This window comes from Copadichromis virginalis, linkage group LG2 (genome assembly GCF_057382275.1).
Source record: "Copadichromis virginalis isolate Kocher_CV1m ecotype Utaka linkage group LG2, C_Virginalis_male_GT1.1, whole genome shotgun sequence".
NCBI lineage: Eukaryota > Metazoa > Chordata > Actinopteri > Cichliformes > Cichlidae > Copadichromis > Copadichromis virginalis.
This window is the reverse complement of record NC_140619.1, coordinates 35,378,589-35,450,677: the sequence shown is the minus strand read 5'-3', so window position 1 is coordinate 35,450,677 and position 72,089 is coordinate 35,378,589. Positions and strand designations below refer to the sequence as shown.

General features: G+C 39.4%; 2 protein-coding genes across 5 annotated transcripts; one reads left to right on the top strand and one right to left on the bottom strand.

Annotated features, from left to right (window-relative positions):
• Nucleotides 1-24,106: 24,106 nt before the first annotated feature.
• zic3 (zic family member 3 heterotaxy 1 (odd-paired homolog, Drosophila)) lies at nucleotides 24,107-29,293 on the bottom strand. Its single transcript, XM_085432691.1, has 3 exons — nucleotides 28,032-29,293; nucleotides 27,108-27,271; nucleotides 24,107-26,527 (listed from the first exon to the last, which is right to left on the bottom strand). The coding sequence occupies exons 1-3, from the start codon at nucleotides 29,020-29,022 to the stop codon at nucleotides 26,345-26,347; spliced, it is 1,338 nt and encodes a 445-aa protein (XP_085288817.1). The 5' UTR covers nucleotides 29,023-29,293; the 3' UTR covers nucleotides 24,107-26,344.
• Nucleotides 29,294-30,053: 760 nt separating this feature from the next.
• On the top strand, nucleotides 30,054-66,830 carry zic6 (zic family member 6). Of its 4 annotated transcripts, none has more exons than XR_014915239.1 (4): nucleotides 30,054-30,405; nucleotides 43,944-44,054; nucleotides 45,929-46,069; nucleotides 64,951-66,830. XR_014915239.1 is itself a non-coding variant. In XM_085432699.1 (4 exons), exons 1-2 carry the CDS (start codon nucleotides 36,753-36,755, stop codon nucleotides 39,954-39,956), a joined length of 1,584 nt encoding a protein of 527 aa, XP_085288825.1. In that variant the 5' UTR covers nucleotides 36,430-36,752; the 3' UTR covers nucleotides 39,957-44,054; nucleotides 45,929-46,069; nucleotides 51,642-51,755. The 4 variants fall into 4 exon arrangements, 1 of the variants encoding a protein (XP_085288825.1); XR_014915238.1 differs by having other exon boundaries at nucleotides 30,056-30,405; nucleotides 43,985-44,054; XR_014915240.1 differs by lacking the exon at nucleotides 30,054-30,405 and adding an exon at nucleotides 32,101-32,288 and having other exon boundaries at nucleotides 43,985-44,054.
• The last annotated feature ends 5,259 nt before the right edge of the window (nucleotides 66,831-72,089 follow it).

Here is a 72,089-nt window from a genome sequence, read left to right as displayed (position 1 = left end):
AGATCTGTCAAAGCTAAAGTATCATAAAGCAGCTCCTGTTACTCATGTCACACTTGAAAAGCTGAGAGATGCTTATTAAGATTAGAGGTTCGCCCTCCTATACGATATAGGCTGCATCTTCAGTGTTTAACATTCTTGTAATCTGTTTATTTAGACTCTTTGCACCTCTCGTGACAGGAAGCCACACCCCTTAATTGGATTACAGCTGATTAAATGTTACACACATGTAGGGTCAACAGACAATATAGCCTAGATGTCTTCCACAAGTAGCAAAGTTACAATTTGAGTTTATTTAATTTAAAACGTTTTAAACAAGCTATGATTATTCAAACCTTCACTCAAATTTTTGCTGTAATAGCCTCTGCCAACGAGGATAAATATGCATATCTCATGTTCTCTCTACCTTATGAGCATATTCATTCAAGTCTGGTGATCAGTTTAGTTTTCTTCTGGTGAACAACAGTCAGTGTGCAGGTTTATGTCATGTTAGACATCACTGTGTTACAGACTCAAGTAATTTTGCTCAAAGAATCCAGCAATCACTGCAGCTGGTTTACTGCCATCAAGAAATACTTACAGTAAGAACTTGTTTATAATGCCATAATTTAGTGTTTTTATATTTCTCTTTACATATGGATTGAAAAAAACTCCCCATAAGCAACTCAGTAATTTGTGAGCTTTAGAGATTGTTAGGCAAGTATGTAGCTCTATCTCCATAGTTGAAGTGCAGACATGAGTGTGACTTGGAATTTAATGGATTTAAAAAAACAACAACAACCTTTTTCACATAATTTCAGTCTTCTTGATCTCACCCCTGCCTCGCAGTTGCCAGTGTTGGGGTGACACAAGGTGACGTGTTACTGTTTGCAGAGTGTGAAGACTGGGCAATTAATTGACACCAAAAGGGAACCATTAGTGAAGTGCAAGCTTGAAATTCCAGCTTGGTGTTTGATGGCAGCTCAGAGGAGGAGAACTCAGAAGATAAACAAACTAGGAATTTAAATTGCATCATGTAAATGCAATGCATTAAGACATGATGTTCATTCGTCTCTGAGGAATGTTTATTTTGATGACTGTATTTATCTCCTGGATGAGAGCAGCTGTCGAAGGTTTCTTGTATATGCTGTGCCGCCAGCTGTTGGACTTCTTTGACCTACTGTTTGTGTTGCATTTGGGCCTTCAACATTTGTAAGGTTGAATGTGTGTTTAATTAATCCTGTAATGCAGGTCATAATGAAACGCAATTTATGCTTACATTCGACGTTTTCTTTCTACGGATGCATCTGCTCTCACTTGCTCTCTGTTGCTTTCAAATAATGCACAAGTGTCAGTTTTCAGTCTGTCAGTTAGTCAGCTAACTCATGTTTACTTCTTCTAATCTTACATCTTGTAGAAATAAAACTGAAAATTCACAGGAAAGATGTGTAACCTTGTAACAGACAGTTGCCACCTGTTAATTGCCAGCGGCATCAACTGATTGCTCTTTGTTCTCCAAAAGACCCATATAGGGTGTACTCTCAAGGGAATGACGGCAAACCCACCCAGAGCTCAGAGCTGAGACTGAACAACACTAAAAGAGCATTGAAGAGACAGAGGTGTCACACAAAACTAATGCCGAGTGGGTAGTGGACCATAGAGCAGACCACAACAATCTCCCAGGACAAGAACCAGTCAACATCACAAAGAAAGACATTTAATTTCAGTCTCATGAATGAAGAGCTGGACATGATCAGGAGCTGACTGATTCATGCCCACTGGCTGAAGAACCTAACAAAACGTCATGAGTACCTGGCACCACAAATACAGTGCCATGAAAGAATGTTTGCCCTTTTTTGATTTCTTAGGGGTTTTTTTGCAAATTTATCAGACTTATAAATTTCATATCACCAAACAAATTTTAGTATTCAATTTTAATATTAAATAAACATAAGATGATGATTTAATTTATTAAGGGGGAAAACAACTATCCAAACCTACCTGGCCCTGTCTCATTAAATTATGAATCAGCTGTGATTAACCACATTTTTTGGAAAGCTTCATTCAGTTTCACAAGCTACACCCAAGCATGATTATTTCCAGACATGTTGAACCAAGTAATCTCTTAAGAAGCTGTCTAACATCCTCTATTGTTGTTTTGATTGTGTCTCATACGAATGACTTTGGGAATTTCTGCCATGTTGCTATAAATACCCCAAGCACATTGAAGTGGTACTGAATTGTAATAGAAAACAATAGAGTTGAGTTGAATCAACTTGAGTTGGTACTAGTGGAAAAGACACTTTAGACATTCTAGCAACCAAGGTGAGTTGACACGTGAGTCAATGCATTAGCACTGCTCAAAACCGCATAGGAAATAACACCAGACGGTCAAAATACCAGCTACTCTTTGATAGAGCTTTACACCCCAGTGTAACACTAACACTAGACAGACCAACCTGACCACCACCTTGGTTGTTTACAAGAAAGCCAGTACCCCATACATGGATACTGGAGTGCTGAGCACTGTGGAAGAGTAATAGTGTGCTAATGACATTCATCAGGAAATCAGTGGGACTGTGGACACTGCACAATTGCACAAGTGACCATCATGTGCAGAATATACCAAGAGGATGCATTGTCCCTAGTGCTGCTCTGCATAGGCCTTAACCTCTTAAGCTAGACCACTGCAAAGTGTGGATAGGAATATAGATTCTAGAGTGGAGTAACAATTAGTCATCTCCTGTATGGTAACATAAAGCAAGACGTAGATGCTGGTGGTATATTGACCACCACAATCCAACTCACCAGCTTCTATATTGGGATGTAATTTGGACTGGATAAGTGTGGCCAAATGGTTGCAAGGAAAGATAATGCAGAATAGTTGATAAAGCCTATAATGCGGTCAAACAAATCTATTCTATCCTGGCAAAGAGAAACTGCCAGTTGTAGTCAATCATGATCACTAACAAGAAGCTATTAGGCCTTGGCCTAATCAAATTAAAAGATACTGTGGAACCTTCAGCACTATTATTAAAAGACTTATTTGAGCGTATGTATACTTTTAATCTTATGTGGATTAGAAAAAAAATCCAAAATGATTTCAAACTTGTGCATCCAGTTTTTTAAAGTCATTAAAGATGACTGTACAATCATCCTGCCCTGAAAAAAATGATTTCAAAGAAATCATTAAACTTCCCAAAATTTCCATGGCCTTCATGCCCATGATGAGTGTCTGTAAACTTTTGAACACAGCTGTACATATCTGCTCATGTGGTTTTCCAAACGTTTTAACACACATGTGTGTATATGTGTAAAAAGGTTTTCACACAAAGCCTTTGAAAGACTCAGAAGAGTTATTTTCTTTTATAAGTCTCTCGAGCTTTTTATTCCACAGCTTTTTCTGTATATTGTTCCTGTGTGTAATGACGCGTGTGTGCACTGCCTTACCTATCAGAGCTGAGGCTGAGATCCATCAAGGGAAATGTTATAATTAACAATGCTGAGACACTTATCTTTGGCAATATCTCCTCACCTTCCAGCATTTTTAACTCCAAAGAATTTACTCAACAGGGACAGCACATTACACACTTAGGGTTATGTCTGTTCACTGCTACAAGAAATATACTGAACAGTAATCTAGACAGGAGGCGTTTTGGTGCAAATAAGACAGCAAAGGGAGAGGAGTGCAATAAGACAGGTTGCAACAAAGGGGAAATACTCAAAGCTGCTGATGATATCTTTTGCTCCCAGAGCTTAGTTTCACTGACTAAATTTTGAAGTTGTATGTATATGAAAAAAAATCTGACATTTAATGATTACAGTGTTTAAAAGATGATGTTATTATAATATGTTCCTGTTAATTTAAATATCTATGGGTTTGGTATCATTGGTCAGTCAGTTTGAAATGGCCCATCTTTAAAATACATTTACCAGTGCTCTGTGAAACTGTAGTGGGACTTTTAAAAATTGGAAACTATAAATAAATAGCTCTCAGTTTTTCAAGTGTAAAAATGTATGTAGAATGTTTTTCTTTTCAGTCCATCTCCCAAAAATGCATAGAGTACACACTTACAATAGCAAACAGATTTAGAAGAAATGCTGCCTCATATTTTTTGTCTGTCGGTTTACAACGTTTTGTGTGAATGTGTCTAAAACATTTTAACAACATGAATATAACTGCCTGTGTCAAGCAAAGTGCCATTAATAGCTTATATGGTTACCTTTAAGGGTTTAGCAAAGATCATAGCCCTGGATGATTCCTGAAGAAGTGAACAGTAAATTGAAATGTGAGACAGGGCTCATTAATGTCATTTTACTTTGTAAATGTGACAAATATTTTCTGCCAATATTTTACTCCATAATCAAAGCAGCAAGTACATTTACTTAGTAATCTGAAAATATGATGCAACGATACAGTAAATATAACTTCAAGACATAATTGTCCCACGGCACAATCTCTATAATAGCTGAGCAAATTTCAGTGGAATGAATTTATTTTTAAAAAAGCTGCAGAGAAACTTTCCAGTTAAGGCATTTTCAAACACGCACTACAGCTCTTAATTTTTTTTGGACATTACAGAATTCACTCTCCCAATTTGGTGACCTATTTATGTCACTGCTGCTGCCCTGCTTCACACTCTGCAGTTTTATACCATTCACCACCCTAACATCCACCTAGCTTGAGAGGCTGTTTAGTCAGCAGATGCCAAACACTTACTTCATTATGCTGCTGTAATAAATCACATAACTTTCACAAGTGTCCTGTTGTGCGCTGCATGTGTGGTAAGAGCAATATCCCTACCTGATTCTCCTGACATTGTTCAGAGTTCATGTGTGAAAATAGCTATTGTGAATATGCATTCTTTTAAAGATTCGTGCCAGTCGATCAACTGGCCATCTTGGTTTAAAGTTGCTGAATTTAGACAAAAACAGCATTTTCTGTTCAGCCACAGTGATCGTGTTGAGCATGTCACATGTGGACATCTTTAGATTGTCTGACATGAACATAAACATATTGAATACTGACCTAAACAGAAGTGCTCAACAGCTTCAATTAGACCAAGGTTGGTGGCAGCAGTTGGGCCCCTGCTTGTAGTGGCTGATGTTCTGTCAGTGTTGGGGGATGCCGGGCTGAATCCTGCTGGGTCTTTTGTCACACCTGCTAACTGAGTGATCCTAGTGACCTTGTCCTTGCTGCCTGGTAACAAGTCAGCAGGAGCTGGTGTTGGTGGCCTCCGCTTTAAGTCGTAACTTGGAGTCTGTCTCCATGATGGGTGGGGTATTGTGATGAAAATTATGATGAGATGAGTGGTGGATATATTGGGTATATCATAATTAGGATGCAAGTTCAATAGCAGTTTAGTGTCTTAGCACTGATGCTCTTAATGTTTTTGCCTTGTAAAGCTCAATGATTGAAATTGCTGCCTTTTATGAGTTACTCAATAAAAGCAACTATGTACTGGTGTGTGACTGTATGAAGATGTGGGTGGATATATGGGGAGAGATGGCAGGGAGAACTAAAAGGTTTAATGGACCTTCAGGATTTAATTTCTTTACTTTTTGCTTTTTTTTTTGGCTTCATATATAAGATGGAAGGACTGAGGGACAGTTAGACAGTTCTGAAATTAGTATGCTGCAAACATATGAGAATAACATTTGACAGATGCTCACAGGGTGACATCATGCCCCATCTTTTGATTTTTCATTAAGTATGCTATAACAGCTGCACTTGTACATTGCACTCATTGGCAACAGTCGAAGCATGCCAAGTCTTCAAAAAAAAAGAAAAATCATCACTCATATTTCAATGCTTGCCTTTGGAATCTTTCAGTGAACATGTGACACTTTTCAGATAAGTGTTTTTGTGTTAACAAAATGGAAATCTTAATTTTGCTAAGTTAATTATAGCCTGTAGCCCGTTGCTAAGCAACCTAATGATAGGAGACAGCAGGGATTCAAGAATCTAACCTTTGGCTGGATCGAGCCAAGAGGTGACATTTGGATTTCCTTCATATCACCTTCCATTGATGCTCTGTGTTCTGACTGTGACTGAAATGCACTTTACCGTTTAAATGTTTTAAAGTGAGTGAAATTTGTTAATATAGTAAAATGGGAAAGTGTTTAAACTTCTCTGAGCAAATTTGAAGCATTCAATCAACGTCAGTCAGTCATCTTTAACAGCGCTTATGAAAATGACAGTCCCTGTATATGGAGGGTTATGAGTCATTTTGCACTATAATAATGTGTTTTGGCTTTATTATATCTCCTCACACTTTGTTCTTGTGAAATATGTCATGGTTATTCCCATGATGTCGAAATGAAAAGGACTAGTGTGTTTAGTTTTAGAGCCTGAGAGATGTCTGTTATTCTATTATGGCATGCTATTAAATGAAATTCACATGCTGTTCCATATGTTGTAGTAGGCACTGTGGGACATGATTTGCATGGATTGTGTGTTAGATTAAAAAAAACAACAACACCCTTTTAAAAATCCTTTCTTAAGAAGAACTGTATCTACAATGCACAGAATGAGCAAATATGGATGTTTGTTGTAGCTTCATACATATCACATTTAATCAGATTATGTCAGATTAAACAGTATATTGATGATGCGTGATGTAAGCCCATGCACAAGACCTGGATGCTGTAGAAATGTCTTTGTGGGTGTCTGATTTTTGTCGAGGGGGAGAATTGTTGGGGTGTTGGAGAAGGTGGGTGTGTGTGGGGGGGATCCATGGCTCAGCGCCAAAATAGTTTTGAAGTATCTGTGAAAAGACTCCTCTTAATCCGTTTTATTTGCTCTGCTACCTCCAAACCATTTGTCCACGCAGAGCTCCAAACCTTCCACTCCACCCAGCCATCTCAGGGATTTAGTGTGGTAGAGCAGAGGTGCAAGAGCCCACAGACAGTTAAAAAAAAAAAAAAAAAAAAAAAAAGCCATCTGGCTGGGGGGATGTTGCAATGTGGGGGTGCTGGGAGGTTTGGGGTAGAGGAGTCATGCTGGGCAATCAAAATGACGGACAGCAGTGAGAAGTGTTTTGCGGGCTCCCACATACATGCAAAGTAGCCGACTTGTGAGCATTCACAGCTCCCTCTGGTCTTCAGGTAAACATTGACCAGCCGAGGTATGCGTGGTCTTTCCACACCTCGGTGTGTGTGATTTTGTTTGTGTATGGTAATAATGTGTTTGTTGGCTTCCTTGTGAGAAGAAAGAGTGGACTCTCTTGTGTTTACATCCATGTCATCGGTTTGTGTATTTGTATGTTCTACAAAAACGACTGCTAGATTTATTTCTGTAGTTTTCCTTCTTTTTGGCCAGTAATAGTCTTTGCCAGTAGAAGGTGTCTGACCGCAGAAGGCAGGGTTGGCAGGTGAAATAAACAGCATCCATATTTCATGAAGCATCAAAAACCTCAGATTCGACACAGGCTCCGTTCTAAGGACACTGTGAAAGAGGCGCACAATTGTTCCTCTTCGCTCTGAGCAAATATTATAATCCTATTCTCTTATGCTTTCCATCTTGCCCTCTCTCTCTAATGTTCACCCCAATCGCGGCCCCTTTCCGTGAGTGAAAACCCCTTCGAATGTGTGGAGGCTTCATTTTTCACTCTCCCTTTGGGGCTCTGTTGTCAGAGAGCAGCCCTTAGGAAGTCTTTATTTCTGCCAGGCAGGGCCTCTTGCGTTCCTCCACCCTCTCCCTCCGTTCTCATGGCTGTCCCCCCCACCTGCTGGGATCCTGATCCCAGCCGGGGCACGGCTTCAGCGGGGGACAATTACTGCTGCTCCCCAGCTTTGATCATCTGACCACATGGAAGCATAACAGCTGACCACATGTTTCAACAGACAAGAAGAAGAAGTAAAGGAAGAAAAGAGGAAGAGTTAGAATAGAGTGAGAAGAAGAAAAGAAACCCCCTTTTCATTTAGGTTGAGACCCAAACTTCTATTCCACTTTGGGAGCTTTACGGAGACTTAGCCAGAATGGTCAAATCTGTGTTTTAGACGGCTTCCTTTGATGGTGATTATTTATTTGGATCAGGGCAGACATACTTATCACGGACTATGTCTGGCTACAGCCTCAAATAAAGTTCAGTTTCAATTTGCCACTCACTCTTTTGTGAGTGCTGCTGAGAGAGAAAGAGAGAAGCAATTTGAGGCAGCCCTTGTAAAAAGTGAGTGCTAAGTCTGCTGGTATTGTCAGCCAGATTGTCAGGAGGCCAACTGGGCTGTGCTGTCGTGTTCTGGGCACTGTCTGGCTTTTTCTCAACCTAGGCCTCTGTTTCATTCAAACAGCTTCTCCAGTCAGAAGTTTTTCATGTGGGCCAACAGGGGTTACCGTGGTAAACTGGCCCAATCACAAAGTCACCTCCATATCCAGAACATAATAATACAGGGGAAATATCTGCTCAGATGGTAATGGGAGGTATAAAGGTTAGAGAAATATGTTGTCAGCAAGCCAAAAATGAATTCATCTGCATTCAAAATAACAGTTAATGCAGGCTGTTCTACCAGAAGGTATATACGTGATGCATGGTAATAGATGCATACATAAATGGGGTAATGTTAGATAGTAGTATGTGCACATAAATAAAAGCAGCTTTGTAACATTTATGGTAATACGATGATTATTAGTTTTTGCTCTATGTGCATCTACATCCCTCATGTTGTGGGATGTTTTCTTATAACATCCATGCCAAATGGGTTAGCTGCAAAGTGACAAGGCTGAGTGAAAGGGGAGGGAGTTTGCTTTGCTCTGGTTGTCAGGGATGGCCTCTTGGAGTGTCCCAATTGTGGAGGAGATCACTTTACCACATTAAGGGTGCCTCAAAAGAACCTCTTCAGCAGCACTTTGGCCCTGCCTGAAAGAACAAGACTTGTTTTGACTGGTCTGCCACCTATCATTGTCACTGCTCTGCAGACCAGCAGCTTGCTCCTGCTCTAGCTATGCTGGCGCTGCGGCTCTCTGAGATACACCCGCACTACTGTTCGTGCACACACGAGTTTACAAATATAAACGTGGAATATAAATGTGCACACATAAACATATATACATATTTCAACCACCACTTGTGGGAAGCAGCCACGAAAATCCAAGGGAACACTGGAGGGACTGGAAATAGTGTAATTGGCTTTGATCGTAGCATTAGTCAAATAAAGCATACAAGTATTAAAAATGCACTGGAGGGTGTGAGAGAGACGGAGAAGAAGCTGCGCTTCTGGGACTCATCTGGAAGTTCATATATTATCATATATGTATATAACCCTCAGGGCTGAGCTGATGTGTCAGCAAAATTACATTTTCAATATAATGTGGCCCAACACTTTCATATAAATGAGTACGTGCAATTTTAATGACTTGAAAATGGTCAGAGTTGTGAAAGCTGCTATTTCAAACCGTCTATGAATTCTGCACTTATGCAAGAAAAAAAATCAATAACAAGGAAGCCGGGCAACACACACACACACACACACACAATCAGTGGTGCCTTTTTGACTGCAAAACACATTTGCTTTACTTCATCTAATTAAAGAGCAAATCATGGCAAATTATTCATTGTTTGTGTTCAGTGTTATTTAATTGTTTTTAGATAGCTTAAGATGAATTTTATAAGTGGACACAATGGTCTGTTTTTCTGCTTGGTGCATGCTCACATTTCCCCTCTAAAACTAAGGTTAGTGTTTCTCCAGAGACAGGGAGCCGCTTTATGATGTGGCCTTAGCCATTTGTGTATCCTGCCTTACTTCATAATCATTTTTATCCGGCAGTTAAAAATAATTAACAAGTCATGCTCTTTTGTCGTCCACCATTTTAGGTCCTGGCTTTAGCAATGAAAGGCCTTTCTATCAACATGGTCACGTAATAGTGTCAGGATACATTTTAAAGTGCAGTAATTCAGTGGTTTACACGGCCTCATAAAATACAGACATGCCCTGATAATGAGAAGCATGAATGGAAACTTGGAGTTCCCTGTGGCCCCTGTGTGTACTTGAGTGAGTGGGGAGACGTAGCTCAAAGGAAGACAGGAAGCGAGCAAGAAAGAAAGAACAAGCGGGAAAAAAGAGAAAAGACACCAAGAAAAGGTATTTTCAGGCTGCATAGCTGCTTAAATGGATTCCTTCTTTGTAGCGCTAAAAAAAAAACCCAGGGCGACTAATCAAATATACTCTTTGGGTAGATGCATGTGTTCCTAAAATGCAGATAATCTGAGAGCAGTATGCACTTTCAGAGTAGCAGGATTGAAACTGAAGCTTTCCATGGTTCCCTCCCTGCTGAGTGATATCATATGGACAGAGCAGCAAAGGTCACAGACTGCTCAGGCACATAACTCATCTTAACTTCATCTTTCAGCCTGCTCTGACACTCTTTATGGTGTCTTGACCTACTGACAGAAAGACTGTGTGCGCGCCGGTATGTGCGTATATGCACTGTACAAAGCTGAAATGTAACCAAATCTGAGGATGTAAAAACGGAGCAGGAAAACTTACACATGTCTACATGTTTTCCTCCTGCATCTTGCTGAATGCATCTTAATCTTACAGTCTCAACATCTTGTTGTTGTGGAATAAATCATGATGTAGCGTGGAGGTGGTGGCAGGGAGCGTTGAGTCAGAGAAGCAGTCTGCTTGACTTCACACTCGCTGGGGATCTGGTAACTCAGCAGGTAGTCCGAGTACAGATTGAAACTAACTCTGCCTTTCCGTGCTCGAGACACCCTGAGAGCTCTATTCAGGAGCATGACTGTTCCTTTCTTGTAGAATAAAGTGCAGGAGTTCTCTCTTCTTTTTTTTAGTCCTTTGTACAGATGGGATGGGCTCAGTTTGCTCATCTTTCAAGGTACACATTCTGGTAGAGATTTGATGTAAGTAAGATTGTACTGTTTTAATAACCTATTATTTTTAATAACCTGCGAGACTGCAGCGTTATGCTTAATTAATGTGTGCGTTCAAGTGATACTTGTTTGAAGAAATCAAGATGGAGAGCTGAGGTCATAGCTGGTCCAGTGATTTGTTAGTTTCAGATGGCCACCGAGCATTAGTGAGTTAAATCCTGGAATCAGTCTGTGACCTTTCAGTAAGGTTACCACCACAAGGACTGTTTTTCATCTCCCTGGTGTTTTTGTTAGCACTAACAAGATTGACTTATAGCAGATTTGCACTACTGTGCATGTTGTAACCACTGCCTAACTAGCAGTTATTCATCTGCCCAGCAGCATAGTACTGGCATGAATGGGAATGTCTGATTTGTATTAACAGCTCAGCAGTCACATCTGTGTTTTTCAGGCAACAGCTTTGAACATGACTCAGCCAATCAAAACTGTCTGTTTTCTAACATCTTCTATTACCGAGGTAGTGAGTAAATCAGTATTTCTGTATAGCAGGCAGTTGCTGGGTGCGGTGCCAATGCGTGTGTGAATTACACCCATGCATAAAGCTGTCCTTGTGTCCTGCTGGCCAAGAGCTGCAGGGAAACTGGAAATGATCGTAAATTAAGCAGCACTTGGCTGAAGAAATCATACAAAATCTGGGATTGAAAGGAACATTTGGAATTATTACTAGAGACCATAAAAGGAGTTCCCATGAAGCGAGGAAGGCCAACAAAAGCGGGGTACAGGATATACAGTAGAGCAGTGCTAGACTACATAACAGACTGGTGGAAGAGGCAGAGGAAAGGTCAGATTTGCGATATGTCTCTTCTAGTAACAGTAGTGGTCATAAACTGTTGTTCCAGCTGATGCCTGCCACTAGAGATGAATTATTCACTCACTTGTCAAATCAATAACGACCGGGTCTTTAGTGGCATACTCTCCCCATGCCCTACTTATCGGTTTTGGGGGGAGAGGACACATCATTTGGAAAAAAAAAAGCTTGTGTAGAAAAGATTTTTTTAGTGGTTGGAATTCATTGAAGTGGACATATGGCCCCTCGCCGAGGGAAATTGGCTGTCAATTGTTGCCATTTTAAGGATTGTTTCTGGAAAATTGGGATTTTGAATGAAGAAGCACGAGTTACTAAAAAGTAAAGAAAAAGAAATCACCAAAGCTGGATTGAAATGAGCACACACGATTAATGTGGCAGTTTTGTTGAAATGCAATGTAGCAAATGGAGGTGGAGAGAAGGAGAGGAGGGGGGTTGCAGGATATGAAGTGAGTGGGTGGGTGGGGGGTTCTGGCAGGATCAGGGGATGTTGCCATGGCTTTAAGGGCATGGGCATGTTTAGATGGCACAGCCCACCCCCTGCACCTCTGCCTCTGTTCATGTGTCACTCACTGTCTTCCAGGCTGTAATTTTCCATCTACTGTAACAGTCTGGGCACATCGCCACCCAGGGAACTTTTAAAATAAATAAAGAATTCATTAAATAATTAGTATCCCCACAACAATCTCTTTTGTTCTGTCAATCTGAGTGCTCAAAAGTCACCCTGAGAGATGTAGAGAGAAAGAGGGTGAGCCAGCGAGAAAGAGAGGGGGAGCAAGAAATTAGTGGAAAAATCAATTTAAAAAAATTAAAAGCATTGAATTTTTTGAAATGCTTTTTACTTATCCGCCATTGATTACATCTAATTGGACCTCATTTCCTGAAAAACTAGTGTGTGTGCTTGCACGCAGATGCGCGTACTTGCATGTATGTGTGTGCATGTGTGTGTTTGTGACACTTGCTAATGGTTGGGTGCATAGATGATAACAACTTGGCTTAGAGACAGACAGATATGAAAGGCTGTCACTCTGAGCAGAGACAGCTATAATGGCCCCATGAATGTCTGTGTGTGCGTCTGCATATAAGTGAATGTGCATGTGTGTGTAATCATGAAAGGGTGATGATAGGGGCCACCACTTGGGGCCCAGCCATGCTTCCCAATCAAAAACTATCTGCTTGCTGGGTGCGCGTGCATTTGTGTGCTTGCTGTGTAGTGATTGCATAGGGTGAGACGGAGCAGAACTACCTCTTTGTCCCCTCCAAGATTTGACATTGTTGTCCCCCTTCCTTAGCCCAGCCCCTCCTGCCTCCTTGTTGTATGTGAGGTTAGCCGCCTGGAACATCATTGTATTTATGAACAGCTTGCAAAAGGACAAGACAAAATGTGAACCAGTTATTGACAAAAGATATAAACTCTTGAAGTAACTTAATCACAAAGACCCCTTCAAGGTGAGTCATAACGGGTAGATTTTTATTTATTTCATGAACATAATGTCGACTGCAAATAAAGTCTGGCTATTAGCGAGATTTCAAGCCAATAAAAGATAACTTAAAAACTTATGAAGGATGGTTTGGAGACAAACGGAGAAGTTAGTATTTGAAGCCTATAAAACGAACTACAAACGGCATTGAAAACTAAGTTTAGAGCTGATTTCAAACACTAACAAGAATTTCAGTAGCCTTTACTTTCAGTAAATGATAAATGAGGTATCTTTAAAATAATTGTACTTTTATTTCACAGCACAAAATATAATATACACACCTCTGCCTTACTGTGTGTTTTTACGTGCCTTTTTCTGAAAAATTGATTTAAATTTGAAGGTTGTTTCATTAAAATGAACTAAAAAGTCTACTAAAACACTAAAAGAACTTTTATAAAGTACGGCAGGCAAATTGTGCTCTGTGCGCATTGATATGACTTTTACAGACTGTAGTTTTAAGTGCTGGTTACACTGAAGGGATTGTTAAACATCACATTAAACTGTTTTTTCCCCTGTTTATGTAAAGTTTTGGAATGTCACCTTTCAGCACTTCTTGGGCAACCAGAGGCACTTGTCGCTTCTGTCACTCCCATCTTTTTCTTTTCTCTAAGGGACTACATTGAGTCGACATTTCGTTTTTTCTGAAATTAATGGGGAATTAATGATTCCGTTATTCCCCCGCTGTGCGAGGAAGGGGGGGCTGGGATTCTTTTTTTAATCGCCCAACCTCTAGAAACTGATTGGAGCAGAAAAAATACGCCCAGTCCCCTTCTGCCAGGCCTCACAATGGAGGCGCTGATTTTTTTTGATAGGGTTCTGTGCTGTCAGGGGGCCAGCTGGAATTAGAAGTGGATTAATAATTTTAAACAAGGCTAAACCGCTTGGACTGTCTGCTCTTTCCAATGCTTAGCCAATGGTCCGTCTGCTCCCTGACCACATCAAAACAATCTAAAAACACTATATCTTCCTAATGAAGAGGGGTGGGTTTAGTTTATGGGCTTGAGAGAACATGAAAACATGCTTATTTAGACAGATTTCATGAGGTTCTAAGTCTTAGAACAAGCTGGGATTATTGTGAACACTCTGACATCACCAGAACAACATCCTTAAAAAAGAAGCATTGCTCTAACATTATGAGTAAAGTCAGAATTCAGTAGCCTGAACAATCTCCAGTTTATCTTCTGCTTTTCTTCTTTTTGATTAAGCAAATAAGTTTTTTTTATATTGAGAGTTTATATTAAATGTGTGATGAAACTACATAAACTCTGCAAGTTACCTCCTAATACCATATGAAATAACAGTTGCTGCTAGGAGTTGAGATCCAGTGGCCAGAAAGCTTAGACCACCAGAATGGTGACCTCGGTCCGAGGAAAGATTAGGTTTAGCACCTGTGGGAGTTTTAAATGGTGAGACGCAAGGATTTGGGGGGTATTTGGAATGATCTCAAAGCAGACGTATTACCAGCTGATTTTGGGTATAGCAAAGCCTGGCAAATCAGACCCTGTTGGTGACATCTCTGAACCATGTCTCAGTAATCCCCATGTAATTTATGTGTGTGCTCAAGTATAAGTTTGTGTGTCTGTGCATCTGTTTGAGGGACCAACAGGAAAGGTTTGGCTTTGGCCATGTATGTGGGACTGGGAGTATCTTCTGGTGGCATGATTGGGCAGAAAGGGCACTCAGTAATGATATTTTTCCTCCAACTGGTACTCCCCTCTCAAAGGAAGCTGAGAAAAAGGTATTCTAAGAGGCCCAGACAGGAGAAGACAGACTGCGGTGCACTGCACAAGTCGATTCCTTTTTACGGTTTTGAATCTAAATTAATTTACACTGCTTAATTTTAATAGGACAAATGCGCCTACGGAAAGATAAAGCACAGAGCAAAACAGGAATAAACTGGGCAAACTGAATATAGCATAAATCCATACTTTTTTCTTTTTAACTCGGTCATTATAAAAATGTTCTGTGAATGTAGCAGGAACATTAGCCCCCTTCTGAGCTATTATCTTGGCTGTCTGGTGTTGCAATTTTACACTCCACTGATTCTGACAAGCAGTACAGAGTCTGCCTGCCCCAGATTTCACCTTATTTAGGTAATACAGGAAAAAAATCATTCCCAAGACAAGGTAAATTAAACTGGGTATTCGACTGGCACACTGTTGCCAGTTTCAATTTAAAAAAAAAATCTAAACAAAACACCATATAAAGTTTACTGTATATGCTTGAAACAAAATTAACCTTAACGCAGATTTTACTCTATTTCATAAAACTGCACATTTTGCATCAAACTCTTACCTAAAAATGCCACTTATATATTCATAGGTCAGCTTTCCTAAAAAAAATGTTTGAAGTTGAAAAAAAATGAAGTTTGCTCACTAATTTGTTCAGATTCTTTTCTGTTAAGATTTTATTTTTTAAACCTCTTTTCAAGGTGTGAACTTGGTCGTTGAAGTCTGAGTTAGTGTCACGTCTTATAATATCATCTTTTACAACAGCTTCCATCAGCCTTATTTCCAGTGTATGCACGGCTGCGCTGTAAGTGTAACTGACAGACAGGAGAGGTTCTTACATTATTTATGCTTCGGAAGAATGAAAACAAAACGCCTGCGTAGTAAGGTTTGGCAGTATTAAACTTCTTGCTGACCTGCGGCGCAGCTTGAGTTACAGCACCACACCCTTTTGTTTTATTCAGAGGAGAAATCTATCTAAATTACGTTAGCTTTATTTTACGCTTTAAAAAGAAAGAAAGAAAAGAAATAATCGCGTTTAAACAACGAATTACTGACGAAAAACACCACAAAGTACACCAATGGATTTAAAAAGTCTCGATTCGATTCTTGAAATGTTGTTGTTGTTTCTTTTTTTTTTTTTAAATCGCGCCGTTTTAACCCTTTAACGACGAAATTTGTCTGTTATTTAAGTTTCAGTAGCGATTAATTAAAATGGAAAGAATTTTCTTGAAGTGTTCCCCTCTTCTGACTTTGACCCCGTTTTAAATGAACTCGGTTTCTCTGCCTTCATCGCTCCCAAATCTCTCAAGAACAAGACAAGTGGGTCGTTAATAATTTGACTGCGTACATTTTCTTTTTCTGTTATTTGGAGTTGCGCAATGGGGGAAGAGGAAGGTCACTGCAGCTGGAAAACACGGGCCTTGTAGTTTCTTTTGTTTTAAATGCGCTCAGTCCGACCGTTTAAGTTAGCAGAGAAACATATGATTTAAAATTATAATCAGCTCATAATAATATTGATATATTATTATTATTATTATTATTATTATTGTTATTATTATTAATAGTGATATTGATAATAATAACAGTAGTAGTAATCGGATAATGGACAAATTGCTGTTGTTTATGCTGTTGTTTGTATCATTAATAGAAGATGAATCTAATAATATTATATTAACACTGGCACAGTTGGCTTATTACTCTAATTAAAATATGTTGCATTGTAAGGCCTGTTAAATATATTTAGCTTCATGCATATTTATATACCTATGTTTTTGCAAGTTGGGCAGATGATAAAAATAACAAAATTGGGAAGAAATTGTTTATTTAGTATAACAAAGAAAGGAACAACTTAAAAAAGTACTGTTGTTGTTGGAGCAACAAGTCATTTTCCACTTGTTTAGGGCCTGTGCAGAAGAACTGTGGAGAAAAGTTCACTAAGCCTGCTAAGCCTCACTCTCTCCATTAGGAGACAAATGTCACAGAGATGGAGAGTTTATTTCAAAGATACTAATAAAATAGGTATTTACCGTTGTTATATTTGAGTATCTTGCAAGCTCTCATCGTTTATAGCAGATAATGCACAATATAGTTGACCTGTCACTCACATGACCACAAATCTCTCTGGGTCTTGAATTTTTTAATGATTTTTTAAAGCTGAAACTCAAAACCACTACCATACTGGTTTACATACAAGGATAAATTGGCCTGTTTAGAACTATAAGGTAACTACAAATGGCTCCAAGTGCAGTGCAGCACGCACTTTTGCAATGCTTGTGGAAAACAAAGTCCCCTCTCTTTTGTTACTGGTCTTCAGACAACAATTGAAACAGGAAAAGCAATTATTGAAGAGATTGTCCCACAGGCTCTGAAAAGCTATCAGCATGAGGGTTGGGATTGGCTTGGGGGACACCTATGGCCCCATGCATTATCCTGGCATGAGGTCGCTTTGGCAATCGCCTGCCAATTTCCACCAGCACCTGGCTTTCCCATCCCTCCCCCCTTCATCATGCCCTCCTACCTGGTTCCCTTTTCTCCTCCTACACCTCCTCCTCTCTCAAAAAAAACCAAAAAAAAAAAACCCCTGTGTGCCTGTTATTGTCCCAGGATGGAGACCATTAATAGAACAACAAAAAGAAGAATAAAATCTGTACTGTTCGCTGAGTATGCCACAAAGTTGAAGGCATGTAATCACACTGCATTGTTTCCCATCATGATGGAATTGATTGTTGATACTTCTTGGGGAGAAAATCTCTTTGACTCAGCTTTGATAGAGTAGTTAAACACAGAAATGTGAAAATACCTGCAAACCAAAAAACTGCAGAGTGTATATCTTATGTTGCGAAAATATGAGCCAGTGGTGTACTGTTTGGCCAAAAGGCACAGTTGGAAAGCAGAGCCTAGATTAGTGGAAAAGTGGGAAATAACTGGTGCTATGTCTAACACTTTTTATTATGGCTGTTGAAAACCTGTATAACACAGCTGTTGAATATAACTCTCTTTTAGCACCAGAATCCCCGCCACCCACACAAAAACCTGGTCTTTCTCTGTTAGCCAAACACATCTTATTACAATAAGATCACCTCTGATCATGGGCTTACAAGAGCTAACAAGGGCCAGGGCATTACATATGAAAATCCAGATTGCATTGTTGTTGCCTTATGCTTGCCATTGTGTGTCATGCTTCCTCTCTTTACTTATATTAATCATTACAGCAGTCTCTGCTGCTGGCATAGCACAGATGTTAGCGCATACTAAAACACCGGTTCCTATCCTTAACCCTCTTGAATGACTGCTGCAAATGCAAGAAATGACACCTATTGTTTCCTTCAAAATATAATATTTTTCATATTTTTTATGTTTTTCTTTCCTTGACTCTCACAGAACCTCAAACATATTTCGTGTATATATTTATGCTATATATACCTTGGTCCCTTTTCATTGTTATTCTCTTTGCAGGAATGTGACTGCAATTGTGTGTGCACATTTGGAAACCTGCTTTAAAAGATGCATGCGTGGAGGGTGAAGATTATTTTTGTTTCACAGAAGGCACATTATAGCACCATGGTAGTCATAACCACAACAGGTCTGTTCATCTCACGCAGTTAGGCCCAGTCTTTAAGGAAATAGACTCAATCAGTGTTTTTGGTTACTAGTAACTGGCAATGTTGACTGTCAGTCCTGATCATATTTGAAGCATATAACAAATATAAAAGAAAAAGTAAAGCAAAGTCAAGTTGGGTTAAAAAAAACACGTAAAATAATCCTAATATAAACCCTTTCACAAAAAGCAGAATTCCCCCCTGAACAACATATTGCCTACATCCTTCTTCAAATGCAATCAATTTGTCATCATGGTGACACTAGTTATCATGTTATGTTTCCTGAATTTAAATCACAAAGATTGTTTTCAGTCTTTGATCGTGGACTTCAGGAAGACCAGGAAACACTTGACCCCTGTTTCAATCCAGGGGGTCAGTGTTGACATTGTGGAGGACTATAAATACCTTGGAGTACACATTGACAATAAACTGGACTGGGCTAAAAACACCACAGCACTTTACAGGAAGGGCCAGAGTCGTCTCTATTTTTTGAGGCGACTGAGGTCCTTCAACATCTGCCAGAAAATGCTGAGGATTTTCTATGAGTCTGTTGTGGCCAGTGCGATCCTCTATGCTGTTGCATGCTGGGGGAGCAGGCTGAGGGTCGCAGATGCCAACAGACTTAATAAACTGATCCGTAAGGCCAGCAATGTTGTGGGGATGGAGCTGGACTCCCTCAAGGTGGTGTCGGAGAGGCGGATGCTGTCCAAGATAAAGACAATGTTGGATAACACCTCCCACCCACTCCATGACATGTTGGTCAGTCACAGGAGCTCGTTCAGTGAGAGACTGAGATTACCGAAAAGCACCACTGAACGACACAGGAAATCATTCCTGCCTGTGGCCATCTCCCTGTACAACGCATCCACTTAACACACTGTTTGCTGCTACAACTACACATGTTTCTTTTCCAAATATTTATTTATAAGTGACTTATGTATGTATGTATGCATATATATGTATATATTGTACTATTCTTAGTTAGCGTATTGTCTGTCTTGTCTTAATGTTGGTTTAAAATGGAGCACTGTAACAAAAAATAATTTCCCCCAGGGATCAATAAAGTATTCTGATTCTGATTCTGATTAAAGGTGAATATACTCTATTTCTAAAAATAAAAAAGCAGGTCAACTCCCACCGCCTGCCTGAATGGGAAGTTGCGGGAAAAAAGTAGTTATCGTTCATTGTTTCTTCCTTTGTTTTTCTGATGCCAGAAATCACGTAAACACGTGCTGAGGCTGTGGCGGGATGTTGTTCATGGTGCTATCCCTGCCTCATGCATATCCATAACGGATTAAAGATTGCGCAGACATTATGCAACTAGATCTCCCCCCTTTATGCCTTGATTGGCATTTCTGGGACACAATTGGTATTGTTGTTTGTTTTTATTTACTTCTTCATCTATCTATCTATCTATCTATCTATCTATCTATCTATCTATCTATCTATCTATCTATCTATCTATCTATCTATCTATCTATCTATCTATCTATCTATCTATCTATCTATCTATCTATCTATCTATCTATCTATCTATCTATCTATCTATCTATCTATCTATCTATCTATCTATCTATCTATCTATCTATCTATCTACCAACCTTCAACATGTGGATGTTCACACTAAACCCATGTGCGCCCTCTGATTGCTCTGATGTTCCAGCAAACTTAAGAGCGTGCAGCCGCTCAGGGCATTGCGCACGCGCGAACAAAATCGCCGTGACAGGCAATGAACGAGCTCTTTAAATAATGGAAAGACGCTCTCCAATTCTAATTCATTGTCTTAAGAAGGGGGCTAAATTAACGACATTGTCATTTTTATTTGAAGAGAGCAATGAATATGTGAGCGCAGCTGTCCGTCCCCTCGGGGGAGAACCCGTCCTGTGAGCTTGAGTCTGTCTTGTGCTCTCAAGTTGAAAAACAAAAAAAAGTTTGTTGGAGATGCTGAATCACGCGTTTAATGCGATCTGAACTAATTGTAGCTTTTTGTTGACTCTGCAGGTGATGTAAAGGCCAAATATAATGGCCGCTTTGGCTGTAATTAACGATTTAATTGCAGGTGGTGAGAGTTAAGGGCACACACTGTTTAACGGTTTAAGTGCACGTCAGCATTACACCTTTTTTCAATAATATGCATCTCAGCGATTCATAAAACTGCTTTCGCTTCCTCAAGGGAGAGCAGTTAGGGAGAGGCTTGTTATTGCTCCTGTTTGGGAGGAAGCATCACAACCGCAGCGTTCAGGGCAGAGCAACGGGTCATTAAATGGATGTCAATTGCTCATTTACCCATTTGCCACCTCTCAAAAGTGTTGAAAATATATCTGTCAAAAGACAAACGCAAGACACAATTGCTGAACATCTGCTTTTCTGAATGAACGTTTGCCAGAGACCTTACTCCAGGGACCTATTAGCTTTGATTCCTGCGCCCGCTCTGATAAGGAATTCATCAAGTTTCTGACACCCTGCCAGATGTTGGGGAATTGCCGCTGTCTCCTGTTGGACATCCTGCTAATGGATTGTCTTTCAGCTCACAGCATAATAGAAATGTTTTTGGAAAGAATGCTTTGTTTATCTTGGAGGGAGGTGGCTAAGAAGCCTCGAAGTAAATTTTATTTCGAATTATAATCCCCAGGTGCATTTTTTAGGCAATTTGTTGCTGCTGTCAGAGTGTGAGACGCTTTAGAAACTGAACTTGGTGAGTAACTTATTTTATTTTGCGATGTTTTGTTGTTCTTTTGTGGAAATGACAGGCCAACAACTTCCACTCATCACCTCGTGCGACACAGTGTTAGGGGCAAATAAATCGTCACGAAATGTGCATTAGGTGAGCGTCCAACCTAGCCTAGTGTGAGTGAGTTGAAGGATAATTGAAGGCAAACACAATGCCATTGTGTTCAACAGTTTCCATCACAAAAGCCACAAAACACCTTAACATATAAAGAAACACGTGGACTAAGGCACCTTGCGGATGCATATTCAGCACCCTGCCGAAGGTGAAACAACCTTCGATTAACTTCAGCACAAAAGGAGGCTTTTAATTATCAGATGTATGCAACTGATTGTTTATGAAGCTATATGCAGCCGCGTGCTGTTACAAATCCGTTTCATTTCAATCTCTAATTGTCACGCTGAGTTTAGAGGCACTATTCTGGTTAACCGTGTAGTTTTAATGCCTTCATTAAAAAATATATAAATATCAACAGTGTCAGATTTTTCGTTTCTGTATGCGGAGATGGAAACCCTTTTATTTCACTCACATTCATATCCTCACACAGAGAAACAGTACACACTCCCATGCTCGGTGCAGTTATTCCATGATGCTTCAGTTTTGGCAGCATCCCATTAATTAAGGAGTGATGGGATAAAACCTGAACGTGTATCAGCAAAGCGGTCATGTGCAGATGTGCAGGCGCTGTCTCCGATACAGAGTATCCCAACTGCCGTGCTGCTGTGCCTTTGAGCAAAATAGAATACACCCTAAGTTATTAAACAGCCTTGTGTCAGATAACCCCTTGCTTAAAGTGTCGAATAAAAGCTAATAATAGCCTTGCATCTCCAGCTCTATCTTTTAACCTACTAACCGAGTTACTTGTGAATTGATCGAAATTTATCTTTGCACTTTGTGTCCAATAATGACTTAATTTTCAGTTAGCGATGAATTAGCTGCTTTTTTTTTCTTTTTTTTAAGATCACAGCCTCCGTTGCGTGACAAAAGGCGTTTGGGACCTGCTTGTGTCAGTTTATCCTCTTAGAGCGAGCTCTCCCGCTTAGCCAGCGAATACTCTGCTACTGAGAAAACCGAGGAAGGTAAAGGGGTTGGGGTTGACCAATCAATCCGATATAAAACTTCAGCGGCGTGCGCAAGCGAGACGTACGTCTCAGTCCATTTTTTCCCCTGCAAAATGCACCCCCCCCCCCCCCCCCTCTCTCCGCACCCAGCCCCCCCGCTCCCCTCCGCCTCCGATCCCTTCCTCCCCCACCACCACAAGAAGACTATATAAGCGGAGAGATTATAGGCTGCTGCACGCTGCCAACAGTCAGCTGCCATCCTCCGAGTGCACACACTGGAGCCCAGTACGGCAATCCATAAGATAACCCAAGATGAATGAGCAGGCTAATTGAGAGCCAGTTGTTGTCTGCTACAGTGGGACATTGTTGTTATACAGCCGCTTGTCTTTACATAACTGCATCCACGTGACCATCACTGCTTTCTAATCCATTGAGAACCCACTAGAAAAGAGCCTTTCATGTTTTTTCCTCCGTCTGGGTTGAATCATCGGTACCGAGTTCTCATATAGTGTGGAAATGATGGCTTGTTTTAGGAAACAGCTTGAATGCACCTTATTGGCAAGCTGCATTTTAATTGCAGAGTTAAACGCACCCCTACATTAATGACCCAAATTCACATGAATGTGCTTTTTAATGACACGTAAACTGAGGTGTGATTAACTCTTAAATGTAGGTATATTAGAGTTGTGTTTATTTCCTCGTAGTATGCTTTCTTTACTCTTATCACGGTCACCTGCTGCGGGTCAGAGCGCAGCCACGTCTGTGCTTAGGACATCTCAAATCCGCGCGTAAAAATGCAACCTTCGTGCGAGCCGCCGTGCTTCGGAGAAAGCCGGGTCTCGGTTATTTGACGTCACGGTGTGTGAGAGGAGCAACTTGAAATGTGCGACTAGACTAGCTGGGAAGGGAGGGAGGAAAAGGGTAGGAGGGGGAGGCAAGGAGGGAAGGGGTGAAAAGAAATGAAATCAAACCAAATGCGAAGGGTGCGCTTGCGCAAAAGTAGAACAAAACAGAATTAGAATCAGTTTTTCTCAATAACTGTTTATAGCTGAAGAATACTGTGTGGTGGGGGTTTAAAGTAACCCTCTGTGTCAGACTTACCGGGAAGTAAAGTCGTCAGATTACACCAGTCTCCCAGACAGAGCAATAGGAAATGTGCATTTGTTGTTGTTTCTTTTATTTTAAAGCACTGAATAAATTCCTATTTATTACACGGGGCTTTCCCGATGTGTGCATGTGCACTTGTTGTAATTCAGACAGATTTTTTTCGCCGTTTAAATGCTTATTATGGCGCCTATTGATGTGTGTTAACTCCTTTGGTTGTTTTTCATGTAGCTGTGCCTTGTTCGGGTAGTGGGAGACGCTGAGGCACTGCCACTTTTGGCAACGATTCCTGCTCCACTTTCACGGTCACACAGTGTCCTCAGTTGCCCGTCTTCCACTCTGCATGACAGGATTATTATATTTTTTTTTCAATCACTGTAAGCAGTCATTGAAGAAGAAGAAAATAAACTTTACATTTGCAGCTTTCATAGTCATAAACAGATGCCTTACCGGCCTTTCTAAAGTCCCTACACACTGCCAAGAAGTGGTCCTTCAACTTCCTCCCCCTAGGATTTCCATTGAACACACACACACACACACACACACACACACACACACACACACACACACACACACACACACACACAAGGCCAAGATACTAAGATGGCGCCTTAATCAGTGTCAAGTTCAAGTGACTCCTACTAAATAGCATGGCAAGCAGTGTCGGTTATATGCGTTAACATGCAGGGTGCAGAACAACATGCTGATAATAATCAACGGCGCAGTCTGACAGTCGCTTTTCATAATGTTTTGTTTAATTTCAGTCAAAATTTCCGTTCACATTTCTTCATAAATAGTTGATAAAATAAATCAACCAACATACAGTAGCCTAAAAAGTACAAGGAACGTTTGACTCTGGTAGCTATAGGCTAACGCATAGGCCTGCTGTTGTAACATGGTTTGCCTCGATGTGGCACAGTGACACAGTTCATCAGTAAAACATTTTTGCTCTTCAGGAATAACTTGGATTGTGACCCATTTCTCCCAGAAAGTGTTACAACATCACATTCTAGCTGTGTTTATACATCAGATATTATTCTCTGACCTCTGGACATGGGGCAGAAAGGTGGTGGGAATAAGAAAAAGTACTTCTTTTAAATTAAGGTATAGAAAATAGCATATAAAACATATATTCCTTAAATTATTTAAATAAACTTATTTCATATATCACTGTCAAGAGGTACCGTTTTTACATTTTATTTTAAAAGTAGTGCTGGTGGTCTGAAATTGTTCTCATATGAGTACAATATACTTTGTGTATGCATAATATTTAATTCTTGAGAATAGGTTACAATGCAATGCTGTAACTCTTTTTGCCACTGAACGTGTTCTCCCCAACCCACATAGATCTAGAATTCCTTCCACTAAATTTTGTTAAACACAAAAATGTCATCTTGACAAGTTATTCACACAAAACAAGCAAATGTGTAATCAAACTGCTCTATATGCAACACCACAACAAATAACACGCTTAGTTTCACAGAATTACATTTAAAACAATGCAAGCTGACAGACAAAAAAAACTTTTTTATTTTTGAAGATACTGTGTTGTGACAGTTCCATTGTTGCCGATGCACACATTTAAACATACTTGCACAAAGACACTGCTGGAACTAGAAAGGTTGCCATACTGGCGCATATAGTTCGGGTCTTGACCTCAATTTGAAATACTCAAAATGCTGTCACCTTGATTTGGAAATCATGACTTCGCACACTCTAAGACCTGTAGTATAGGAGTGCAATAGGCTGATGGGTTCATTCTTTTCTCTCTTTTTTTTCTTCTTCCCCCAATACTGAGTTTATGCTAAGATTGACATCTAGTTCTGATTCTATAAAAGTAAAATACACAAAAAGTTTAAATTTAACCAAAAATAAAGATAACAACAGAACCGTTTTATAGCTTCTCAGCTCAACTGAACTCAGCTCCACAAAGTCAATGATTTTACATGTCAATGGTCTCATAAACAAAATAAAAGTGACGGAAATATCTGCATTATATATAGACAAATCCATAATATTCATATAAATGATTTAATTAATCCAAATAAGACACATGTAGGCCTATTGGTTAAAAAGGAAAAAATAAAACAACAACAAAAAACAGAAGGATACAATCGCGATGTTGGAGCTTTAGTTTATCATTTGTTCCATGTTAAGCTGGTTATGACCAAAACTGTACAGTTCTTGTTAGAAAACATTTCCATAAATATCATTTAAGTTTCAGAACTTATACCCATAATTAAATTACAAATTGATAAATATGGCATCATGGATATGTATTTACAACGGTATTAACAAAAGGCAACGTTATATTCAACGGTAACAATCGTAACCTAATACCACATTTCTCCACCTGAAAACGGACGTTGACAACAGATTCGACCCCATCAAACAAGGAAATACATTCACGAGATAATATTTAGTTATGATTTTTTTTTCTGTGTTCAAGTTCATGACAAAGACTTTGGCACGTTTCTTAAGACTGAAGTTTCAACAATCAATTGAAGAGGCGACAATAGAGCGTCACCGTTATATAAAACAGCGTGAAATAATTTTCCTTTTTTTATTCTTTTTTTTTAAATAAAAATTTGAGAAAATACATAAAATGAAAAATAAAACATTTTTTTCTGAAAACTTTAACTAAAGGATAAAAAAACATTTATTTATATTGAGAAAGTATAGCGTTTATTTATTCGTGATTTATTTGATTTCCTCAAAACTGCGGAATAAAAGTCAAATTTCGTGATCCTGAGAACGGACGTGGCCTGCTTGGTGCTGGCTTTTGCTCTCATCTCCTGCTGTTGTTCTTGTTCCAATCCCATTCGCGTGTGTTTGCGTGTGTATCTGATGATGATGTGTGCGTGTATGTGTGTGTGTATGTGTGTGGAGTGAAAATGAATAGTTTTTTTTAATGTTTTTTTTCCTGCTCATCCTCTTGGTCCACATTGAGAGGGAATTTGTTCTTCTGACTTCAAACGTACCATTCATTAAAGTTGGGTGCCAGTCCTTCGCTGTGACCAGACGTGTTTTGTACGGCTGACGGCGGCGTTTTTGTCGGGTCCTCAGTGCTGGCTGAGACCAGGACTGGCGGTGTGGACGACTCGTATCCGGAGCTTGCTGCTGGAGACGATTCAGATCCTTGAGACTCATGAACCTGCAAAACATGGGGACACGAGCACTGAGTTACTGAGGCAGTCATTGTAAACGGTGACCTTTAAGTGTCTTTATGGAAGGAGGCTGAACTTAAATGCGGATTAGCTCTGAGTTTTATGGGGCAACTGTAATGGTAAACAGGCGAGCTTCTGGACTGCATAGAAATATCCGCATCAACACACTGTTAAAGTTTATATAAAAATAGGTTTTCTCAAAGTACTAGATGGTTAAAATATATTTTAAAAAATTGCTTATTGCTAGCGGATATTTATAGAAGACGGCTATTTTAAAGAAAAATACAAATCAAAATCCATCATCAGAGAACAACAACAAAGGGGGAGTTTTTTTTTAAACTATTAATCGTTTAATCTTTTAGCTATTTAAAATCAAGAGCCGCTAACACACTAATTGTGATTGCACACCATTTTTGTACCTTTTTTTGCAGTGTGACTGGGCTAGCCTATAACATCTTAAAAAAAAAAGCCTAAAGTTGTGATGGTCTCTGTCTGTGGTAAAGGAGGTGGAGTGGCGTGTGTGTGAGTGTGTTAATGTGTTTAAGGAGTAATGAAGACGTTAATTACCTTCATGTGTTTCCTGAGAGAGCTAGGGTGTGTGTATGACTTGTCGCACACTTTGCAGATGTATGGCTTGTCTGATGTGTGCACATGCATGTGCTTTTTCCTGTCGCTGCTGTTGGCGAAGCGTCTGTCACAGCCATCAAATTCACACTTAAACGGCTTCTCACCTGGAGGATTAAATAAACATCGTGAATTACCCCTCAATGGCCCGCACAAACAAACCCCCATTGTAACACCGACTGTAAATCCGAAGACACAAGATGTAAATTGTCTGCAGCCTATTATATAACAGAGTAACCTACATTCTCGGGGCGACATGGATACTGCTCCACTACTACACACTGCTCTGTCAGGCTTTATTTATTCAAGAGGCCTGCTCCTTCATGCTACTACTGGCCTCCTCAGTGCGTGTGCTCTTGTATAGTAAATACTGAATCAACAGGGCATTCTGTACCGTGCACTGACTGAACTAGAGCGACAATTATGAACGCAGCCAGAAACTGCTTACTTGTAATGTGTTCAAAAAGCACACGAGCCCCGTGTCTGCCCTAAGCACCAATACAGCAAATGCACCGAAAGTTTGGCGTAAAGTAAATGAAGTTTCTTTTGGACTGGCACAAAACTTCTCAGGACAAAAGCTGCAAGAATTAACGAGGCTGAACACTACAGCAAAGTTGCAGAGCAATGTGGTTTATACTCTACTGTGGAAACATTATCCAATCTGTATATTTTCATATAATTTCGAAAAAAGGAAACTGGGAGCTTATCGCCATTAGAAAAGTTGGTCCAATTTCTGAAAAGGACCTCGTAAACAATAACACAACAACATGCACGTTTATATCTGGAACACTGAAGCATGGGGTCTATTTAAAAATAGGCTCTCTTTCTATATTTTTTACATGATGCTAAGATGCTGTTGGTGCCTACCTGTATGTGTTCTTTTGTGTATTTTCAGGTTTTCCGATCTGGCGAATATTTTCCCGCATCCGGGGAACGGGCATGGGAACGGTTTCTCGCCCGTGTGCACACGGATGTGATTGACGAGTTTGTACTTGGCCTTAAAAGATTTCCCTTCTCTCGGGCAGTCCTCCCAGTAGCAGACGTGGTTGCTCTGCTCGGGGCCGCCGACGTGCTCCATGGACACATGAGTGACCATCTCGTGCATGGTGCTGAAAGTCCTGTCGCAAGTCTTTTTGGGTCTGTTCATCTGGTTCTCGTCTATCCATTTGCATGATAATTCTTGCTTGATCGGTTGCCTCATGTATCTAAAGAAGGCTCCCGGACCGTGGTGTGTCGGCACATTCATCCCCATATTCATGTTGATGGGGTGGTTGTAGTTGTGGAGCTGAGCCCCGTAGTGGTCTGTCCGAGGGCTCGCTACAGGACGATACGGATCAGGTCTGCCGAAAATGTCCCCGCGCAAGCCAAGATGCATTTGGCTGTTAACAACATGTCCACTGGATGAAGTGTGGCTCACTCCCTGGTCATGAAGTCCTGGAAACAACAAATGTCCTGGGTTATCGGTGATCCCGGGCGGCCCGTGGAGGCTCCCCGCCGAAGCTGCAAAGATCCCATGCTGGGTGCTCGGAGCTGTGGACTCTCCAACGCTCCGGTTCCGGAAGAGAAAGTCTCGTGTTGAATTGAAAGCTCCCCCGCCGTACGAGCCCACCTGCCCGCCGTGAGAGTGTCCCAGTGCAGCTGCATATCCACTGGCTTGCGGTGTGAAAGCTGATGTCTGGCTGGAAGCGATATCGTGAGCCACGGGGCTGATTTTAAAAGCAGCGGAGTGGGAGGAATCACTGAAGGGATTCAGTCCCAGACTAGGGTCTCTGTTCCCGATTTCGTGGTGCCGCGGCGTCCCGAAGCCCCCCACTCCTAACGATGCAAACTGCGGACCGCTATCAAGAAGCATAGTCATGAGCTTGAAGCAAACTCAGGAGCTGGGAAGAAAAAAACTGAAAATAAAATTAAAATCCAGTTTAGCGGAGCGCGCAAGCTGCACACTGCGTCGAGATGTACCACGTTGCGCGGAAAAATCCAAAAACAACAAAAACAAACCAAGCCAAAATGGGGAAAAATCCTATGCAAAGAGTTGGGAGAAAAAACTCCCGTTGACTGCAATCCGTGAGAAAGAGGATCAAACTTCCCCCCCTTACCAAGCGGATGATGTCCTTGGACTGATAAAGTCAATCACTCACTCCCAGAACATAAATGAACTCGGGAGGCAGTGCTACGACGGCCAATCGGCGTTCTGCTACCCCTGTAACACGTGACTGCGACGAAGGGTGGTAATTGGCTTGATTTCTGGTGATTGGCACAGTTTGTTATTGAAGATGGCAGTTCGTCTCAATTGCTTTCATTTGATTGGTTGTTGCAGGCATTATTTTGCAGGTATAACAACGCTCTAGCGCAGATCCTGCATGTGTTATGTGGAGCGCATGTCAAATGCAGCCGTACACGAGTCGTACTCCTGATGAAACTCCCAAACAATTTTAAAGATTCAGAGAAATATATAATCTACAATCTGTAGAGGATATACTAGAAAGTTAACTTTTCGAGCAACCACTTATGGCACTTTTGAACTGAAATTTGTAGTATTGAACTTAGAAAAACTAAAATGTGTTGTAGGTTTTATATAGTATCTATCTATCTATCTATCTATCTATCTATCTATCTATCTATCTATCTATCTATCTATCTATCTATCTATCTATCTATCTATCTATCTATCTATCTATCTATCATTATCCTTTATTTTTTCTCTTTCATGTGACCAGTTTGGCTCTTATTAACTGAAAACTTGAATGTACTTGGCGCAGTTCCAAAATGTGGCTTTCTTGAAGCCGCTTGAAAGGGGAGGGGGTATTTTTTTTTTTTTTTTTTTTTTTGCAAAAGCTCTATAGGGTGTAAGACGGAGGAATAAAAGACAGAAAGAAAGATGGCAGTAATTGTAATATCCTGAGATTTTTTTCGCTCAGCCAAAAAATTCGTGCCATTGAGCAAGTTTCACAGGGCTGCCGCTGACTCGCTGCAGGACACATAAAATCTGATCAAGTTCAGAGACGCGCTGAGTGCTTCAAGCGGCGCTTTTTAACTCCAAGCCTTTCACATCCTTTCCCCCTCAATCTGTCCCAGGAAGGAGCTCACATTCTTTATTTTAGGGGATCTGGGCTAAAAAAAAAAAAAAGCGAGAGAAAAAAGAGAGAAAAAAATCAAATCAGTCCTTCATTCTGTTCTCGCCCTCATCCTACCGCATTCACTCCCAGAACATTTCGTCGAGAAAGAGTTATAGATTGAAAAGGTGAGTTTTCCTACTTATCCGTCGTCTTTCTGTGCTAGAGAGAGAAGAAGAGGCCTGTGTGAACTGCATGCTGTGGAAGTGCTAAACTCTACACTTTATTTAGCCCGTGGAGGTTACACGGGATTTAGTTTTGTTGAAGTGAACCTCGGCTGCTTAGTGTTTAGGCCTGTTACTCATATGTTGATTCAGTTGTTGCAAGAACCCGCAAACCTCTGTTTTTTCTTTTTCTTTTTCTAACCAGCTCGCATACTAATATAACATTTACGCTTTTTTTACATAACGACTCGACAACATAACTCAATAACTTATTTTGAAGGGGGGAAAGGGGAAAATGAGATTCACTTCATCGTTTTCCTCCATAAGCCGCTCTCTCTCCCTTTCCCTCTCCCTCTCTCTCGCTCAGCCTCTCTCCCTCCCTCTCTCTACTTTTCTTCATCTCTCTCCCTTTCTCTCTCTCTCTCACGACGAAGGGATAGCCATAGCCTCTCACAGTTTACTCCCCCCTTCATTCTCACACACTCGTCTTCTCATACTGGAACACAGTAAGCGCGTACACACACACACACACACACACACACACACACACACACACACACACACACACACAGTGTAAGACGAACACATACACACAGAGAAAAAAAAACTCATCGGGATTTATTGCGACCTTTGTGAACTTTCGCAAGCGACAAGCAGCCTGTTAAGTTTTCCTAAACTCCCTCCATATTTTATTGGCTCGTTGAAACGTGAATGCTCCATACACCACTTAAGGTTATGTGCCGTGTATTCGCAAGCCATATTACCGCTATGAAATAATTAAGTGACATGGTTAAGATGAGTCACAAATGTTTGTGAGCCACAGAGCAGCAGCGTAGGCACCGAGCTCTTGCTGAGAAAAAGAGGGGGGGGGGGAGCTGTCATCAGCCAGGCCTAATGTAAAGCAACTGTTGCTTGAGAGTTAAATTTAAAACTACCGCTGATCTCTTCTTGTATCCTGGCATTTGTTGAATATTTTTTATTCAATTCACTGCACGAATGTGGAATTTGACAACTGGGGACATCAAACACTCATTTACTAATTATTCATGCTCTCATCAAAACAAACATAAAGAGAGTCAGGATTACAAGAGTATTAGGTAGCATTTTTATTTATTTTTTTATTTTAAAATTTCTGTTTTGTTCTGTATTTTATCCACGACTTCTTGCCAGGAAGGGGAGCATTTCCCGGGAACGTTAACATTATTATTATTATTATTATTTATTATTGAACAATAGAAAATGTGGGAACTTTCAAATAGTGGGGAAATAAACTTTCCAAAACTAACGTGACTGCGGTTTTGCGTATTGTTTGTCTCATGCACACCAGCTTTTTTTTTTACCCCAAAATATTTAACATCGAGCTCTGCGCTGAGTGGCGTTTTCCTCTCACGTTTGGACGTATCTATTTAATTTAATGTAGGTAAAGCTGCAAATCCATTTTACAATCATACTGATTTGTATATTTAATTTAATATTTTTATATGTTCTTTTTAATGGCCAATTGCATTAAATTCTTGCAGGAATATGCATATATATCATTACTTTGTATTTGGGTGTGTGTGTTTTTATTCATTCTGTAGCTAGCTTTTTAAGTATCCGTAATGAAACGTGCCAATTTATTGAAGGCTCTTCTGCAGGACTGCGGTATTTATAATTTGCTTATTTAGTTATCTTTCCTGGGATTACCTCACTGGGCGTTGGAATAGCCTATTGGTTATAACATAATCTTCTTCCAACTGAGCATGCGCGTTACCTAAAAAATATCAGAATATTTTAGTGTGCATACCTCTGTGACAGTAGGCCCACTGCTGCTGGAAAAGAGCAGAACATAATCATCACCCTAAATGGTAAACATCTCACATTTATATGTTTATTCTAACTAGATGTGTTAGAGTCAGTAATTATAAAGGATTTTTCCATTGTGTAATTTCGTAAATGACCTAGATGCATGGTAATTCTATTCTTATATAAACCAGTAGACATATCACAGCCCAGTCTTTTTTCTCTCTCTGTGTATGTGCGTGTAGCAAAGTTGAGTGATTTTTTTTTAGTCCATGATGTCTGGCCTGTGGCCCACACTATGTTTGGCCGGCTTAGGCCGCTAGTGCTATAGACAAGTTTGTGGACTTGAAATTAACTCAGTAGTGACCAGACAGAAGTATAACCTTAATCTCTCCTAAAATGGAAAAGCTGCAACCGAATGCCACTGTATGTGATCCTGTTTTCAGTATTTACATTTTAAAATGTAAAGTAAAGTGATCAATGTATCCCAGAGGCACAATTACATGGATGATTCTGTGATTCACTGTTTTGGATAAATAGACAATGTGAAGATTGAACTTCCACATTTTGCTGTGGTTTAAATGTGTCATGTCTGTTGCTTGATTTATTAAGAAAATGAATTGTGGTGCTTTGTGTGTTGAATAAGGGTGCATTCTCTATCACTTTTCCCACTTCTCTTATATTCGATGGAGCTTAAAACACTACAGTGGCTCAGGTTCGCATTCACTCGAACATCCAGTAAATTTAATAGAGTCTGAGAATAATAGAGGTTCTTTTATTTGTTCCAGCTCTGCTATTTGTCTTCATAACATGTGCATCCACTTATTTTCAGAATGCATAGTGCTTTCACAAAGCAAAAATTTACATTATGCTTTGTGTTTTCAAAACACATGGAGCTGCAACAAATGCTGTTTTAGTTTTTCCTGCACATGTAGCAGCTGATAATGAGAAGGATTTTCTCATCATATTGCTTTACAATACAAACGGTAATTTAACTGTCTTGTAATATAGAATTTCACAGTGCCTGTATTACGTTGATACTAGGCATGTTTTTGTGCTATGCATGTGTTTAGTTTTTTTCAATTCTCATGTTTTTCAGTGGCGAAATGTTTCCGCAGTTCCATATTTTCGTCATTTATTTCATTACAGGCTCATAACTGTATGTAATACAATAATAACTGTGCAGATCGTTGTATGTGTTTCATAGATTATATGGTCAGTTGGGCCTTGACTGACTACAGCACATGGAGTTTGCCTTTATATGGCTGATGGAGAGGGCTAAATGACTTCTTGCTGTGATTTGCTCGAGCATCTGTCTCCAAATGGACTCATCCCAAACCTGTTAATTCATCTAAATTTCATAAAGTCATGGCAAGACTGTGCACTGCCATCCCTCATCAATTATATTTCAGCGCACTCCACACTAATGCATGCAGTTGTTTAAACAGCCACACAAACCCACATACACACGTTCTTATTACTACAAGAAAACACAAACACAGCTCACACAATCACAAATGAATATGGATACTTGAAATCATTTTGTTTTTGGTTTCCATTTGAAGTTTTTTATTATTATTATTATTATTATTTATATCTTGTGATACATTACAGCATTCACCATGTGTAACGCTAGTGATTTGTATACGGATAGTGACTAGATTATTATAGAAAAGCAGCCATATTATTATAATATAGCCTACAACAGGCTACATTTCATTTTAATATGTGTGTGTTTATGTGTGTGTGTGTGTGTGTGGTGGTGCTTGTTTTTCCCTTTTGTGTGCAAATAGTTTTCCCCAAAAAGGGTCTTATTTAATAAAAAAAAAATAGACTTCTTCTCATCACCATCCAAGGTTAAATTAACTGAACTTGCTGAATTTTCAGTCCAGTCTATAACATTGCTTCGTATTCAGTAAGCCTTGAATTTAAACTGGCATTTGACTTGTCTTCCATTTTTTCTCTGCATTGCGCCTTTATAATATATTTGATTCATATTGACTAAGAGCGTCTTGGAGCGACATGGACCTTGTGGCTGTAAAAACTATGCCCTGACATGAATGTTTTGATTGTTGCAAGTGATATTTCACATGCAGCAGTCACCAGAATTTCATCTGCCTTGTCAAACAGCCAGCATAAACCAGACTTATAAGGCTGCAGGGCTGGAGGAGATTTCAGATGTCAAAATGCTTACATTTCTTACAAAGTAGATATTTGACCTGAAGTTTTGTACATTGACGTGCAATTTTCAAATTAGTTGTTTGTCATAATAACATTGCATGTGCGTAAAGCAACATTGCAAACCCCTAACCAAATAAACACTGTTTACTGTTGTTGCCATTGCTTCCAATTTTATGATTTATTGTTTGAAGGTAACCTCTTACAATATTTATCTCATGAAATTAAAAAATTGTTACATTTATGTAATATTTAAAGCAGGTACACTAACTAACTGAAGAGCTCACATTTCCTTGCTATAGCACAAAAATGGGGCAAATATTAAAAAGGCCTATTAATTGTTAGATATGTGTAAGCCTTTGTCTCAAACTTAACTTGCTGAAAGGGTATACCTGAACAGCCTCAAAATCAGCATATGAATTTAAGTCCTTAAAGTGCAGCTACTCTAAACAGTTTTCCTTTGTTTCCTGTAAATGAGGAACAGGGGTTATTTGAGGTCTCTCAGGCTTTTATGCCATCTGAATATATGATTGGAAACTTTCAGTTTATTGGCCATTAAACCTCGATTTTTTTCGGAAATGCATCAGGTTAAAGGTTGATAAACATGAGCGTCCATTACAATCCTCACGGAATTAGGCCAGTTCTGGGAATGTCTACTATTTTCCAGCATTTAATGTCAAGTGGGCCCCTTGCTTTGTCTCTGCATAGGACCCACTGCAGGTGACGTCAGAAAGTTTTTTTTTTCTTTTTGCACGTTGATTATACCACCAGCTCAAGTCTTTGGAAATAAGAGGGGTTTTCACCTTAAACCTGCAAGCTGCAGTTCGGATCTTACGCCGAGTTGTGTAGATTGAAATAAAAGTAACAGATAAAAGAATCAGGCTAAAGTGGTTAGGGTGGAAAACCCCCCCCCCAAAAAGCTGCGTGTTTATCGAACCAGAGCCACGTCAAAGCTCGAAAACGTGCAGAAATATGTGTTGCAGTTCAGCAGCTTGGGGAGCTTGAAGCTCGCTGTCCTCACAGCACCCCAAAGTAAGAAAGTTTATCTGAGTTTCCTAGGAACAGTGGAGACTATCCACTGCTGTTCGTCACGTTTCATAATCTGCATTTTACGTAACCATTTTCACATTTGTGCCAGCCTGCACGACGGTGCGTGATGAACTTTTGAAAATTATTAATTTATTTAGGCTTAATAAGAACAGCGTTATATACAGGCGTGATTTACAATAAGCACATGGATAAAATAGTACATCTTGTTCTGCTGTACTCCCCAGTGACACTACTAGAAATGTATGTTTGAAACAACTTTTATTTCCAACAAGATGATTATCGTGCCTCGTAGGACTACTTGTTGCTTTATCAAAGTTGTATTTTCCATACTACACGAGCCCAATAGATTACTGCGTCCGTACGGAAATGTACTCTAAAATAAAAATGTACCACAATGATCTTACCACGGAGAGAGAACAGTAGCCTTCTATTACTATTAGAAAAAATGTGGATCTAAACGTGGTGCTCATATAGGTTAATGAGTGCCGAAGCAATTATGTTTTTGTTTGTTTGTTTGTTTGTTTGTTTGAATCAAACAACTGCTGCATTTGTGAGGAATAATATTCTGTAACTCTGACTATTTTCAAACGAGGTGCTCTACTCAAAATGAAAGTCTTGACAATAATTGGCCTGGACACGCAAGGACCAGTCTCTCTATTATACTTGCCAGGCAGGAGCAGGACATTTGCTGAAATAAAAGGCATGAAGGCTGGGAACTGATTGTGTTGTGTTTTTGCTCACATCGGTTTTTAATCACTCGATTTCTACTAGAAGATTAGTATTATGCATTAACCTGTGCGTTTTTCCTACGCAGAGATTTAGAGAAGGGGAATTATAAGACGTCGCCTGAAGTTAAAGAGGCTGCAATATTTGGGAGTATCGCGGCACATTTCAAAGCATTTTCTCTGCGATATTTGAAAACGGAGTCGTGCAGTGAACGCCTGCGTGTCCCTTTTAAAACAAACCCAGCGCCTGTCAATCACAGCGCATTCCAACCAATCCCAAAGCTCCCTTTTTAAAAGCAGGTTGGCCTGCTGTGCTTTTATATTGCACCATGGCCTGTTTCGAAGCATTTTTACTACCACGGTTATTGCCACAAATCAAGAGGGCAAAGTGAACGGCATGGGACTCACACCAACTTTAACGAAATTGAGTCTGGTTCCTACTTCTGCGAAGTTCACGGCCAAGAATTTCACATGCAGATGATATACAACAAGGAAAATGGAAACAGAATTTCTAGGTGTATCCTGAGTGCTGAATTGGTTGATTTTGCAAACTCATAGCCAAACTCACAACAAAACATGACAAGCCTTTCGAGGTTTAGTGGCTGCCCTCTCTCTTGCGTCAACCCCGGGGAGAGCAATACTGAACCCAGCGTGGTGCTGCCACCTTTGGCAGGAGAGCACATGGGACACCCCACTGGCAGTTCCTTAAAACTCTGCCCCTCGCACAATTTGCGAGACTACCCAGAGACGAGGTCCAGTGCATATGTTGACCATTCGGTTCCCAATTTTTCAGACTCTGGATACCCCAGTCACCGGTTAGAGCACAGCCCTAGGGGCATTATCATTGGAGCCAATCTTTCTGGAGCCGGCATGCCACCCGTCACTGATCAACTGGCATCAAGACCTAACCAACATGGAGGGATTGGACGCTATCGTGACTTTCATGGCTACAGAGACAACAGAAACCATACTTTTTTCACAAGTTATCAGGAGCAGGCCCATGCGTCCTCCGACGCATCTCGAGATCTCGGCAGCCAGATGATGCTGGGTCTGCCTGGCGACCTCCTCACCCGGACTCACCCGTACGGCCAAACTATCAGCCCCAAGGGAAACAGCCAGCAACTTGTCACTCAGTTCCTGGGTCTGTACAAACCCCTGAACATGGCAATTCAGCGTGGAGGAGGAGACGCTTTCCTCAGGTGCTCAAAACAAACAGTAAAGCATGAGCTGGTGTGCAAGTGGAGTGACGGCCAAGAGGGGGCTGGAAAGCTGCCTTGCTCCAGAGCCTTCGGGACCATGTATGAACTTGTCACCCATGTGACAGTGGAGCATGTCGGAGGACCTGAGCACTCTGAATATGTGTGTCACTGGGAGAATTGTGTGAGAGACAGGAAGCCTTTCAAAGCCAAATACAAGCTGGTGAACCACGTCAGAGTCCACACAGGGGAAAAGCCATTTCCCTGCCCATTTCACGGCTGTGAGAAAGTTTTTGCAAGATCAGAAAATCTAAAGATCCACAAGAGGACTCACACAGGTCAGTTAATGATAAGACAACAACACAAATAGTGATAATGATAATAATAATAATATTAATAACGTTTTAGTAGTTTTCATTTTTTACCAATGTGAACATATTTTTCATGTTTTCAATATTCAGTTTTTTTTCTTAAAAACATTTATTATTATTATTGTTATTATTATTATTATTATTGTTATTATTATTATTATTATTATTATTATTATTATTATTATTATATCTGCACAGCACAATGTAAAGTGTTATTGAAATGTTACGCAAAGCTTTTTGTGACACTTGTCGCCTTCTCCGTTACTGCCTGACAGAGAAGTAGTAAGACAGTTGCAAACTATGTGTAGTATAGGCAGCAGGCCTAGTGGTTTGGGTGCCTCTCCCACTTCATTCAGTGAAATTATTAAATAAATCCCGGGACACCGGAGAGTCGTGACGTAGCCGTTACGCTGCCTCTGCCTCCCAGGGACTCATCTCCTGTACTCAGGAACACTAACAGAGCACATCACACTGTGATGTAGCAGTAGTTGGTAAGTACAGAGATGACCTCATTCATTGTAAACAAAATGAGTTATATTTGAATGATTTCCTTATGCCCTGTTGACTCTAATAGACATCTTACTTGAGGCAGTGTGAACCTTTTATAAAAAGAAAACTCACATCACTCTACAGACTAACTTTTGCCCTTTTTTCTGCACAACTAACATAAGCACAGAATTATATATATATAATATTTCTGCTTGTGTTGTATATAAAATATTTCAAAATTTGCGGAACAAGATTTAATTACAATGAAATACAGCCAAATTGTACTGAATAGCCTCTTTAGGACCGAAAGGCGTTTATTAAGCAGCCCTTTTTCTTGTGCTGTAAATTATTTTACTAATGAAAGCAAAGAGACAGAGGCAGAACAGAGAGGCTTAATGGCATTTAAGCTATTACACAACTGCACACTCTGTTCAGCTTATCAATTTATGTAAAAATATATATTGAGATATTAGCTTTTTCTTTTTAATTCTGTTTTTAAATTTAGATAAATATGCACACGCAAGGATTACGATTCAGACTCTTTTCTTTTCTTTTTTTCCCTTCAGTCCGGCAGGAGGACGAGGGCTAGCAGCTATAGGCAGCTTTGTGCTAGAAGAACAATTAGTATCCTGATGGCCATAATTCACTCTAAGCATGGTAACTGAATTTAAACAAATCAACTGCGGTCGCAGGTTAATCTAATGCATGTTTAACTAGGCCCTGGAGCCTTTTTGATTTAGTCTGCAGATACACTGCCTCATTTGTTGCAATTAGCACCGCACCAAAGTTTCAGCAACTATTATTTGTAAATTGTTAGCAATTTACCTTTTAAGTGTCACATTCTTAAAGAATTCTAACCGATGCCTATGGGCGACTCTGTGTTTTGCTGAGCGAGTGATTAAAAGTAATTTCACACTGTTGGGCGAAACATGGCTGTGCACTTTAAAAAAAACCCCAAACTTTTAGATTCATTTCATATGACATGGCCCACCCACTGACCCAGCCCACATAAACATTAGTTTACATGGTCAGGCAGAACATGCGGAGACCTGCAAACCTTTTCGTAACTCGCCGTCACTTTTCTCTTTGCACGTTTAGGTGAAAAACCTTTTAAATGTGAGTTCGAGGGCTGCAACCGGAGGTTTGCGAACAGCAGCGACAGAAAGAAGCATTCACATGTGCACTCCAGTGATAAACCCTACATGTGCAAGGTCAGGGGCTGCGACAAGTGTTACACCCACCCAAGCTCCCTGCGAAAACATATGAAACTCCACTGCAACAAGACCCAAGTCGCCAAAGACGGCGACGCGCGTCCTGGTGGTGGGGGTCACATTGCGGAGGGCAGGTCAAGCCGAGTCTCGGATGGAACCCAGATCAGCCCCACTCATCCACCCACCTCATCTCAAGATGTCCCCTTGTCCCCAGAGAGTCGAGACGAGCCGACCCCGAGGTCACGTTTCCATCACACATTTGACAGCAGTTTGGACTACTCAACACACAGGTCACAGCCCCTCTTGGACCCTTTGTTGTTACAGAGAGGCAGCTACAGGCCTCAGTCCTCCCAGTACCCCTGCAGCCAGACAGGTCACGCTTTTGCCCAGAGCTCAAGGACTTTCTCCCCTGCTTCTTCCTTTCAGAAAAGTATTGTTAATGGATGGTACACATGCCACAGCGGCGTGGACTCTTTCCCACCAAAGCAATGCAATAACATCCCGTCTCTCTGAGGTGTTGTTGGGACACACACAGGCGGCTTAATATGTTGGGCCTATTTTTTCATGTGGTAGCTCAAACCTACAGCTGTTGTTCTCTGTACTTTCGTAAATGTTGTATTACATATTTTGCGTGACGTCCTCAGTTATCCTATTGAGTATTCAATGGAAATGTGGCAAGCTTTATTTGTTGTCGTGAGGTCTGTTCGGTTGGGTTTGGTTTAAAGCCCATACATCTCCCAAAAGTGGATTATAGGAACCGTTATGTGTATTTCTAGTTTTCGTTGTGTTGCATAAGTATTGAAGATATCTATCTTTAAGTGGGGAAAAAATGACTAAGGATTTAATGGAAATCTGCGTGTTGATTAGTCTATTCTGAACTTTGAATCTTTTAAGTAAAAGGAAGTGTCTTGCTGAATGTAGCCCTGACTGTAGGGGTCTTTCTTGAATGTAAACTAGTCTAATGTATGTCTGGATGAATAGAAATATTATTCATGACTTATGTACGTCGCAAGATAAAATAAATATCTAATTTTTTTTCGCCCCCCTCAAGTTAAATGTTGAGGTTTAACAACCCTGCGTGACGGGCCTGGAGCATGAGCTGTAATTAAAATACCGCAAGGCTCACTAGTTTTTTTCCTGCCCTTGATTATGTTTCACTTTTTGCCCCATTTTTTTTTATTATTTTTATTACACACTGTGTATTATATGTATATTTCACATTTCTGTGCAGAGTAAGAGTGTGAGTATAAACCAGTGGTCGTGTTACTATTCAAACGTTTAATTAGCATACAGTTCAAAAGTACATAAGCTCACTGTATAATTAATTATCCTATATTTTATTAAAGTGTCTATATTCTCTTTGATCAGGAGTGTGTGGTTAAACCCAATCAATGCATGATGCCAAACCTTGTTCTTCCCCTTAAAACACATCCAGTGCTATTCGCCATATTTGCAAGTTTGCATTCTTGTGCAAGCCAGACCTACCGATGAGTCTGCATAATCTATATGTACATACATGCAGAGTCTATATTCTAGACTAGATGTGGAAGTGATTTGATTGAGGTAAAATCAAAGGTAACTGTAACGTGGTAAGATAAACTCTTCTTAATACAAAAAGGAAATTGCAGTCTACTCAACGAATTTAATTTTCTTAACTGCGCAATGATTTTTTTTTTTGTTGTTGTTTTTTTTTTTTGGAGAGGCTGGAGATGTGTTTTTGTTGCGGGGTTTCGCGCGTGTTTTCATTTAGTGATATCAAATCTGATTTTTCTTCATGTTTAAATCAGTTTATAAATTTTATCTCCTTATATTATTTCTGTGTCTTATTTAGACGCACATATACACCATGGAGCGTTTTATTTTGAAGGTGAACAAGCTGTAAAGATAAAAAAGAAAAGACCCAGATTATAAGTTAAACATACTTTAAAGATATTTACATTCTAAGAATTTTGACACTTTTTACATTCTAAACTGTTTTGCTAGACATATGTGCCGTTCTGTTTGATTTGGGTATTGGTATAAGTTAGAAAGTTTTTTTGTTTGTTTGGTTTTTGTGGGGAAAAAAAGCTCAAAATGATTCACTTGATTGCTCTTTATGGATGCACATATTATTAATAGTTAAGTGTTTTACTTCTCCTATAGCACATTTTGGGAGAAACATATGATCACATTTATTTGTTTTTTGTTCCCTTCAATTAAAACTCTCTTTAAAATAAAAAACGTGGTATTGGGATTTCAGTTTGAAGCCTGTATTTGTCTGTACAGAGCTTTTAGTCCGTTTTGCTACTAATCCTGGTGCAGACAATAGCTCATTTTTAGTGAACTATTGTTCCTATCCAGTCTATTCTGAGATAACACTTCCTGTTTCCTGTCCAAGAAGCAACACCCCCTCTCTAACAATACCAAAAGAAAAAGTAACTGGAAATTAAGTGATCAGGTTCAGGTATGTTCTGTAGCTAAAGACAATGTACACAAGTATGTATGGTATAGCAAATACTGTATGTCCTTGTCCTGCTCAGGAAAGTATAGTGCTTGGTCATTGTGAAGGTGGCAATAATCACAAATAAAGTAAAAGAAAAAGAAATTCCACTCTACTACTATTAGAAAATGTTATTCATTGCACCTGTATGGATGTCAGCATATTCTACCATTAAACATGTCAATGACTAGTGCCATCTAACCTCATATACCAGTTTGTGTAATCAGGTCTCATGTGCACCAATTTTATGTTTCCTTGGAATATTTTATTATGTTGATCTGACAGGCTTTGATATATATATATTGTTCTTTATTGCAGTGAAATAATTTTACTTATAGGTGAGTTTGCTCTGATCATAGAATATATGGGAAAAATAGGCTGAAACTACATCTGATTATGCACCCCTTACACATGTTACTTTATACACATTCTGTGATGTTACATAAGAGTTTGCAATTTTAGTTACATTTGCTTTTATTTTTACGTTATTTGTAAAACAATTTCAAGCGACATAAGTTTACTTCTACGCTTATAAAACTGTGGAAAAAAATCCAAAAAACATCTTCTTTAATCTTCTCATCTTTTTTGACTAAAACACACATTCTTCATGTATTTCCACAATGTAATTGTTATCGAGATGGTGATACTTGCAATCTGTGATGCACTTGTTTATGCATTCTGGTTCTAGTGTTCGTTGCTCATGATGCTCATGGGAATAGATCTTTTGGGAGAGTCAGATATTTTTGATGATGCACTTTACAAATCCCTCTTGAATCTGACCGCAGCTAATTTTTGTTTTTAACTTTTCAGTGTGAGACTTTGTGAGAAGCGTCAACATGTTTTATTTCTATTTCAATAAGAGAAAAAACAGTTTTAACCTGTGTTAATGATTTCATTGTTGACTTTAGCGAATTGGTGCCGCTGCATCAGTACTGTTTAGGTTGATAACAATAACATTCATAGGGTTGAAGTTCTGTGTGGTAAGTACTGTGATATGGCCTAACATGAAGATTTCAAGTGGCTGATATTGTAAAATATTTATATTGTGAAGTGTTTCCTTTTTGAGGAAATTTAAGCCAACCTAGTGTGCTTTGATCAGTATGCTTTAATGATGAGATGACTGAAATTATGAGGCCACTTTGTCCTGAAATGCAACAATATCAATACCTTTCATCAAATGCTTTATGTACTACAGTTATCTTTAAAAAAATCTTGAGATATTCTGTAACTCATTCTTCTTCTACTGAACCCCAAACTGTCGCATTCTGCCCTTTTCTGCTCTGTTTCTAAAAATAATACATCTCTCCACAGAAAGCATAATAGAGGTGATCAAAAATAATTTTGAGCTCAAAGAAGCCTCTGTGTTTGTATAAGCAAAATAGTTCTTCTGTAGTGTTAGGAGTCAAAAGGTAACAAGCTAAACACTGATATTCTCAGCCTCCAGCACGTAACCCTTTCTTCATATATTCTGACCATGCTATGGTCTGAACCTTGCCACACCCTTCCCCCAAGTAATCACAACTGATTAGACCTCCACTTCTCAGTTTGCCACTTGTCTGCCGCCATCTTTACTTTTGTACTCTCTGCCTAGCAACAAGCATAGGCGCCATTTTGGACAAGGTATACATCATTTTAATGTAAATAAATCAATTTCACCCTGGGATCTGGTAAATTACTATCTTACCCCCTGGGCTGCTGTTGTGCCATACTTAGGTTGAGCGCCAACTGTGTAACGTGGTCTTTGGTTTTATGCATTATCATAACCACATATGGCATCTAGCACAACTTACACTGTGTAGCTGGCGTACTTTTCTGGGTGCGGCTTAGGGACTGAGCTTGGTCTGAAGAGGCAGGAGAATCTGTGTCAATGTTCATTCTGACTGACCAAATGTGTTTTTAATTGGATCTCTGGCTCCTCCCCCCCTCCTTCCTAGGTCAAGCCAGTGGTTCTTTTGCTTCCCATCTTGGTTTCTTTTCATCCACCCCTCTGTGACCCTTCCCATTTTAAATTTTTTTCCCAGATCCTCTTGTTCCTCTGCCTCATCTATGTCTATCCCTGCAGCTCCTGCCCATCTTCACCTTCCATGACTTCTTCGCGATGGCACCCTAATCTCTGCCAGAGTGGTCTGATGGTAAGTAGGTATCCTCTGCTAGATCCCCCCCCCCCTGACATGCATGGAACTTGACTCACATATCTGCTTTTTCTTTACACTGCCACTCCATGGAAAATTGCAACACCACATGGAAAAATGAATGCAGCTGCACTGACTGCTGCTTTATTTTCTTTTGCTTGCCCTTTCCAGCTAAAGAATGGTTGCCACAGAGGGGTGATGTCAACACTGTATAATAAGGACAGTTAAAAAAAATGAACAAATTTTAACTCTGAAGTAAATTACTGGACAATATACTGTACAACTATTAAAAAAGACCGAATAGAAGAGTGAAATTTATGGGTCACTTGTTTCTATCTGAGAACATTTGTAAGGCAATCTGTTTCATGTCTAAGCATGTGCAGGTTGACAATTAATAAGCTCATAAAACACTCAGAAACTGTGCTCTTATGGTCGATATTGCAATCATCGCACTTACATGCACATGTTTTGTGTGGTTACGAGCCATGAAATGGTGAATAGCAATGCCGAATCCCAGTGCTATGCTCTTATGATTTAACCAAACTGATCCTTTAGTTTTCTCTCTCATCTTCATCTGCACTGTAGTTTTCTGATTTCAGTGGTGCCAACCCCCTGTGTAGTCCAGCTTGTACCAGGTCTTATTAAACTAGGCTCGTGTCACTCTTCCCTATGGCTGCTGTACTGTCAGCTTAATCCCAAGTCCCTGAAATACTCAGCTTTCTGACTGTTGTTAGAGAATTTACGAATAATTAGTGTCACTAAATAGAGCATCACTTAATAGCCAATATATAGCAGCATAGAGAGAAAGGTCCCGTCTATCCTTATATTTGCTGCATATTTGTCTTTTGATGCATTGCAATTTACCCCTGTGGTTGGTTCTTAAAAGATGCCCCTTTTTCCTTTTTCATTTATTATCTATGCCTTACATAACTGAGATTTTGACAGTTTTTGATGAGCCAGTTTTTGAGATTTCATGGTCTCTGGGTAAGCTGGGAAGCTCAGGAGGTAATCATATGACTGACAATGATCATTTCACATGGAGAATAAACAACAACCTAAAAGCAAAAGTTTTTTTTTTTTCAGATGTGGCCTGCAGCACTTGTTGTGGCCTGTTGCAATGCAAAAGGAAAATAAATAATATTTTAGAAGTCCACATCTCTCAAAATTCATGCTTTCAAGGTTTTTATTTTTTTTTAATATATTTTTTTATTTTGGGGGAGTTAGAGTAGGTTGTGTTGGGTGAGCCGACCTTTGAAGATCTTTCAACTCCTGCAAGCTCCAGGCCTATGAGATGCACTGCCATCCTTTTAAGGGAATGACCATAACTTTGGTCCCCTTGCTTCTAATCCCTCCTCCAGACCCTTGTCATCACAGATCAACCAGTCTGAGCCTTAATGTCCTCCACTTGCTGGCAAGGGCAGCTGGTAGCTTTCATGTATGCGAAGAGTCACATCAATATGCTTCAATCTGCACTTGGACCAGAAATTGATGCCTTTATCTTCATCTGTCTTTCTGAACAGTATATGATCTTTGACATACATCTTAGAGCTTCTGCATAATGATTCACGTTTTACAGAATGCATTTGAAGCATTATTAGAAAATCGCTTTGATTTGGACTCCTAAAGAGCACATTGCCTTAGATTTTACAAAAACAATGCAAAGAGATCCTAAATGGCTGTTGTCTTTGCTGTCTCTCAAAACTGTCACCTTTCATTAGAAACAGTTCAGTTCTGTTGCGAGATACAGACTTTTTGTACGATTTCTCAAATCTCTGCTGTTTGAGGTTGAACTTAAAAAAGAAATTACATTGATCACGGTCCAGGGTGTTTCAAAGTGGTGAGTAATCGTCAGTGTTTAATTTTATCTGTTGCAGTATGCATTGCAAGGCAGCTGCATGATCAAGCCTGTGAACTCTACATCTGAAGGAAGGATTCTGTTTCTGATCATATCCCTATTGAAGTCCATCCATTTGCTGAACATGGAGGTGTTGACGCACTCGCGCTTGCACTCACTGGTATGTGGTGGTTACATTTCTATGTACTGGACGTGACTGTGTGCCGATATTTAGTGTTTGTAGCAGTAGTGGGAGCGCATTTTAGAACGCTGTAAGGGAGGATGCATGGCAATCTCGCTGTTAACCTTCAGCCTTACGAGTTCACCCCAGGGCCTAAATCTACAATGATGGATATAAGGTGACGGGGAATAGGGGGTCTTCACACAACCTAGGAATTTCCCCTGATGTTTTTTACTTACATTTAGACCAAGATTTGCACTGCGATGATATTTTATATTAGGGGTGTATCATTAATGGAGGGGACAAATGTGATTTGTTGACCCTAAAGTGGATGGCACAGACAAAAACAGAGTAATGGCATTGAGGCAACAAGAGGGAATGCAAGGTAACCGGTTGATGATATATGTATTTACACTCATCAACAATATAATGTCCCCAGGGGACCAAGGTTTCATTTATATCCCTTTGAAATTAAAGCCCTAATGATGGAAATTATTAGCCACTTGCTAAAGAGAGCACAGGGGCATGCGAGAGAGTAATTAGTGACCAGTGAAGCTTTGAGGAGATGAAGTAATGTATTTAAAGGCAAAAATAATCATCAGTAAGGAAGCCTGGCCTTCTATTAGGTGCAGTCTATGATATGGTAATTTGATATGCATCGAGTGAGGATTCGTGCATACAGCATCACATTAAATCAAAAACAGCTGCATTAATTTTTGTCTTACGATCAGTGGCATACCACCTTCACTGCTGACTCAGACCTGTGACGTGTTCACCTTTTCATGGATGACTTTCAAAAAGAACAAGGAAGAACTGATGGTATTTATTTCAGTCAGCAGGGAATAATCCTAGTTTTAAGATATCTGAAAGAGAAGAGGGATCAAAACTCCATCTCTTATGTAACAGGAGAGTGTGTCACATTGTTTTTTTTAGGTAATTAGCAATTTTCCTCAGCTCAACTCCAGTACCTTATGTTATCTGTTTGGTTGCTGTTGTGAATGCCATAGCATTCCTTTCAGTTATGTAAGTGACGAAATTATGCAATCTCTATAAGTATGTTTCAGAAAAAATAATCTGCAACAAAAAGGAAAATATACTTATGGAAATGCTATGCCTACAGTATAACAAATACAAAATCCCCACCGTTTTGACATGCATCAGGTCAGTAATACCCAAACAAAAGCTGAGTGTGCAACAGAAGAAAGAAGAGAGGGAGTTTGTTTACTGTAGAAACAATGATATTTGTATTTAAAAGTGTACGCTTCTTGACTTTCAAGACCAAAGAAACAGCTACAAATGAATCAGTAAAGCTATGTGTGTAATATATTTGACTCGTAATATCACTTCCTGTTTGAAAACATCATTAACTTTGCTATATGCATTAATTTCATTCAAAATATCCCACAAAAGGGACCATGAATAATTCCAAGGAACCAATGGAAGAGAGGGAAAAAAAGACACAGCCATCACTCATATCACGCAGCTTCAGTATAAGTACCCTTTTCTGCCTGTGTTTTAAAATGGTGTAAATGTCCTTGTATTGATCAACACATTACGGTAATGTGCCAAACAGGTACAGTGGAAACAGCTTAGAAGTCAGCATGCGCTGTTGATAATATAAATTGTAACATGTGAACAAGAGATTATTGCAAAATGGCTGACTTGACTGCCTACACATCTTTTTTTTACTGATCTCTAATATAAAACAGCTTTTACTGTTGTTGCATGTTGCATGTAAATCCATACGTATAATATCATAACAATATCAATTTATGTTTTTTCCATTTTAGTTTAATTTGGGGATCCCAAGTAAGAAGATAATTTCTTTTTCTTTTTTACTGTCTGCTAAGAAAGACAGATTGTGCGACTGGAAGGTGGTGTGTGTGTGTGTGTCTGCGTATGTGTGTGGGCATGTGTGCATTATGCGTGTGTTAAACGGGACCTAGGCCACAGTAGCGTGGAGGACTGAAGTCTCCGTGTATTCTAGCTCAGAGATCACAGAACTTATGAAAGACTGCTCTTTGATCATTTCCATTTCTAAAATAATTTGCTTTGAACATTTCAAGTCACTTGTGCTTTTATTTATGGAGCCTGTAGACAATCAAGGAGTTGAAAATAATTAGGCTCACGCGCATATGAGTGTGGACACGTATTCCCTTTCGATCAGTTAAAACCAGCTCTGTTAATTAAAGTTCTAAGCTGTGACTCTGCCCAAATAATTTTCTTGTAAGCTACTGCATTCCTCAGATCTGTTGTCAGTAGTGCATATTTTCTTTTGGTTGTTCCTTTCTATGTTTTTTTCTTACAGAAATCCCACTGACCCATATAGTTGATCTCATTCTTGAAGCATATAATATAGATTCCAAGTTAAGAGAATAGGGGCTCTATTATTAGTCCCATTTGAGGTGCGCAGCCTCCATCTAGGTACTGCTGTGTATTTCTGAATTCCCTGAGTGAAGGCATTACCATCTCATTTGGGTGAGGGTGAGATTACCTCATGCAACCGAGCTGTTTTATCACAGAATATCTAGGGGAGCTGAGCTGTAGCTGCTGACTGTGTATTCAGGCAGCTGAAGGAAGAGACATTCCAGACGCATTTCACAAATATCACACATGACAACTTGTGATGCCACCTTACTGATGTTTCCCATGAAAGGTCTCTCACTAACAACAACATCCTATTGATCTTCAGCACCATTTTAACAACCTCCTCTCATCCTCTCACACATACACACCTGAGTGGGTATGGATTGAAAATGTTAGCGGTTAGCGGCTAACTTTGCCAACACATCCTTTGGTACGTCTGTCAATTAAGCCCAGTCATTGTAGGAGTGGCACAAGAGCAGATCTGGGCAGAGAGAGAGTGATGATAATCAAAGGTGTAAATAACGGCTCATTTCGTGGTGCAGAATTAATATGCAGGACTAACATTTTTGTCCTTATTAAAAGGATGAGAACTCAAAACAAGAAATAAACTTCTTGGATTAGAATTTTGTGTTTAATTGGATAGATGAAAGGAGCAATTAGTTGCAGTTGAGTTAAGTTCTTTTTTTTCCCCAAGTCAGCTCATCTTAATTTATTTAAAACAAAAAAGGGAAATAGTAATAATGCATTCATTCACTTCTTTCATATTTATTTCACATTTTTATAGAACGCCACTGCAATTCATTCAACAGTTCGGCTATCGAATATCTTTCATTTTTCTATTACGTTTGAGATCATAGTTCAAACGAACTATATTCTCTTACTATGTTTTCCTTTTTTTCTATTCACACCTGTCTGGCCTTTTAAACAAAACAATAGCTAACATATTTGCCACAAACTTTATAACAGTTTTTACTGAGTTGCTTTAAATTTTAGTTATATTTCATAAACTGCATGCATTTCAGTTTTTTTTTTTACATGAAGATTTATGGTACTACTGTTGCTTTATACTGAGCGTTTTTTTTATCTACTGAAATGTGATGAGCAAAATACACTTTCAGTGTAATGCAGTACAGCTCAAATGCACATAAGACTACAGCCTGCTAAGCTGCTGTTAATACTCATGCCGTTTAAAAGAAATTAAAACAACATTAGTATCAAAACACTGAATTATATCCTTGCTGCCAGTAGATTTAAATTCAAGGCCATTATATTAGGCTACAATATAGTTAGGTAGTTAATAGTATAGTATTTTATCCCAGTGTAAACAATAAACTCCTAAATAAGTAGGCCAACATTGTTTGAGTTTATTTTGCTTCTCTGAAATATTACAAAAAAAAGCCCAGACTACAGGTTAATGAGAAGTTCTAATTTCCCAAAGATCATAGGAGAGATAAACGCCCACCTTTTTAGTTCCTCTCTGGTTATTTCCTCTTTGCTGGCTCTACATTTGTAGGCATGAGATGCTCGTTTTGTAGATATACAATTTCAACCGAGTGATGCTGGTGCTGTTGTAACGTTAAAGGATATGTTTCTTGTTATTGCACCGACCTTACTCATCAGTCAGAAATCAAAGCTTTGACAGTTGCCAACATTAAAGGGCTGCTTCTGGCACGTCTTGTGCCAAGAGGCTTCTTTATGCTGAGCATATTAATATACTGTAGGTCATGAGCAGGCTCATCTGCTGATCATGTATGAGAAGATGGATACTCTCGAGCCACACCAGGCACAGATCCAGCCAATATTCTTGCTGGAATATAAACTCATCCACTACAAGTGCACTAGCTGGCTACTGAAATGACTGAAGTATTATGACACAGTTTTTTAATCAACCAGGAATTTAAAGTAGAGTTCCTGAAAAGTAAAAAGCAAACCTGAGTTTAACTGAAAGATCCATCGCTGCAAAAAAATAAATACAATCACTTCTTCCTGGTGTCATCATTTTTAATTTTAGTCCAGTTTGGAGTAAGTTTAGACATTAGATGTAAAAATGTTGAATTCTTAGATTTTTGCAGATAATTTGGCCTGTTTTGAGATTTAAAGTGTGTATTATTAGAATTTATATTGACACATTTTTACTTCTACAATGAGCCAGACAGGCTCATTGTAGAAGTAAAAAGACAGTCTAGGCGAACAGAAAAAGCAAAGCCCATTCATCCTTCTGAAACCGCGTGCACAACTTCTACCGCTGACTGCTGCTTCACAAAATCACCAGCGACGAGTGCTGTTTTGCAAGGGGCGGTGTCTCTCAAAATTGAGATGGATGGTTTACAAAAAATATGTGAAACATAACATGCATGTTTCATGATGTCAGTGACAAGACATGGCACCATGTCTCCTGCAATGTAGTTTGTGCCTTTACCAGAGTATCTTAATTCCTGTGCAGAGACTGTGATTTAGTCTTTTTTGTGTGTACCGGGACATGTTTATGGGCTAATAGGCCTTTGTTAGTAGTACTCTATTTATTTAATACAATTGTAGTGTGAACAGGAGGAATAATAAACAGGCTGACTAAACATACGATTCTTCTTTTGGGCTGAGAAAACCCTGTGTAAGGACACAAAAGGGGGACGTTTCCACAGCGGAAAGTAAATTCTTTTGAAGTGGAACTAATCATCTGAGGGATGGTTTTCGTTGTCCTAACAACGCAGCTGAATTGGAATGAGCCTTCTTTTTTGTGGAAGATATGTTTTCTTTTTTTCATTCAGAACTGATGATGATAGCAGTTTCACGCCCTGTCCACCCACATTGTCCGTCCAAACTTCTTTGCAGATAAGTCTTTACTCGGAGACGCCGAACACACGGCGGGTGACTCTTGGACTGTGACGTCAGCCTCACTCTTGTGTCTCCCAGTCTTTCTCTTTTTTAAATACCATTAGAATGAAAGGGGAATCTCACAGCAAATCCTTGTCAATAACAATTCTTTCATAGTGCGAATGGATCAAGACTTAAAAAATACCCCATATCATAATATATCATCTTTTATATTATGATATGGATAATATGATGCATTCCTCTTTAGGTTAAGGTTATTTAAGTCAGGTTTTATCAAAATAAACATTTATGTTTTATAGAAATTAAAAAATATGAAGGTAAAAAAATTAACTAAAGTTACATTTCCTTCTTATGTTTTTTTCTTGTTTTGCAGTATTGAAGGCTCTTTTCAAGATGAGAAAAAATACTTCAGGCATCTTGTTGAAGTTTTGTGTGTGAACATCTTGAATGCTGTCATAAAAGCTTCAATTAAAGATCTTTACTCAGACGTTTTGTCTTTATTTACATTTCTGTTGTGACAACAAAGTCTGAAACAGTGGATTGCACATGAAATAATAGTTGAAAAAGATTTTGATTATTTATTGTTGTTGTTTATTTTATGAGCTAAACTTGGCCTAAAGTAAAATAAAAAAAATTTCCTATATCACTATGATGAAAAAACAAGAAAGGAGAGTAGAGAAACTTAAATCATCGACCTGGTAACATTTGCATGCTTTGAAAGTCAGTCAAATGATAAAGGTCTTAATTAAATCTATACAGAGAAAATTAAATGTCTCTTTACAAAGGCTTTGATAGACAATTATGATAAATACTGTGAACTGTTATTCCTATAATTGTCCATGCTACTCATTCTATTAGGTAGTAAAAGGTTGGATTAAAGTGGACTGTTCTTTCTAAAGATAGCACATGTCCTTTACAAACTAAGTAAGCAATTATTGACTGGAAAGATGAGATCTGGCAATGATTCACTGTGATATAATCTTTTGTCTAAAGCTGGAGGGGTGTAGCTGTATGTTTCAGCTTGTGTCCAGCGTCTTCTCATTTGCGATCCAGGAACTGAAAAGGGTAACTTTGGCCTTATGACCTCAGCCTGAGAACTGTAAATCTTTCTTCTTCACACAAGCTGTATTGCTTTGCCTCTCCTGAGTTGTAAACTACTGGCCTTTCTGCTAGTCCTATAGCCATCCAGCCGTTTTATTGTCTCAGTAGGGATAGTGAGTTCAGGCAGTAGTCATCGACCAAAACAGAGGTGAACTGTTTGGGGAAGCCTCTCGGTGCTGTGCTAACTTTTCAGTCAGACCTGTCGAGTTTGAGGGGAACAAAGCAAATGCAGACTTGTAGATTTGAGTATATATTAGGCAAAGCAATAAACAAAAGCTCCCGTTATGTTTGTTGCATATTAAAAAATAGTGAATTTTATGTGAAATGTGCACGATTAAAGATTTTGACTGAATTAAAACATCAATTATCTGTAAAATGTGAATGGACCACAAATTAGGATTTAACAGTCATCAGATGTCTTTGCTGGACTCCAAAACTTATGAGTCTTATTTTTAACATTTAGACTTTTTCAAACCTTCTCTACTGTGTTTTCATGTTGATTTCAAACCCTCCCTACTGTGTTTTTTTTTTTCATGTTGATTATATGCAAACTTTTGATGGTGATTTAAATCTACATTATTTAAAACTTTCCCCATGGATGATTTATTGATTGCAATGTTGCACTTTACAAAGAGGAACATCCAAAGAACAACTGGAGCCTGATTTAAGTCACAGTATGTTGTAAAATTGTTAAAAATGTAATAAATCAAACTGCTTTTCATTACTCCAAAAAAGCAGCCTGTTGGCGGTAAAGCCATGAATGTAGCCACAGATTTGGCAAACAAATTAAACCCAGTGTGAGTATGTGTTGATAACTGCAGTGAAGTATTTGTATTAGTGAGAAGCAGGTGGCAGCCAAATGAGCAAAGTTGTTCTCAGTCAAAAACTATTTCAAGCTCAGCACAGATTTGTACTGAGAAATCATAAATCTACATGATGTTCAGTTAATGCCAGCTAGTCACACACCAATTAATGCGAATTTAGGTGGCTTTTACAAGATTTGGCAGTGATGTGATGTCACACAGGGGTGGATCCCTGGTTGCAGTGACAAGAGAAGACAACTCTTTCTTCCATAGGAACACAGAAACAGCAGGATGAGTCATGATTCTTTTTTGTAAGCGGTACAACAAATTTTCAGAAGATGAATCATTTTTGTCTCCACACTGTTTGCCTGCTGTATGCTGCATATTCTCTGCTAAAGCCTCACCAGCACACTCTAGTACTGACTGGAGCAGGTTAAGGCAGGACACAGTAGATAAGCACGTGACACACTTGAATGTAGGCCACTTTTAGTTCTTGTTGGGTAGAAGAGAAATTCAGCTCTTTAGAGGATACAAACTTAGAATCCTCATTTCTTCTCCTTCCAGCTCGAAATTGGCTCTTTTTAATGCAACTGAAAACTCGCTGTTTTACAGGCACGAATAAAGAAGCGGATGTCCTAGAAATTCAAATGTTGTTTGCAATGGCCGTGCCCAGGAATACATTTTCTTGTCAGAGTGATTGATCAGCTATATTATAGTATCTTTGCATCCTCCAACTGTCCATTGGCTTGCTGGTATTTTTGTCATTTTTACATGCCATGCGGTAACTGGTTGCCATTGTCATCACGGCAGACTGGGAGCCGGGGAGAGGACGCCAGTGCTGTGCCAGTTGGCGCAAGTAGTGAAAACACAAGGCAGACACAGCACAATTCTAATTTTCATCGTTCCAGACATGAAGGTCACTGCTTTGGCACCTGTAGTTTTTACATGTTTGGCTAGTTATTGACTGAGTCCATGTACTTTGGATGTATGTGTAAATTGAACTGATTTATTCCTATATAAATTATGAAAGTGTTGATTTTCTTCTCATTAAAAAAAAAAAAAGAGGTCAGGTTATCCATGCACAGTTATGTAACACAGGGTGATTTAGGGCCACTCTAGTGATCAACTACAATAGTACAAGTCTATTAATAGGACACACTAGTAAATAGATAATTACAAATCTTGTGATATACATTTATTTTTCTGAATTATATAACACCGTGTGTAAAGAAAGAAAAATTGTTTGTTCACAAGAGGCTCATCGTGATTATTATTTAATGAGTTAGCTCTTATGCCCCAGTTCTGTTAAAGAAAAAAAAAATCAAAGAAATGCAGCTTTCTTCTTTGCTATGCTGCACACACAACACAGGAAAATGTGTGTACCTTAGGTTATTGTATGGCTTTATCAGTTTTCTTGTAGCTCTTAAGCCTGTAGATATATTCTCCTGGTGGTGCTTTGCTTAGCACACAATAGTTCTGCAAATATCAGGGGCCAAGTCATTATCTTCTGCTCAGCAGGTCACATTATTGGAGTGTTGAACTAATGATATGTAATGAGCTCTCTGTGACACATGTCTAGCCACCCTTACTATCGTGGGGCCCATTAATAGATAACAGCATCATAATTAGCTTCGTTGGGAAGCCAAACCTAAGCTTATAAATATATCAAACAACAGTTAAGTTGCGTAACTGCAATGTATGCAGTTCTTATATTTTGTTTTCTTGTGTGTATGGTATTTTGATGAAAGTATTGTGTTCATCGGCACAGCTAAAAATTGCTAAGTACTATGACAGGCACTGATACCGTGTACTGTATAGTATACACAATACCGACAAGAGCGTTTTCAAAGTGTGGACATGTATAATTGTCTACAACTACTTTTTCTTTTTAAACAAACAATAATCTATGGCTAACAGAGCGTCGAATCATTATTGTCAGTGTTTTCACTGTGCTCAGTAAATTGAAAGCCCGGGACACAAATACATGGCTGTCTTAAAAATGTATATTGGAAATGGTTTTGATGTTGTACCCCACTGCAAACACTTTCAGCCTTCTGCAGGTCTCCTAGCAACAGCAAACAAAGGCAGGACCCATCTCAAGTTTCCCGTGGAGCGGCCAGTCCGGCGTGCCTTTGATCTTGACTGGGAAAATAGCTGAGTGGGCACTACTCGCATTTGTCTTTCATTTACTCCAGCACCCCCACCCCCTCCCAAAATGTTCACTCAAACAGCCAAATCTTTATCTGTCCGCAGCAACCAATACCCCTCTTGGATAATCAACCATAGCAAGAGAAGTCATTGATGCACTGTTTAGTCAAAATTGGACGTTTTTGTTTTGGAGCACAGCTGCTGCAGCTATCATTTGTGGTTCCATTGCAAGAAAACAAAAGTGTAAACCCAGATAGTTTAATCCAAGACGGTTTAACCCTTGTTTCCATTGTGTCAAAAGTGTCAAAAAAGACTTACCTCAAAATTTATGAACCTATGCCTTGGTACTTTTGAATGAAGCCGTTTATCTTCCATTGCAAGAAAATACAAGTGAAACCCAAGATTGCTTAAACCAAGATAGTTTAGCTGTTTTTGCAGCGTGTAAAAAAGGACTCACCTCAGAATTTATCTGTCCATGTCCTTGGACTTTGGGACAAGGAACACATGAAGCATCTAAAACATTTTCAGTCTTTTCAACTTTATAAACTCAAAGCACTTGTCTCAATGCCAAAAGGATACTAAGCAACCAGCGTGGATTTTGCAAGTCTCTGGGCTGACACAGTGCAGGAGAGTGCTCCCATTTAAATTCAACATTACAAGTCTAGGCTGCACATGGGAAAAAATATTTAGGAAGTTTAATAATGCTTTCGAAGTAAGTCTTTGGAATCAAAAATACATAACTCATGACCAAGTAAATGCAACACATCTTAAGGCTATTTAATGTTATCTTACTCTGCTCTGCTTTCATCCAAAACAGCTCAGACAGCTCGAGAGATTAAACAAATTGAAGTGTTACACACCGTTTTGGTGTAATTTACTGTAATTGATGTTTCTATCTAGTCCTGAGGCCTTCTGAAGCAATTGCTTGTGTTTGTAGGAAGGCATACAACCCAGTGGGATGTATTGACTGAGGCTGTTGACTAATACTGCTATATTGGCATGTTTTAATGCTCTCCCATTGTTTGACTAACAGACTCCGCTCTAAAGTTAAAGCACACCTTGCACACTGCAGAAAAAAAAAAAAAAAAAAAAAGGATATCAGTGTGTGTTTTATCACTTTTCTTTATCAGAGATGACATAGAAACAAATTTCTTTTTAATCTTAATAGGTTAGCATCTAGCTATAATAACCTAGCTATAATATATGTTTGGGGTGTATCTTAGAGTCAGAATACTAACATTTTTTGTTATAAAAGTGCTGAAAGAGGTTTTGTTAAAAAAAAACCAAAAACAATATTTGCTCACATACCTTTTGTGATTTCATCCTTCTGTGATGGATACCCCATGGTGCTCCCATTGCCATATTTGCCACATTTTCGAGTGTTATCTTCAGGTATAGTTACACTAACATTGTCTGTACGAACAAAAAGGCTTCTGGTCTTATTTTTTGATGTAGTTTTCTTCCTCTGGAGCAATTTCCACAACCAAACTTCTGTTTCCTGTTTGAACATCCACACGTCTTCGCACAATACGGACAGAGATCACTCCTGAAACTGTGGTAACACTGTCCTTGTATGGACAGAAATTGTTTCAGTATTAAAACAGTTTTAAAATGAAAGCATATTACTGTAAATATAGCCTTCCGGTGCTTAGAACATTTTTTTTACTTTTAACCCACAAACTCCTGTGTTCTTGATTATGTGATTGTTGCTTATCAGAATACTTTTCTAATCCCTAAGAAAATTATGCATGTTATCCTTGAAATGCAATAATGTGCAAGAACAATGTGTCCACATCTCCAGTTATACCACATTGTGTTGCATATGTGGTCCATAAATGTACCACAAACTAACACCCAACAACAAGCAAGTGATCAAAATTGGGACTTGATGAAGAACACAGTAGAGATCACGAATGAAGCTATACAGCTATAAGATACATTATCGTACTGTTACAGAACTGTAACTCCACATCATAGTTTTCCCCAGGACTGCTGAGTTTGGTAAATAACCACGTGTTTACTGACATATTAGCTAATGTGAGTGATATGCTTTGAAAAAAGTAAAAATGAATACATTTGCAATTTAAATTCATACATTTAATACAACTGTAACAAGACGTGCAACAAAACTTGCTTAATGTACCAAAAGTGAAAGTGCAGAAATGGTTATATATGATGTTAACTGATCATATAGTGATGTATTAATCGATACAACAGCTTGAATGTTGTAGATTTTTGGATATGATTTGGATCAGATAGGTGATTAGTTCAAGAACATCACATGTTTTATTTGTAAAACTTAATTTGTTAAGTAACAAACCATAGATTAAAAAAAAATGCAATGTAATAAAAATACAATTTTAAATTGAAACGTGATGGAGTAAATATCAATAAAGAGAAATAAAAGTACCTGAAAATTGTCTAAGGAGAAACAAATTAAATGTAGAGTCATGCAATATAAGGCTTATCTTCAGAAATGGTGATTACATTATGTGGTGAAATAGGGAAATAGTTTTGATTGACAGTGCAGATGCCTTTGTAATTTCAAGACTAAAAGCAAACATGAGAACTTTGATTTAAGTATATTTGGTAAATATACTGATGCCAATAGTTTCACACTCAAAAGTCTAAACAAACACTGCAGGTTGTTTGGATTTATTATTCCATTTAGACATTATCACAACAATGTCAGCTCAAATTTTGTAGATATAGTTCTTCTCATAGTGCAAAGGTGCACTATTTCCAATTAACCTAAAAATGGGAAATAAATATTTTACCTAGTACTGTTTTGTTAGTTGTATTATCTGTCATTCCTGTTGGTGAGTTTTTCAGTGTCTTTAGCAACTGAAAAAAAACTCCCAACAAAAAACCATTTCATCTGTTATAGATGGTTGTTTTCAGGGAATACTTGTTCTAGCTGGTTCCTATTTTGAGTCGTCAAAGCAAAGGTTCTGTAGGAGTGCAGTTTTTTTTTTCCATTCCTTCAAGATCCTATTATGGAAGCATGGAAGTTTTTTTTTATATCTTGGAATTGTAGGGAAAAAAATGCCCCACCCTTGCCTTCAGCTGCCTGTATTCTTCTCTACAAACATGTTACACACTGAGAAAGAAGTCACAATATTTAATATATAGTCACATTTTTTTCCAGGTTGAATAACAAAACAACAACAACAAAAGAGGTTGTGATCTAATACAGAAAATTTGAAGTGCTAAGACAAGGAGACCTTTACCTTTCAAGCTACCTTCTGACCTGGAAAAGCCAGAGTAACGTTTCGTTTTGCATCTCACCTTCAAGAACTCTTTACTAGCTAAAATAGTTCTTCTGGGAAGAAAAGGAAAACATTTGAAGTAGATCTCTCTTCTCCCTCTTTCTCTTCCCCCAAAACCCATTTGAAGCCATTTTAGCATTTATATATAGTATATTTATGATTCAGAATCCTGTGCAAAAAGACTGTTATGGCATCAAGTATCATCACATTACCACTGACAAAAAATAAAGCATGTCTTCATGCTTGTCTGCACCAAACCCCACTTGGAGTACCCTTCTGATGACTGCTTGTGCCAACTGACAACAATGTTGGGGTGGAAAGAATGTATTAATATCCTCTTGAGCCCTAAGCATGAACATTTACTGTCACCGTTATTTATCCACTTATATGCTTACCAAATATAGGTGTCCTAAGAAGTAGTTTAGTTACTGGAAGCATTTCAGTATTTTTACCTTAATGTAGCAACGAGGTGGGACTCTCTCTGTAAAAAAAGAATCATTTCTGTTTTCATTTAATAAAATTATCAGTTGAATTGCTTTTTTATTAACAGCAGCTTAGGGTGCAAGTTCATTGTGCTGGAGGACATTAATGTATGAAAATAAGTTGCGATGTCTTTAAATGTAAAAACACACACTCTTATACACACCATCCTCAAAATTGCTTTCTTAGAAGCTGCAACTCACTTTTTGTGCACTTAACTTTTCAGATTTGAATCCAGATAAATTCTTAAACTAGTTTTTGGTACTTTTTATTATTTTCTTTTTGTATTACAGTTTTAAGCATTTCTTGAGGACACGTGTTAATTGTTAACCTGCTTTAGATGACAGTGTTGGTTGTCTAGCTGGATTTCTGTTATCTACTTTACTACAACAAAAGGTAGATATGTTTTCCACCACACTGTTAAAATTGCCAACTTCAGTTGTACATCTGTCAGTAGAAACAGGATGGTGTTGTTTATGGTTCATCAGCTGATTGGATCTTGGGTCTTTCTGGCTTAAAGGATAGTATTTCTCCTATCCTTTTCAGGATTTCAAGTGCCATGTCTTTCTTAAATAGTCAGAGTTATTGCTCCCCCTCTGCCAGTCATGAATACTCTACTTGCCTGCTACCTAATAGCCTACTCCACCACCCTGTGCCCAGGAGATTTCATATGTTTTGTGGTTTCACACAATCTAACAAGTGCCCCATCTTGCCTGATCCTTGTTAATATAACACATGGCAGAATACAGTGAAATTCGCATGTGAAGAAAATTAATGAATCTTCTCAACAAACCAGTTTTGATCTTTCAAACCCAACTAGAGCCAAAACAGAAGCCCTCTTACTCTCAGAGGCCCAACGTGATGCTTTCAGTCCCTGTGGAATTTAAAAAGGGAATGGAAGCTGGCAAAGAAATTTCTCAGCAAAGTTGTCTTCTTCTCTCTCCTAAATTTGCCAGTTTTCAAGAGCTCATCAGTGTGGGCAACAGGCTTGGGAAATAGAACCCTTAGACACAGATTAATTTCATCCTATAGTTCCCCCACAACCTGTCTCCTTACAAAATATGATGATGGACAGACCTAGAGAAGGTCTTTGCAGCCAGCCACCTTACTTGATGTATTCTCCATGGCAATCCTTAACCCCCCCCCCCCAAAATGACAAAGGGATGAATGGTCTAATGATAAGTGCAGAAAAAGGCATGTAAAACCTTTCTCAACATACTGCTCTACTGGCTGCAACAGTGGAAGCCTCCAGTTTGGTTAACAAATACTGACTCAGCTTAGAATGGAAAACAAAACATGGAGAGTTTTGTTCAAATGCTTAATCACTGACTTCAGTCAAATAGAGGTATTTAACAAGTTAAATTTGAAATATTTCTAATATCTCCACTTCATCTAATTGCCCATAGAGAGTGATGTGTGTTACTTTACATAAAAGTGCAGGAACACAACAATATGCTTTCTGACCTGTTTTGGCTTACAGCCTTCAATCCCTGGCTTCTCCAGTCTACATCTCACATATCCTTGGGCGAGATACTAACCCCCATCGGATTACGGATGTGTGTCGTGTTAGATAGAAAGCTCTTACGTAGAAAAAGAAGAGAAAAAAGTGCTTGTGTGAATGGGTAAATAAGGCAAGTTGTATAAAGTGCTTTGAGTGCTCAGGTAGAGTAGAAAACCACTACGTATTTTCACGACCATAAGACGCACTGTGCTAAAAGGCGCAGTCTCAGTTATGTGTGCCATTACTGTATTTAACACACACATAAGGCGCACTGGATCATAGGGCGCATACAAGTACCGTATGCGTATTTAAAAATAAAGCGGGAGCAAACCTGAGTTCGGTACCTTACTCACATTTTTATTACCAGTAATCGTCATCATCAACAACACACAAGCATACAAGTGTGCGTATTTAAAAATAAAGCAGGAGCAAAACAAAGTTTGGTACTCACATTTTTATCATCAATCAAACCCATCGAAGTTCTCATCCTCTGTGTCTGAATTGAACAGCTGCGCTAAATCTCCATCAAACATGCCAGGTTCACTTTCTTCACTGTCAGAGTCACTTTCCGTGCCGTGCGGCTCCTCGGAAATGATGCCGGCTTTTGCGAAAGCTCGAACAACAGTGCCAGCAGACATGTTAGCCCAAGCATCTACAATCCATTGGCAAATTGTGGCGTAACTCGCCCGGCGCTGGTTTCCACTCTTGGTTAAACTGTGGTCTCCATCGGTCATCCATCGCTGGATGTGTTTGTCGCCGATGTGTTTGCTGCAGTAGGAGCGGAAGATGGCCAGCTTTTCCTTATAATCCGCTGGAAGTTGCTGCGCTACCGTAGTCCTGGTCCGGATGGAAAAATGGCACCGTTTCATAAAAAGTGAAAGTGAAACTGCTTTTAGCCGAATGGTGACCGTCGAAACGCTTCTCCCGCTCGTTCTTTGCTCGATGATCGCCTTATGTCCGCGGAAACTCAGCTGCGTCTTCTTGACCTGCCGGAGCTTGTTTTCCAGCTTCCTCCACTTGCGAACCATCGATTCATTAATCTTAAATTCTCTCGCCGCTGCTCGATTTCCATGTTCCTCCGCGTAGCTGATGGCCTTCAGTTTAAACTGTGCTTCGTAAGCGTGTCTCTTTGCCATTTTCAGGGTTGTTAAAACAACGATGTCCTGCATAACGCACATACCTGTTCTTTTATACAGGTATGTGCAATAAAGTCAACGCACACACTTCACCCTTTAGCGTTCTCATGGTGTTCTCTACTACGTCCTCCTTACAACACACAGGGCGCACTGCGCTATAGGGCGCGCCACACTTTTTGAAGAAAATCTAAGACTTTTAAGTGCGCCTTATGGTTGTGAAAATACGGTATATAAGAACCAGTCCATTTACCATAACTATCTTTCCAACCTCCATATTTTCTGTAAATAGCATAAAGGCATCTATAAAATATGATTGTTATGATCTTGGCTCACAGGTCTTTGTCTCGTGAAAGAAAAAAAAGAGCAAAAAAAGAAAAAAAAACCAAAGAAAAACATAAGTGAGCAAATATGGAACATAGAGATCGAGACCTAGAATCATTAGTGGTAAGCATGATATTGCTTTTCTGGCCCAATTTGTAATCTTAAGACATTAGCTTGTGAACACCTAATTTATAATTATCTGGAAAGTAAATGTCTTTTCAAATAATTCCGTTTAGAAGGGACAGCTATTCAAGATTCTCAGTGTCAAGAGCAGGGACAAAGCACCTGTCAGGGCACAAGGGTAGAGTGTAGAGAAGGGAAGGTTAAGGGCTGGGTGTATTTCTTTCAAGCCCTTTACTTGAACCCACGCTTTAATTTCAATCAGCAGTAGATTCTAAAAACTTCATATATAAAATCATGAATAAAACCTGCCAAAGAAGCTCAAATTTTGCTGACTTTCTCCATAACCTCCATAAGTTTTTTTTTCTCTTTCCCCTAGAAGTTGTACTTCTACCACCATCTTTGCTCTTGGGGAATTTTTCTACAGACTCCAACTTAGGTTTCTTTCAGTGTCATGTCTGTTCCTTAAGATTTCTTTGGTTGGTGTACTTGTACCTTGTCTGGAAGCAGATCACGCACTGTGTTGCCGCCACTTTGCATACTTACTCATGAAATAAAGCGGGAACCTTAAAGAAGAGTGCAATGTTTAAGTTAAGAGAACAAAATCATTTTTACACTTAATTAACTTTTGTTTTCTTTAGATAGGATCCAGATTAACACTCAAAAGACCCTCATAAGATTAGTGGATGTATTAATCATGTAAGCTGAAGTTATGTACTTTTAATGTATTATTACTGTTTAAGGCATACATGGTAATAGTTGTCGTTAGTATATAAATTATTAAATGGTTCTTGGATACAGGCTTGGGAAATAGAACCCTTAGACACAGATTAATTTCATCCTATAGTTCCCCTACAACCTGTCTCCTTACGAAATATGATGATGGACAGACCTAGAGAAGGTCTTTGCAGCCAGCCACCTTACTTGATGTATTCTCCATGGCAGGAAGGCAATCCTTAAACACCCCCCCCCCCCCCCCCAAAAAAAAAAAAAAATGACAAAGGGATGAATGGTCTAATGATAAGTGCAGAAAAAGGCATGTAAAACCTTTCTCAACATACCGCTCTACTGGCTGCAACAGTGGAAGCCTCCAGTTTGGTTAACAAATACTGACTCAGCTTAGTACTTTTAATGTATTATTACTGTTTAAGGCATACATGGTAATAGTTGTCGTAGTATATAAATTATTAAATGGTTCTTGGATACTTCAGATATACATGTTGATAAATGTTATAGATACATAAATGATTAAACGGATTCTTGTTTTTCAGCGTACACACTACCTCAGATGCTATGGTCCAGGCATCCTTAAATTTACCTATAATAAGCCCCTAATAATCTAATTTACTTTAAATATCAAGTTCAGAGCAAACAGTATTTTTACATGATATTAAATGTTTTATTTTGTGTTATATGGTAAACAACTTATTGGAGGTGAGTGGCCAACCACAGATGGTCACATTCCCACTCAATCGTTGTACCTGCATAATGTACCACTGTTGAGAGCTAAGGGTGTCGGAGTGGGAAAGGGTGATTCAAACCATTGTAAAGCAAGAGTGAGTTGGTGTCAATCATTTGAAAACTAAAGAAATTTAATAAATGTAATCAATACAAGTGCATTTATTAATTTTTTCTTATTAATATTTCTAAAATAGCACAGTGGCTATAAGGGACATTTTATACCTATTTTAAATGCAGGTACACCAATAGAATCAAGGTGTTACAAACAGGAAAATCTGGCAAAAATGTAAGGGTTGAACATTTGTAAATATATGTTTATTGAAAATATTATTGAATAAGTGGATCGGTGTACATAGACCCTCTAAGGTAAATACTTTGTTACCTTACCACATCACTCTAAAATGTCGAACTTGCTTTTGACCTCAAAAAAACAACAAGTTTTACTAAGGTACTTTAAGGTATTTTCACTATGTGTGGCAGAATGTTATTAGGAAAAATAAAAAGTATTTAAAAATCTTACTACTGAAAATTCTTGGGCCCTCTTTTGAAATAGATTGACTGGACTAAAAGGCCCCCCTACTGGGTATATAAAGAACGCTTAAAGCTTTCGTGCCTATTTAGAGTAATGCGCAGACATTTTACACCATCTCAATCTGTCATCCTATATGTTGTGTACACATGGAAGAAATCAGTGTCTGTTTGTGCCATATAGAATCTTTAATATATGACATTTCTAGAGAGGGAAAAAAAACCCAACAACAACAATCATGGCACAGACGGAGTGGGGGTGGGGTGGCTCTCATTGGGGTTCAAAAGTAGAATGTAAGATGTCTGTCTTTGTCTAATCCAACACATTTTATTTTTATAACTGAGAAATCTGTTCAGGGACCCCAACATTTTTTTTTCCAACTGTCAGGGTGTCATTTGTCAGAAAAAAACAAAAAACAAAAACGTGAAACTGTATTCCCACCCCCATTCCTTCTGTATGTTATGAGGTTTTAGCTCTTTCAAAAATGCAAGGTGGGTGTTTGTATCAGATGGACACGTAGACACAGCGACCTTCCACGTACTCTCCACACTCTGCGTGGAGAGTACGGACGATCTCCTGATTTCCTCTTTTTTTAACGGTGTTATGCACTTTAGCTTCATCCTCAGTCAGTAAAATATGCCTTTAAGATGACGAAGCATTTGGACTATAGTGAGCATTGTCCCTCATGATTGAGATGTTAACCTTCAGGGCAACCCTTGCTCTTCAGTACCTCATTTTTTCCTTCCCTCTTTTCTCTGTTCTCCTCCTCCTGCGTCTTCTTCGTTCCCCTTTACCCTGGTTTCTCTTCTCTAGCAGCCTGCACAGTGATGCTCTAAAGCCATTAGTGAGTCCTAGCACCGATAATGAAGCCACAGAGGTGGTCTGAGCCAGTATGGCATTGGCGCTGGAACACGGGAGGAGGGTAGATTAGGATAATTACCTAGCCATGGTGGAGCAATGGAAAAAAAAATCTCTGACTTCCTGCAGGCCTTGAACAGCAAAGGAACACAGTTCAATCAGGTGCGACACCAATTGCTCAAAAAAGAAAGAATAAAGCAAATTGAAAAATTAGTTCCAAGTATTTTTAGTGAACATCGTGTGTATATTAGACTTTTTAAAATTTTCATTTTTTGTTTTTGCAGGTGTTCTCCTCATCCCGCTCTTATGTATATATGTGTTTATTTGTTGTTTGCGAGGCTGTGATTTAGGTCTGTCACACATACTGTAAGGACATCCTAAATATCCACGCTCACAGAGACTTTGAAGAGCCTATGAGGTCAGGTTTTAAATTATGGTCTGAACCCACACCAAGCTTTCTCCCTCCACTCCTGTAAATCCATTTTCCACACAATGCATTTCAAATCAAAGCCACGTCACCATAACATGCCTTAGGAAACATTAAGCCATAGTGCGTTACTTTCATGTATGATAGCACAGCCCCTGTATGCTTTGATGTGCTCGCGTTTTTTTTTTAATGCTTTATTAATAATAACACATTGGCTCCTTCTCACACCACCATCAGCTTCTGATGCACCTTTCTCTCCTCCTGAACAACATCCCTCACTCTTTCCATGCCTCAGCTGCGTCATCCCTCCCCAGCCCCTGAGCCGTGTCTCAGGATTGGCCCGTTTGTGTTTGGGAAGGAGATTAGAAGGAATGACATGGGCCTTGAGATGAAGAGAGTTACAAAGACCTATCAGAGGGCAGAGAGTACAGAGAGCAGAAACACCATTGGCTACTGAGGAAATCAGACATGTCTTCATTTCTCCCAGCCATCCTCGCTGAGTGTCATTTCCTCACCCGAGGAGGGAAGCATAGGGGGGTGGGTGAGGATCAGGATTTGAGTTTCTGTTTGTGAGTGTAAGTGTGCGTGGAAATGTGTGTTTGCTTGCGTGTTGTGTGCAGTAAACATAGAAATACAGAGGGATGAGCATGTAGATACTGATAGCACTCACCTCCTCCAAAGCTGGCCAAAATACAAAGCAGCCTGCGCATTCCTAGTGTTGTCCTAGCTGAACACTATGAATGGGATGCCTGATTCATAGACATGCAAGCTTATCTCCTAATAAACTGCTGCAGCTTTATCACTGGATGTTTTACATCTGTGTTTTAATGGCAATAGTATCCCAAATCACACAACTGCTGTTGAGTATTTGCTGATATTTTCCTTCTGGCAAATTCAATATAATGCCTGCAGTTTACTGGATCACTTAGCAGTTTGTCACAATAACATGTGTACTCCTGCACACAAACACAAACACAAATTTAATTTTCTTCTTTTGTGATATTGTTGTGTTTGTATACCTCTTTGATCATGCTCCAATCTTCCTGTTATGTAGTATGATTGAATCTTGTGTATTTTATTTTCTGATTTTGATTGATCCTTTCTTCCCTACACCTTCTAGAGTACATTTTTTTCCCCAGCTCATTCATCTCTGTTTATATTCAGTGAAAAATAAATAAATATGTATTAACATGCTGAAATAACTCGTTTCTGTCTTTATTGCTTTCAACATTTACTCTGTCATTTCCAAAAGCTTTCTGCTGATCTACATTTATTCCATTTATCAGGTGTGCACACGTGCCAATTGTGCAGCGTTTTACATACTGATTTGACAGAATTTCACAGTGGAAAATCTTCCTAAAACACACAGTTTTGATGATGATACGAGACGTTACTCAGTATGTTTCTGCTTGTTAGGATGCAGTTGCTTGACTCTGGCTGTCTTCACAGTGATATGACTGGGAGCAATGGGGCTGAGCCCCAGCCTAATCTCTCCGCCTCGACCATAATAGATCTGTGTGGTCTAAAGGCCCTCTGGGGGCACCTGGCTCCCCTCCCTGCCATCTCTGGCTGAATCGAGTGTTGAGGCCATCCCAGCGCAGAGACCAAGGGTCAGCTTCAAAGGCCTCCTGCCCCCTTCCTGCCACCTGGTGTTCCATTTCGGTCGAAGGGTGCATTTCCTTTCCAGTCCCTCCACCCTCTGTTGCCCTTCTCAGAACAGGTTAAGGACATCGAGCTGGTACAGCTCCTCCCTGTGATCTCCTTCAGCCTCCTCCCTAGCCGCCCACATGCGGAGACAGGGTGAGAGATCAGTCCCACCCAAACATCACAGAGACACCATCATTTGAAATATAAGTCTGCTTTTGATTTAATCGAAGCCCAACAATATATATGTCTATACATTGAAGTAATTTGGTAGTATATAGTGAAGGATCTGCTACATTTTTATGAACTTGAAGGTGTGTAAGGAACTTCAAATCTGTAATCCACAGTTTGATTGTGTAAAGTGCATCATTAAAAAGTCCTGAGTTTAGTCATAGAGAAAATAATTACTTCCACACAAAGAATGAATATTTATAGCATACCTTTTAATCATATTATAACACAATATGTGTACATTGTTCCAACAGTTTTTTCAAAGGCAAGAGCTTGTTTATAAAGGAGCATTAAATAAGTAAACTTTTTGGCGGTCACTTGAAACACATTTTATTATTAACTGAGCACCATATCATCTATGGTATGAATAACTCTCTCTCTTTCCCTGTTGGTCAAGTAAAAAATGGCAGGACTATAAAACACACATTTTTATCTTCGTCAGGGCTGCTGGACAATAAGCTCCAAGAATACATATTAATCAATTGAGATTTTGAATCTTTTTATAATGCTGGGCCATTTTTTCCCTCCAATACATTAGCAGATCTCAGTATGTCCGCTACTCTTGTGAACAGGGATGAGAAGGAGAAAGAGGGAGAGGAAATAAAGGTCTGATGAGTTTGGCAAAGAGAAGATGGAGGCTGAGACAGATGGCATGAAGTCTGCAGCACTCTGGCGTGGCTCGCCTGGTGCTAAAATCCTCCTCTCTCACATTCCAACAAATCCTACCAGGAGGCTGGGGAGTCTGTCACACCACTCCAAGTATCCACACAGCTCGCTTCACCCTCCTCCCCCACCCACTGTTGCCCCCCTCGTGCAGCCGAGCCTCTGGCCACTCTGTATCACATTTCTACTATTTTATTCTCACGTACGTATAGATTCACATATTTGCATATTTGCGGTAGGTCATGTGGACCTTTACAGACCTGGTAAGATAAGCAGCTCCAGGGGTGCAGATAAGAAGAGAGGCCAAGTGCATAATGAAGAGATGCGGCCTTGCTGTCACTGCAGTATAAAAACCTTATTCTGTAAACACTGGTGCAAATCATAAGGGAAAGACTGTACCATCCATTTATATCAGAGGAGACTTAAGAAGCTTTTTGATTAGTTTCACCGCAGTCAGCATCAACCAATGGTCTTGAAGAACAGCTGTGTTACCCAATCTCAGTCCGAACATGCTCCTCAGACCCTTATTTTAAGGCTTCCCTTGGGCCTTACAGTCCAAAATGGACAGTAGTTTGACTGATTACACATAGCACAAACTAACAACTGGATCACGGGCTCCACATGACATCTTCATCTCCAAATACAGTACTATTGGATTGCCTTTGAATTTCTGAAGCATGCTTTCTTTCACCATCTCAAAGTGGTTCATCTAACAAGAACAGTCTAATTTATTTTACACTATGCTCGCTCCCCATGTCTCTTCCTCGCTGTCTTTCTGCCTGCCTTCTGTTTGTTCTAATGAATGACTTCTGAAATGAGGTGCTGCTGTGAGGAGGTCACAGAGGGCTTCAAAATCACATTACTGTTAATGATAATAAAAAGAACAATCTGTGTTAAACCTCTTGGATGTTTTCTTTTCTCTCTCCATATGGAGAGAATGTTTCATCTGCTACTATTTTGAACATCGTCATGTTTGGAAGTCTCTGCAATTAAAATGCACACTAAATATTTTCATTTTCATTTTTGTTTTTTTTGGTGTTTTTATGCAAATGTTGTCTCTTTGCAGAAGAGTGTGTTCTGATAAAAAGGTATGCAGTGGTGCGCCATCTGGATTACAAAGTACATCACCAAGCACAAAAACATAGTGCGGCATAAAAGGTTTACCAACAACACCTAAATTTCAAATGCGACTGTACCGTTTTATAAACAAATGCAATAAAAGTAAAGTAAAGGTGACTTTACCTCTTTGTGTGTACAGACGCTACACTGCAGATCTAACAACTACGACTGATTTGCATCTTATCATATGTATAGTTGTAATTTGTATAATAGCAGTCAAATAATAACAATAATAACAATTTGAACAGCTTCTGAATAAGTTTTAAGATAAAACTCACAACTTCAGGCAGATTCAAATAAGTTTTATCTTTCATGTAGGTTTTCAACACTAATGCATCATATGAGAATCTGACACCAACGTGTTTGCTGGGGTTGTTTACTTGGATGTCATCTTCACAAACAGATCACCATCACCACAGAGACAGAGTTTCTGGCTGTCCTTCCTACGTGGCAGGGCAGCATGGCGTCCCCAGGCTCATTGGCACTGCAGCTGTCACCCACAGGATGGAAAAGTGGCGGGGTCGATGACTGCACGGCGTGGCTTCTGGCAGCATCCCTCCCTTCCTGGCCCGGTGAAAGGGCAAGGATAGGGAGCCCAGTCTCTCAGTGCATTGATCGAGGGCCAGCCCTCCATTAGCCACCGTTAGAGCTAAAGGTCAGCTAAGGCCAACGGATGGGTCCTGCATCCGCATCCTATGGAGTGACTCATTCTCACATCCAGGGATTGAGTCCTTGTCACTTTGGTCTGCATTACCCCCTACTTCTGGTGGCCACATGAGGATGCCCATTCCTCTCAGAATAGCCCCCTCCCCGATGAGCGGATGCACCCTACTCAGTGACTTTTTTTTGGGGGGGTTTGGTGTCAACCACATTCTCCATTATTTTTGCTTTTACAGATATTACTATCTCCTGCCAAATTAAAACAGCCTTCCATCTCATTTTCTCCAGCAGAAATTGCTTAATAAATGAGCAGGGCCTGATTTGCACTGATGATCACAGAGCAACACAATTGCATCAAATTGCTCACCCAGAGATGGTGCACCACATCGTGCTGATCACTGAGTGGCAACTACTGCCTGGTGTGGTTTACATTAATGCCGCCAGGCTGTGAAAGGGGATAATTGTGGTGCTAAATGCTGTAGAGGCTGACAGGATCCATTTCTTGACTTGTCAAGGGCAACAGCAAAAGAGTGGGTCATGCCGGGGTCTATCCACACAGAGGAAGATGAACTTGTTCGCACAAACATGCATGCACACACGTGGGCACATGGACACACACATAGCCAGACAAAATCAGCCGCACTCCACATAGAGATGATTGTCTCTTTCTCCTGTCAGGTTGGGCTTTTTTCCTAGCCATAGAGACCTCATCCTGGGAAATTGAGCAATTTCTGATTGAAAATAGTGCCGGTAATTAGAGCACTCACTATTTGTAACCACTTGGCATACATTAGTATGCAAAGCTGGCAGCCAGCTTATCTTGGGGAAAACGTTTGTTTCCTTAATTGCCCTCTTAGGACAAAAGTGAACGGGGTGGGTGGGGAGGGAAGAGAGTAAAATGTTAACGTGCTGCAAGCTCAGAATAAGAATGGAGCCTGTGTGTTGAGGGGATGTGACTCCCTGAACACAGGGGTTAAACTCTACTAATAGGCTGCATACAGCACACATGGGTGCACACACACAGATACAGAGTAGTGGAGCATGCATACACTCACATATGGGCACACACTGACACTGGCACACAGGCACATGGAGGCACAGACAACAAGACAACTATGATGAGCCCATACATTCCAGAACACACACAATTAGGCACAATTAGCTCCACAGACATACTGTATTGTGTAAAATTAGACACGTGAATACAAGTGTTCAGCACGCCAGTGAATTAAATGGGTCTGTCTTTAAATCCATTAAGATGTGAAACACAGAATGGCTTTAGTTCCCTCATTTAGTTTGATAACTCTTTCTCAAACACTCACTTCTCAGTCTGGAACACTCATCTTTATCAGGAGACCTGATATAAAATTGTGCTCATACTTGTCATCTAAAAAGTGTCAAGGTTTGACTGCAATCTATGTGATATATTACAGTTAAACATATGGAATTTCTTAATAGTTAAGTCCTATAATGCCTCAGTTATTATTCGCACCGCACTTCTTTAAGGACTCTTTTACATTGGAAGCAGAGGTGAGTCTAACATGTGAAATTCTCCATTATTTTTCTTGCCATTTTAGGCACAGTAAGCTGGACCCTAATATCTATATATTTGCACACAGAAAAAAAGTTTCGTTTTTAATTAGAAAATGTGATGCAAATTAATTCTTTCTTTGCTTAGTGACTCCAGAGGCATTTTACTTTGAAGTAGTTGCTGAATTACTGTGATTTCCCCTGATTGTTGGACAAGAGTATCTATAACTTAGAGGACCAGACACATTCTACATTTTCTAAAAACACAGACCAAATAAAACTTTGTACCTCATGGAAAAACAAGGTAGAATTATTAAATAACCCTTTGCTCATAGATTAAATTGGTTTCCATGATACATGCGACAACTGTATGACTGAAGGCCTACGTTTAACTAATAAATATCCAGGCATAGATATTGATATCCAGAAAACGTGATTTTAAAAGTAATGGATCTTGTTCCTACATATAAACAGGCTAACCTCAATCATAAAACTTTATTCCTTCTGATACACTAATGGCGCAGTCAGACCTCAGATGTGGTTTGTATATGTGTATCCTGAAGACTATTAGCCCTTAACTCAGTTCAAATCTTGTAAGCTGGCGCTTGATATTTTTTGGGCCCTTTAAAAAACACATGAATGAAGTAAATGAAATATAAGAAACTGCGATGACCCGCTGTACTGTTCTCCTCTTTGAAGAGGTTATCACCACATGTTGAAACTCATCTTTCCAAGTCTAATCCGCTTACTCACAAGCAAGCACAAAGACGCAAAATCATTTCATATTAAGCACAATCAAAGTCAGTCAGCGCGGGCTTCT

Excerpts from the sequence above, each read along its gene's own strand:
- zic3 (XM_085432691.1), bottom strand. The coding sequence starts at position 29,022 with ATGACTATGCTTCTTGATAGCGGTCCGCAGTTTGCATCGTTAGGAGTG. Across the intron at positions 27,272-28,031 it reads ACACAAAAGAACACATACAG|GTGAGAAGCCGTTTAAGTGT; the intron begins GTAGGCACCAAC and ends TTAATCCTCCAG. Across the intron at positions 26,528-27,107 it reads CTCTCAGGAAACACATGAAG|GTTCATGAGTCTCAAGGATC; the intron begins GTAATTAACGTC and ends CATGTTTTGCAG.
- zic6 (XM_085432699.1), top strand. The coding sequence starts at position 36,753 with ATGACAAGCCTTTCGAGGTTTAGTGGCTGCCCTCTCTCTTGCGTCAAC. Across the intron at positions 37,711-39,330 it reads CCACAAGAGGACTCACACAG|GTGAAAAACCTTTTAAATGT; the intron begins GTCAGTTAATGA and ends TTGCACGTTTAG.